The following is a 71250-nucleotide window of genomic DNA, read 5'->3' on the forward strand; positions in this document are numbered from 1 at the left end:
TGGGTTTTCTGATAAACCCCCGTAATTATGGTGCTTAGTGTATTGTTGACATCATCCAGGATTATCTCATTTAATAACTGAAATGTTCATCAAGGCAGAAAAGAGTTCTGGGATGGAAGAATACCAAGGACCTTCTAAATAACAGTACCGTATGGTTAGTATTTCAAAGTATTCAACTGAATTAAAAACAGCTGATCTGTACAGGAAAAGTAAACATTTAAATTAGATTAAATTGAAGAAGGATTCTTTTGCATCTTCTTTATTTACTTTACCATACTGGGTATTTCTCCATTGAGAAATATGTGACAAGGTCATAGCCTTGGATTTGGGGGGAGATTTTCCAATTTGATAACTGGTTCAGATATATCTAAATTTAGTGAAAAAAGATGTTTAGTCACATGACGGGAGCATAGTTTTCTCTCATAACTAAAACGAGGCATTCATGTTTTTAAACAAAATTCTCTCACGAAGAAAAAGAGTCCTCTGTAACTGGACAGTGGGTTAACTGAACACAAAGGCCACAGAAGGCAGCTGAAATTTTCAGTTTTAGTGCCTAAACTTTCTTTCTCTCTAATAGCAGTCTATACACACACTGTGGCCTGCAGGGTTTGTAGTGCAGACAAACCCTGTGCCCCAAACACAAACAGGGTCACACCACAATAGGGCTGCCAACTTTCTACTCACACAAAACCGAACACCCTTGCCCCACCCCTGCCCCTCCTCTGAGAGCCTGCCCATGCCCCACCCCTTCTCTGAGGCCCCACCCCCCGCTCACTCCATCCCCTCTTCCCTCTGTCGCTCGCTCTCCCCACCCTCACTCACTCGCTCATTTTCACCGGGCTGGCTCAGGGGGCTGGGGTGCAGGAGGGGGTGCAGGCTCTGGCTGGGGGTGCAGGCTCTGGGGTGGGGCCAGAAAGGAGGTGTTCAGAGTGCACGACGGGGCTCTGGGCTGGGGCTGAGGGGTTAGGAGTGCGGGAGGGGGCTCTGGGCTGGGGCAGGGATTTGAGGTGTGTGGGGGGGGGTGAGGGCTCCGGCTTGGGGTGCGGGCTCCGGCTTGGGGTGCGGGCTCCATAGGCGCCAACTCCACGGGTGCTCCAGGGCTGGAGCAGCCACAGAGAAAAATTAGAGGGTGCTTAGCACCCACTGGCAGTCAAGCTCCCCTCTCTTCCCCGCAGTGCATCTCACCTGCTGGTGGCCCCGCTAACCAACTTCTCCTCCTCCCTCCCAGTGCCTCCCACCGACCATGAACAGCTGTTTGGCAGCATATAGGAAGCTCCGGGAGGGAGAGGAGGAGGAGAAGCAGGAACAGGACATGCTTGGGGGAGGAGGCAGCGAGGAGGCAGGATGGGGGCGGATCAGGGGCAGGAAGAGGTAGGGTGGAGACTTGGGGGAAGGGATGGAGTGGGGGCAGGGCCTGGGGTGGAGGGGGTGGTTGAGCATCCCCCAGCTAGATGGGAAATTGGCACCTACGGCAGGCTCTGTTGTGGGCCCAGGGATGAGGGATTTGGGACGCAGGAGGGGTCTCCAGACTGGGGCTGAGGGGTTCGTAGTGCAGGATGGGGGTTTGGAGTGCAGGAGGGGGCTCTGGGCTGGGGCAGGAGGTTGGGGTGCTGGGGTGCTGGGGTGGCCTCCATCTGGAGGTGCAGGCTCTGGGGTGGGGCTAGGGATGAGGGGCTTGGGGTGTAGGAGGGTGCTCTGGGCTGGGACGGGGATCAGGGCTGGGGTGGGGGGGAGTGAGGGCTCCAACTTTGGGTGCAGCCTCTGAGCTGGGGCTGAAGATGAGGGGTTTGCGATGCAGGAGGGTGCTCTGGGCTGGGATCCAGCTTTGCCCGGTACTTTAGAGTATGCTTATTTATTAGGGTTATTCTTCTGGGTGGGAAGGGGTTTCTGTACTTCTCTCAATGTACTGCTTGTGTCACTTGTGTTCTCATACGGAGCTCTACTTCTCCTTGCTGCAAGTTCCCTCCCAATGGAGCTATCTTGCAGGACCTAGGTTCCCCAGGGCTGGGTTCTTCCAGCCCCAGAATCAGATGAACACACTGTGACAGGTTTGGTCACAGAGACCCCCCCCTTGGGACTGTCACCTGATGTGCTGAAATTACCTCCAAGTCCATTTTTCTTGCCAGCTTGGGACTCCAGAACCCTGCCTTGTTGAGTCAGACACACTAGCCTGCTGCAACACAGACCCAGATCTGATCCACACCCCCAAAGCTGCAGACTTTAACAAAAACTGCTCAGCAGGTCACCACTCTCTATTGCCCAGACACCCAGCTCCCGATGGGATCCAAACCCCAAATAAATCCATTTTACTCTGTATAAAGCTTATACAGGGTAAACTAATAAATTGTTTGCCCTCTATATCACTGATAGAGAGATACGCACAGCTGTTTGCTTCCCCAGGTATTAATCACTTACTCTGGGTTCAATAATAAACAAAAGTGATTTTATTAAGAATAAAAGGTAAGATTTAAGTCAGGGGTGGGCAAACTTTTTGGCCCGAGGGCCACATCTGGGTAGGGAAATTGCATGCAGGGCCATGAATGTAGGGCTGGGGCAAGGGGTTGGGGTACGGGAGGGAGTGCGGGGTGTGGGAGGGGGTGCATTATGCAGGAAGTGGCTCAGGGCAAGGGGTTGGGGCACTGGAGGGGTTTGGTGTGTACGAGGAGGCTCAGGGCAGGGGGTTGGGGTGTTGAAGGGGTGTGGGGTGCAGCAGGGGGCTCAGAGCAGGGGTTTGGGGTCCAGGAGAGGTGTGGGGTGTGGCAGGGGGCTCAGAGCAGGGTGTGTAGGGGCAGCCAGCGGGCTCTACATGCTACTCCTGCCCCAAGCGCCACCCCCACAGCTCCCACTGGCCGGGAACTGCAGCCAATGGGAGCTGGGGGTGGGGGGACCGCCTGCAGACAGGGCAGCACACAGAGCTATCTGGCCGTGCCTCCACATAAGAGCCAGGGGGAGGAGGGAACATGCCGGCTGCTTCTGGGAGCTGCTTGAGATAAGCGCCGCCTGGAGCGTGCACCCTGACTCCCTCCTGGGCCCCAATCCCCTGCCCCAGCCCCAGCTCTGATCCCCTTCCTGTGTTACCTAGCAGCTCTGTGTTCTTGGGGAACCAGGGCACAGTACCCAGCCTGTCTGACTCATGAAAGACCTTCTCTCCCCCCCAGCCTCTGCTTGAACCAAAACCGATCAGAAGAAAGACTTACAAAAAGCAATGAAAAGGCAGTGGGAGACACACCTAAACCCCTTGGGATAACGGTGACAGGATTAAAGAAACTCTGCTAGCCTCATTTGCATCGAAGATGGGACAAGGTGGCATCTCCATTAGCATACAGAATGGAGAAAAGAAATTCCAAGGCAAGTAATGTCAAATGTGAATATAATTGAAAGATTAAAGAAAAACATTTAGCGGGCTTAGTGCATTTGGCAGCAGCACTCTGTTTATAGCCCCAAACTGTTTTGCAGGCCTTGCCCAGGATCTGCAAAAGGTTGTTTAACAATAACAGTAGCAGCAAAACTGAAACAGCAACAAGCTAGAGCGTGCACAGAAAGAAAAGGGAGACCTGAGCATGTTTGATAGAGTTGCTCTTTTGAGCCTAACAGATTTTTTTAAGATTAGAAGACATTCTACTTTACAGGGTGTGTTCTCAGAAAATCGATTTAAAAGAAAGGTACATTGAACTTAATTATTTACAGTGCCTCTTCAACAGCAAAATTTCAATCTTAACCCTAGATTTCTTTCCTTTATAATTGCATCAGTTTTCTCTACCAGATTTCTGATGACCAAAACTCGATGGACTCTCCTACTAAATATTTTAGTTACTTTTTAATATCCAACTGGATTGTTCTATCATTTTAGAAACTGATAATCTATTAAATTGTACCTATGGGTGCTCCTGTTTACCGCACGTGACAGGCCCTATCCAGGATTACCCACAGGCTTCAAAATTTCTTACACACTGAAATGCATGCTAGTTGAAAATGAAGGCCAATAAATGAAACCAGAGCAAGAATCATAGAAATCAGTTACTGCCATTTCACACAAAAAAGCAATAGTTTTGAGTAACAAAATATACAGCACTACAGAGGATAGGACAGTAGTGCACTTCAGTACATTTTCCTTAAAACACTGCAGGTTATATAGAACAATGGAAAAATTACTGACTTAAGAGGACAATTATAGCTATTCCCTTCTGTTATAAAGACAAAGGTAGAAACGTATACTTAATGTAGCACAATTACTAGAAATCATCACAGCTTCAGAACATATTGTTTGCAGTTTTAAATTACAGAAAAAGATTGAGACTGACAGCGAAGAGGACAGACAATTAAAGGCAGTGAACTGGCCAACATGTTGCAACAGCCAGGGAAAGAATAAGGGCTAGTCTACATTAAAAGTGCTACAGAGGCGCAGCTGCGCCACCGTGACGCATTTGGTGAAGACGCTCTATGCTGACAGGAGACATTGGTATAATAAAAACCACCTCGGCGAGAGGCGGTTGCTATGTTGGCGGGAGTGCTTCAGCACATAGGTCGGTGTAACTTACATCACTCAGGGGGGTGGCTTATTCACACTCCTTAGTGACATAAATTATACAGACATAACTGGTAGCGTGTACAAGCCCTTAGATGCGTGACCAGTTTATGTTGGCAACTGGGATAGGAAATAAAGAAGGGAGTTGAAATGTTGCTGCAATTAAAAGCTGAACAATTGATACTATGGGCTCCAGTAAGATCTTGTATCTTAAAATGGTAAAGATATTTCTCTGTCTCCAAATGGAGGCCTAAAAATTTCCCCCCCAATTTTTCCTCTGAAAAAGTCCTTGGTTCTGTTCAATCTATACTGAGACCCCAGACATACCATTAGATTTTTTTTTTTTAAGTGTGGGAATTCTTGGTAAAATAAATAAATGGTTAAATAGTAAACCCAGAAGTAATCCTGAAAAAGTTATGCCATTTTTCACAGTGAAGGAGAACTCAAACAGCCCAATAGCTAAAGGAAGGTTAATGTGCCAGACCATAAGTTGGTGGCCAACTATGAAATCTTATTATGGAAAAAATCTGGAGAAGCAGCTCAGTTTACCAGATGAATAAAAATAACGAAGGATATGTTAACATGAAAACCAAATATTTGTTTTTGCTCAGTTCAAGCCTTTTCAGTTGAACAGTTGTAAATAAAAAGTTAGCAACTGTCCAGTCAATATATGAATGACCAGAATTAAACAAGATACTTCTGATTTGTACCCTTAAACATAGTAACACAAGCTCTAGAACATAATTCCATAATATTTTGCTATTCTAAATTTATTATTTGTATGTAATATTACCAAAAATGACCTTCATATAGCTCTTTATCAATAGAGTATAACTTAGCACTTAATTATTTACCTTCTTTAAAATCTGTAAGATCTTCAGCAGTTGCACATGCACTCACAAGTCAAGTTCACTGGCCAGAAAAAGCACTGTCTATTGAAATTAAAACATTTTATTTTACAATAATTAAACATTCAAATAAATTAAAGAGATGATCCTATGTGAATGTTGCACACAAGTTAAAGTACAGTTTTGCTTTAAAAAAAAAGGTTTCTCAGCAAATTCTAGATTAGCAAAAGGCTGGTAGGTTGGTTTTTGGTCTGCCAGCTCTGCAAGCATCCTGGAATTAAGAGTCAAATTGGGCTCTCTCCTGTTTGTGTGTATAGGCCCCCTGAGTTTGGATATCCTGACTCGTTTCTTAAATTTCCTTAAAGAAAAACTCTGATAGTTAGTTGGATATATGTTAGGGGAACATTGTATTATATGTACACAAAGAAGTTTTCAAACGTTTTAAAGATACCTGTCACTATTTTAGTATCTTCATTATTCACTATCATTGCTGTCCTCTCTGTATGTCTGCCATTTTAATAATGCAGCATTTTATCTACTCACAGAAGTTCCCTTCTCTTTGAAAGTACAGGAAACTAGAACATCTGAAAATGTTATAAAGCAAGTTCTAGGTCTAGGATTTAAAAAGAAAGTGATTTGTCAGTTGGCTAGTAAATTGTTTAACATTCTGGGCACCGATAATATCTGAGTTTGGTTCTGTCGACAAAATATGTAGAAACTCTTTGCAAGAGTCACAAAAGTTCTGCATTTATTTACATACTTGACAGGTGGTCTTCAAAATACCTTCCAAAATACCATAGAACAAGTAGTAGCTGTTTTTTTAAGAGTCACATATTATGTCAGACATTGCACTTGTCCAGACATATCATTTTAGGTTGATTTCATGTATTTAAAAACACATACAAACAGATGAAGCTCTAATCTCTTATAGGCCAGATTTTCCTAAGTGCTTAAAACCACTGACGTTAGCTAGTATAGTGCAGGCTCACTACCCCCCAAAAAACAAGCTTTGTGACCACCTTCATTTAAATTCTGCAGAAGGCTGGTATCTTTAATCACGTCTGAGGGAAGGCCTCAGGAAAGTCTTAGGCATTTATAGAGAATGACAGAAATTCAGTTGGAAGGTCACTTAAGGATGGGGGGGGGATTAAATCAAAATATGGACTAGCTTGCAGTTTAAATAGCAACACTGGCAACTGTCTTTTCTTTTCTGCTAAGACTGCAGCATCCTGACATGAAACACTTGATAAGTGAGGGACCACTTATAATCAGTTAAATTCTGACAGGATTTACTATAGCAGGTGTAAATTTTGAGGTGCTGATTGGGTGGCAGAGCTGCTAATTAAAGGGAAGTCTGTGAGCACAGAAGTATATTATTGAAGAGTCTGAAAAGTGTAGTGGGAAAGTTTGTGGGCAATTTAACCTGTAAATTAGATTTCTATGGGGAAATAACCTTCATAGAAGTGCTAGTTTACTCTAGATTCCCTATTGAACAAGCTACAGACATTATAGTAGAATCAGGGCTGGAAACTCCAGGCAATTAAAGAAATAATATTGGTTTGTTTAGGACCTCATACAAAGCTTATTGAAACCAAAGGAAAGACTCCTATTGACTTCAATAAGCTTTGAAGCATGTCCTTAGCAGGCCACCCTTTTCCCTCTGAATCAGTATTGACTCAAGTGCACAGCATTGCATTATGCGGCAATGTGCTATTCAAAGGGTATCTTGAGATCCTGCCCACTTGTAGACAGCAAATATTCCACATCAGGTCTCCCAAAAGTAAGAGTGTTAGACTTCGACCAGGATGTACGCCAACTGTGCAGTTATACTGTTAACCTAAAATTACCTCTGCAGTTCAATTTATTTTTAGTACAAATAATTTATACGATGAACTCTGCATATATTTTATGCCAAGAAAAGCGTCAAACACACTTTTCAGTATTTCACCAGCTCTACAATGGGTAAAATAAAATCTGAATGATATATTCAACCTTTCTTCCTTCCACTACTGAATAAATTATTATTGAATAATATTTTTCATTATTCAGTCAGGTCCACATTTATTTTGATGTTTACAAACTATAATGAAAGAGCTTCCATCTAGGGCTCTGGGTGCCCTTGACAATCTTTTCAACATACACCAAACACATGGACATGATTATACCACACATGAGAGCAGATATGTTAGACTGGGTTAATATAATGCAAGAGGACATGCATGGTGTGACCAAAATAAAGGTTAATAAAAGCAGGGTGTGCCCTCTTGACAAAAACATCTGCCTGTCACCTGCTGAAGCAGTAAAAAGATTTCCTTTCCATACTACAGGAGCAATGCAAGTGACAAGATAAGAGAAACATCTAAAAATATGTAAGTTAGGAGAAAAGTAACAATTTATTTTTGAAAGTGAGGAAAATAGGTCTGCCAAGCTGCTCAGCAATACAATGTGGGAGATTTAAAGGTATCCTAAATAAAGTTTGAAATGTCTCATTGAAAAGACAAAATCAATCCTCTATCCGCAGAAGAAAAAGTTTAGACACAGTATTTCACCAGGTAAGGAAAATAAAGCTGACATGAACTGTTGTGTTATCACACTTTTTAGCTAGTGATTTTTGCTTCTGTTTGGTGTAACAATGTTTCAAATTTATGACATATTCTGTGATACTTTATACAAAGGACATTGTATGCACAAATTAAATGAAAAAAACCCTCAAGTGTTCATGCAACACTCAAAGTTGTACAGTTAAAATTACAGTCAAGAAATGCAATAAAGAATGCACCCCCAGCACTATAGACTGTCATATTTTATGGGACATATTTAATAACAAGTCATAGATACATCACTGACTTTATGCAGAACATAACTTACTAACTGGAATCCTGTTTGTGCATTTCCAGCTAGACTTTCTGTGATTTTAACTTTGGACCCCATGCACTGTCTGAATGTATTATTTTAAAAAAATAAGGTTTTTTAAGAGAAAAAAATAACAATGGTACAGAAAGTGTCCCCTGAGAGATGAAACATTAGGAGTCAGGCTTGTCAGATGGTGCCTGCTCTTCATATTCAACCTGTCAGAGTACAACATGCAATAGCCATTTAGCTAAGAATTTCTCAAATGCAGCCACCGTGGCCACCAGGAGCTTTTCTTGCAGCCACGGCCTCCTGGACTGTTATGGGCAGGAGGAGAGCAAAGCAGCGGCTCCTTCCCCTCCCTAGTGCTCCTAGATGCACCGCCTTGGTGTTGGTTGCTGGGGCTGCCAGCAGAGGTCCCCCTCCTCTCTCCCAAGACACTTGGGACACAACGCTGGAGAAGCAGGCAGCCGGTGAGTTCCCCACCTTTCCAGGAGCGGTTTGGACTTCAGCCCTGAGGTTTCAGGGGGCAGGCTCTGGCTGTGGGGCTTCGGGCTCCAGCGCTGGGCTCCTGGCTGCGCAGCTTCAGGTTCTGTCCTCCAGCCACAGGGCTTCAGTCTGCAGCCCCCTACTGCCTCCCTCGGCCCTCCTCTCCCCCCAGTCCAGGGCTTAATTTGTCCCCAGGCTTGCCGGGGCTGAGTAAGTCTGCTGTGAAAAGTGATACTTGCATGTTTGTTAAGATCACTTTTCACAACAGGCTTATTAGCTAGCAATAAATATTACAATGATTTGGACGTGTATATGTGCATATTTATTTTTTTCCTAAAGACAGGTTTCAGAGTAGCAGCCGTGTTAGTCTGTATTCCGATGAAGTGAGCTGTAGCTCAAGAAAGCTTACGCTCAAATAAATTTTTTAGTCTCTAAGGTGCCACAAGTCCTCCTTTTCTTTTTTCCTAAAGCTAATTAAGTATTTTAGGGAAAAGTGTGAGAGTGGCCACCAGCAAGAGTTGGTGGCCGCCCTCTGAGGACACCAAAAATTCTATCCTGAGAACCCCTGAGGCTAGGTAGGAGGCACCAGCCAATGACTATTTAACTTCATTGAAGGGTGCATACTTGTGAAAGGCACAAATTAACAGCGCATACTCTCAGTTTGCGTGAAATTTTTTTTAAACTGCATGCCCAGTATGCTATTTCCAAACATTTGTTACTATTTTCAAGCCAATTCTTTTCCAACTTGATCGTGAACATGCTTCTCTCCAAGGACTATTTACAGACCAAGCTTCAAGGTCCAGTCATTTTAGAGTTCTCTGTGTGTTTATTAAAAAAAAAAAAAAGACGTGACAATGTTTTCCTCATACTTGCAAAGAAAAGAAAAGGATGAGAGGGAGTTTTCTCAAATATCTCACATGCACAAAACGTTCACCTTTGATTATACTTCAGGCATGGAAAGTTTCAGCCCAAAAGTGGAAACAGAGTTTTACTGAAACTGAACTATAGTTGTAATTATTGAGTGACTAGAACATACTTTAAAAGAAGGTGGAATAGCCTGTGTCCTGAAATTAAGTTAGATATGTAAAAATTAGCCTGAAATGAATACACTTCACAATCACATCAGACAACCTCCCTTTCTCTTCCTGTGTGCATGCACATGTGTAAGGGGGAACAATGGAAAGTAACGTCTCAGGCTTTGTGCCTATTTAATAAAATTGTTTTTTAAAAGTTACTGATGCAAGCGAAACTAATATGGCCAGTTGTAGACCGGAGTGCATGTATGAGGGTTGCACTGTTTAACTAAACCAAACTGGTTAAATCAATTTTAGTTAAACTGGCACAACTTCTGTGTTTCGCCTCCAACCCAGTCGCAACACCACTCACTCAGATTTGGCCTGGAGACAGGAGCCATCCTAATGGAAGAGTGACTGGCTTACATTAAAGTGGTGCTACAACCTCATTCACTAGGCATGGGGGTCACAATGCCACACACTCAAATTTGACCCGGCAACCCCTCCATGATGCCAGTAGGGGCCTGTTTAAAAAAAGGGGGGAGGGCAATGGCTCCCATCTCTGGTCTGTGCTCCCACCATGCATATAGAAGGGTCTACCTCTCACAATAACTTTCCCTCTGGAGGACGGGGCAAGAGTTCTCTCTCCATATATGTATGTGCAATGTGAAGTCTGCCTCCTTCTAACCCAAACTTTTGCTTATCTCCCACCTATGTGTTTGGGAGGAGGGGAGAGAATTTCTTCCCAAACATTCCTCTCTCTCCCAACTCTTGTTTTCCCTCCTCTTCTGACATACCTACCTGGGGAGGGAGTGTCTCTAGTCACTCGCTATTTAGTTTAATGCACAAAAGCTAAGATTTTTTCAAGCCAAAACAAACAGAGGCATCTGTGTAAGAACATCTAAAAAATTATCCAGTGACATCTCCAATAAAAGAATGTGACAGATACCTGAGCAACACCACAAAGACAGATTGGATTCCTCCCTGAGAAACAAGTTGCTGATTACATCTTCAACAGACAGAAGACCATAAACCTACAAGTAAAAAACTGAGAGTAGAGGGATATGTACCTGCTTTGTCGACTTTAAAATAGTACCCAGCCATGAGCTGTAAATGGTTACAAAATTGAAATGATTGGAAAAGATATGATAACCAAATCCATGTACCAATCTACAAAACGTAAATTAAAACAACAACAACCTGCAAACAGGCTTTCAGACAAGAAAGAAGGCTAAAAAAGGATGCAATCTTAATCCTACTTTTTGTCATTATAAATATCAATGACCTACGAAAGGCCTCTACTAAAGCATTTCTTAAACAAAGCCACAATAACTGAAAAAAATGCCTATCTATGTTATGTCCTAGGAAGATGGCACATAATGTCTATTGTATGACTTCTCACTCAGAAAGTCCCTGAAAAAAAGAGTTTACACTTGCTAGAAACAAAGCAAAAACAAAACAAAAAAAAATGGGCTCCATTGGTCACTCTGGAAAAGATTAAAAGCTCAAACCATGACCATAACTGAATTTTTTATTACAGCGATAAAGAAACTGAATATACCTTAAACTGTACATATCTAACCCTCACAATAAAGTTACAAGGCAGCATCCCATATAGGCTAAAGAAGCATTAAAATAATGTAATAGCACTACATAAATAACAGCAAAACTATTCAACAAAGTTATTCAAATCATTCTACATATGGGGCTGAACTTCAACTACACCAACTGAAACAAAACACAGATACAAACCCTGTATCTAAAGCTCTGCAAACAAGTCCTCTATGTACACTGAAACACCAACATAAATAGCTTCAGAGCAGAACTGAGTCATTTCCCTCTCTTAATCTATTTACAGGAACATGCATTGAGCTCTGGTGCCAACATATTGTCCATCCCTCCACCAAAAAGTACTAAAGCTCAAAAATCAAATCCAAATAAAAAGCTAATGCTATATAACATTACTACCAAGTCTCAACACTACCCTTCTGACAAACGAAGCATACAACCTCCTTTGAAACAGAACACAGACTAGGACACCAGCCCAAACTTTAAAACACTAATATGCGAGTTACTGAGAAGAACAAATACAAACTTTTTTTTTAAAAAAAAAACCCCACAACCTATAAATCCACACCCAGAATAATCACAGTAGTAAATTATCTCACCACAAACTGAGAGAAAAAATTCTGTGCACAGTGACAGGTTTCAGAGTAACAGCCGTGTTAGTCTGTATTCGCAAAAAGAAAAGGAGTACTTGTGGCACCTTAGAGACTAACCAATTTATTAGAGCATAAGCTTTCGTGAGCTACAGCTCACTTCCTCAGATGCATATCATGGAAACTGCAGCAGGCTTTATATATACACAGAGAATATGAAACAATACCTACTCCCACCCCACTGTCCTGCTGGTAATAGCTTATCTAAAGTGATCATCAGGTGGGCCATTTCCAGCACAAATCCAGGTTTTCTCACCCTGCACCCCCCCACACAAATTCACTCTCCTGCTGGTGATAGCCCATCCAAAGTGATAACTCTTTACACAATGTGCATGACAATCAAGTTGGGCTATTTCCTGCACAAATCCAGGTTTTCTCACATCCCCCCCACCCCCATACACACACAAACTCACTCTCCTACTGGTAATAGCTCATCCAAACTGACCACTCTTCAAGTTTAAATCCAAGTTAAACCAGAACATCTGGGGGGGGGGGGTAGGAAAAAACAAGAGGAAACAGGCTACCTTGCATAATGACTTAGCCACTCCCAGTCTCTATTTAAGCCTAAATTAATAGTATCCAATTTGCAAATGAATTCCAATTCAGCAGTTTCTCGCTGGAGTCTGGATTTGAAGTTTTTTTGTTTTAAGATAGCGACCTTCATGTCTGTGATTGCGTGACCAGAGAGATTGAAGTGTTCTCCGACTGGTTTATGAATGTTATAATTCTTGACATCTGATTTGTGTCCATTTATTCTTTTACGTAGAGACTGTCCAGTCTGACCAATGTACATGGCAGAGGGGCATTGCTGGCACATGATGGCATAGATCACATTGGTGGATGTGCAGGTGAACGAGCCTCTGATAGTGTGGCTGATGTTATTAGGCCCTGTGATGGTGTCCTCTGAATAGATATGTGGGCACAATTGGCAACGGGCTCTGGGACAGCTCTCCAAACCCCTCCAAACACCAATGCCAGAGGCCAGATTGAGACTGAGCAGCATTTCCTCTTGCAGTCTCCAAAATCTGAAGTGTGAGAGAGAGAGATTGCCTTAAAATATCTGCTAGGATGCACACTTTCAGTTAAACCGAGATGAAGGAAAACTGCAGAAGCCTGGGAGACGGAGGACTGGCAGAAGCAGCCTGTCACCGGCCACTAAATCCGTACTGGGAAGGAACGACAAAGAATACAAGGTATTAAACCAAGAGGGAAGCTGTCCCTGTCCCGGGGGCTGTCCCACGCAGGTGTTCAGTGGGTCGGGGGTTAAACCCACGGTCCCCGGGGCAAATGCTGATGTATTCCCCCCTGGCCCCCGCAGAGACCAGAGCTTCCCAGCCTCTGTCCATCCGTCCTACTGACCCGACCTGAGCTGACCGGGTGGGGGGGAGGGAGGCTGCATCCCCGGGGCGGGGGGGGGGGGAGGGGAGTCTCCTCGTGTCGGGACCGGCCCGGCAGCAGGATCTGTCCCCCGTGGGGGGGTGTCGGTCCCTGTCTCGGCCGCTCCCCGGGAGGGGCGGGGGGGCTCTCCCGGAGGAGGAGGACCAGGGAACCTCCACTCCCTTCCCTGCCGCGGCAGGGGGAGGGGGGGGCCGCCGCTGCCCGTGGAGGGGCGGGGTTTGCGACGTCACGCCCTCGGAGCTGCACGTGACCGTGCCCCGCGCAATCCCCCGGCTTAACTGCGCCTGACCTTGACCGCTCGCGCCAGGGGCTGCCGCTTGTCACGTGCCGGCGGCGGGCGGAACTGACGCGCCGGAAGCTGGGCAGGCGCATGGGCCGGCCAGGGCCGGGGACGCGAGTGGGACGTTGCAGCGGGCGCCGGGGCCTCGCGCTGCAGCGGCCGGTACGTAAGGGGCCGCTTGGGTCCCGCGAGCCTGCAGGGCCCGGGCCCACGTGCGCCGGGTGCTGGTGCGCGGCCCGGCGGCCTGTCTCGGCTCAGGGCGGCGTTTGTCTTTGGTTGCAGACACCATGGGCGCCCGCGGCGACGCGGAGTGCGGGGCGGGCCGCGCCCGCTGAAGGGGAGAAGCCGGGACCCGCTGTGCAGGCGTGAGCAGGTGAGGTGGAGCTGCTGCCGGGCCTACCCGCCTTGCACAGCCCCCTGTGGTGGGGAGCCCGCGGGGAGATCAGCTGCTAGGTTGGGACCTGCTCCAAATACCGACCGTGTCTAGCGCGCCTCATCCGGTAAAGCTGCCCCGGCCGGAACGCGTGGGAACTCTGCCTTGGGTCGCAGCCTGGTGCGAGGATAAACTCCTTTCGGCTCCTTAGCACGCCTAGCTCCAGGAGACTAGTGCTGTATAGAGTGGCGCTGAAATATGACTACTTACTTCTGTGTAATTTCAAATGCCGACTGCATATTTCCTGTCAATCGCCATGTCCTATTCAAGGCCTTGCTTTTACTGTTCAAATTGTGTCAGCTGAACTGTGTCAGTGTTTTAATCCTGGTGCTACTACAGTTCCCATCATCAATGTGTAAAGGCTCCGTTATGTTCCCATCAGTGTACAGCATTCTGTGTCTCTCCTAGAATCCTTCCCTGGTCTCTGGACAAGTCTATACTGGGCTAGAAGTCAAGTCAGGGAATTTGTTCAACATAATCCCATCTGAATCCGTTTCTAAGGACTGGTCTGCACTTAGAATCTAGGCCAACCGAGCTATGTTGCTCAAGGGTGTGAAAAATTCACATCCCCTGAGAGAGTTAAGCTGACCTCAGCCACAGTATAGACGCCACTGTGTTAATAAAAGAATTTTTCCATCAATCTAACTACTGTCTCTCAAGGGGGTGGATTTACAGCAGCAACAGAATAACCCCTTCTGTTGCTGTACAAGTATCTGTGCTATAGTGGTGGTGCTGTAGTGCTTGCAGTGCGGACACAGCCTAACACCCTCTCACTGGCTGTTGCAGATGGGGTAGAGTCTAGAATACCTTGACCGTGACAGTTTTGCCATAAAACGTATTAGATACCTCACTAGCTAGAATTATGTCCAGATGCTCTTTCTTAACCTCATGGATTGGGGTAATAAAATATGGGAATGCCTGCACTAAACCTTTTTCCAAAATCACCCACCTTTGGTCGCTCCAGCTGCAGTTGAGTACACTAGTATAAACTGGGCTGTTTTTACCACTGTGAACTAATCCTACTTGGACCAGGTCTAGATGACATGGCAATAAAATGCTTAATCCCTGCTTGTCCTAGCAGTCCCATAATTTCCCATGCTTACAAGCAATTTAGCAGTGTAGGTGGAGCTTCTGGGCACACTTAAAGCTTGTCTACGCTACCAAATTTTGTTGACAAAACTTATGTCATCACCCAAAAGTCGACAAAACAAAAATCACCAAAGGGTGTTCACGCTTGCTCCCTCTGTTGACCGTTCATGTCCACATTGGGGACACCATCATCAACAGGGTGAGCAATGCACTGTGGGTATGTATCCCACAGAGGAGTGTTGTGTGAAGGAAGAGCTGACCGCTGCGTATCTTGGGATTCTCTCCGAGTTCTGCCACAGCCCCCTCAGCTGCCGAGAGCAGCATCATGACGAGCTCTATGAGCTCTCCGTGCTGAGGAAGGGCAAAGCAGCACAGCAGTCTGTCCTCCTCCCCTTTCAGCAGCCGTCTGCCTGCTGCTGTGTTCCTAGCGCAGGGCAGAACAGGAGCGTGCCGATGATTTGCTCTTTGTATGTTCCCCAAATGGAGCAGCACACAGATAGTTCCTGGAGCTTTGAAAGGGGAGGGCAGCAGAGATCAAAACACTGAGCAGAGTGATCAGGGCAGGTATTGTGGAAGCCAGTTCTGTCCACAAAACAATCAGCAGTGTCTACACTGGCTTTTTGTTGACAAGGGAGGAGAAAATACAAAAGTCTCTCGTAGGGGTGGAAGTTTTTTGTTGCCAAAACTGGGCGTTTTTTGCGACAGAAGTGTGTACACTCTTGCTGTTTTATCGCCAAAAGAGAGTTTTTGGTGACAAAACTTGCTAGTGTAGACAAGCCCTTAGACTATTGCATGGTGTTGTGAACCAGTTTATACTGCAGTTCATTACAGTTCCCCCAACCCCCAAATCTGTGTGAATCTACAATATATCTTGCAGGATCAAGGTCTGAGTTTGTCTTTTCCGAGAAGGAATCTTGATTCTGGGAGGCTGTTTGAACTGTAGTGTAGACAGGATAGGACAGGTCCTGTGTTATACCTTATGCAATAACAGTGTCATTCATTTTGTGCTTAAAGTAGATTGTGGTTATGTTCCTGAAGTTGCCATGTTTTAAAATATATTGTGATTAGAATAAACAATGTTAGTTGATGTCTGACTTCTTGTGTTCCAAGCAAAAGGAAAAAAAATTGAATTATCCGGTTTCCTTTTGGAAAAAAAATGAATATATAACTACTAATACGGTCAGCGTAAGTGTTGCAGTTTTTCCATTGGGGCTTTAATTGTAGTTTCTGTACCCTCTCCTTTCACCAATACCTTCTGATAGAGATTACTTTTAAAAATAAAGTGGGGGTGGGGGCAGGAAGAATAACAAGATCATTTGCAGGAAATTTATTCTTGGTATTCTTTTAACCTTGAGACGGCAGAGAGGAGAATGTCACAGATATTCGATGAACTGGTCATTGGGATCTTTGATGGAGATTCTTAACCGAGGAATTGTACTTTGCCTGCAAGGGACTCTTAATTTGTAGATCTGGGGCTGAAACATTCCAACTAAGGACTTGTCAACACTACAAAATTAAGTCAACTTGAGTCGACATACAGCCACTGCGGTAATTAAAGTGATGGTTTATGTCCACACTTGTTCCTTCTGTTGGTGGTGCAGGTCCTCACCAGGAGTGCTTCCTCTGATTGAAGTGGGGCATTGTGGGACACACAGCTGGAGCCAGGCAGCCCTGGGGCTGACAACCTCAGCTGTAGGCATGGGGCTCACAGCTGTGAGCTGCCCCCATGCAGACAGCTGAAACTGAGCCAGCCCTAGGCTCAGTTTCACAGCAGGGAGCCTACCAGCAGTGAAATTGACATTTTTGTCAGTTTCACGGCTGCTGTTGTTACACACTTGGGCTCTGGCTCCCTTCACCATAGGGCTGACATCCCGAGCTGTTAGATCCATGTGGGGTTGACAGCTGGAGCGTGCTCCTCCGTCTCCGGGACTGACAGCCAGAACCAAAATGTGAAATAATAGCAGCCATGAAACTGAGAAGAATGTCCCTTTCACAGCTGGTAGGCTCCCTGCTGTGAAATTGAGCTCCAGCCAGGAGCCCTGCTGCTGCCTCCCAGTGAGGGATTGGGTCAGGGGAGGTAGAGAAGAAAGAGCCCAGATGGTGGCCATGATTGGGCTCTCCTCCTGCCCAGTCTGTCAGTGGGAGGAGGCAGTGGGGCTTCAGGTTATCATTGCTGGGGGGAGAACTCCCCCTGCTGGGGTTGACACCAGGAGCCCTGCTGCCACCTCCCAGTCAAGAGATTGCCTGGGGGGGGGCGGAAATCCCAAGACTGACACCTCCTGGTGAGGGATTGGTGCGGAGGAGAGCTTGGGTGGTGATAGGGCTCAGGCTGTTCTCCTCCCCCTGCTCCCATCAGTCAGCTGTGGGGGAGGGAGGGCTCCAGCTGTCAGCCCCTTGGGACTGACCGCCAACGGCTGATGTAAGTAATGCATTGTCTACACAGACATTGCATCACCCTAACAACATCAACTTAAGCACTACGCCTCTCATGGAGGTGGAGTTATTATGGCGTAATGGGTTACTTCTGTGGAAGCAGCATTGTAGTGTAGACACTGACCTTATTAGGTTGACATAAGCTGCCTTAGGTCAGCCTAACTCTGTAGTATAGACTAAGCTTCAGTATCCTACATTGTTTTAGAAGCAAGAGGAGTTTATTCTGCAAAGAAACTGAGGTAATAGTTTTAAAATGCAAACAGCATATTTGTAAAAAAAATTTTCAGCTTACAATGGTTGTTACTATTTGCAGATATATTTGATATATATTGAGACATAAACTATGACTTAATAATTTGTTTTTTAAAAAAAGTCTTTAAAGTGTGTTAGTCTTCTTGTGGTGTGTGTGTGGGTTTTTTTTTTTTTTAATGCAGGGTCTGCTTATATCAGTGTAGAAAAAGCTAGGTTTAGCTCAAGTACCATGTTTGGCAAGTGGTGTGTGCCAGTGCTGACCAGGAAAGAAAAGAGAACAGGGGATTAAAAATGAGGCCTCATGAGTCTGAAAATACATCATGTAGGTGCCCTCTAGTTCTGTTTTTGTGATATTGAGGTGATTGTGAGACTGGGACAACACAGTTTACAACATTGAAGTATAACCGTTTCTAAGTAGTGTTTTCCACTGTGTGTCATGTCAGCAGCTGCCAATTTTTATCCAGTACACCAGCCTCTCACATGGAATTGCCAATGTCTTATGAGGAGGCCACTCCAACATCACTGCACAGATTTAAATGCGTGGGCAGCTCAGCTGATGTTACTGTTTTATTTGGTTTTGCATGCTTTGAAGGGGGGGGAAGAATTGCAGATCCCACTCTGTTAGTTCTGCCTGCCCCATCCTAAAAAGATATTTATAGTTAAAATATATTGTGATCACTCTTAAATGTATAATAAATAGCATGGGCACACACATTTTAGTGCATCATTGCTGTAGATGGGTTGTTGTGATTTGCCTGAGTGATGTACATTACAAAATAGCATTTCAGTATTTTGGGGGTTTTTTAAAAAGGGGGTGGTGGTACTGGATGAGGAGGTACACAAGAAGCTTTTGAACCTGAAGTTTCTTTTTGAGAAAAGTGGAACACTGATTAGATAAGGACTTCCACTGAGGTAGACGTCAACATTTTTTAAGCTAAGAGGTAAATATTGATGAAAACAAAATAGGTAATATTATGTATTTTTTTTAATTATTAATCAGAAATATCTAGATGTCTGCAAGTCTGGTCAAGAATTTCTTAAGAATTACAGGGTTTAGAGGTTTTTTTTAAGATGAAGTTCTAGAAAGATAATGCTATCAGTCGGGGAGCGTGACTAAATTATAGATCTCTGAGCCAGTCAGGAAGCTTTTATTGGTATACATGCTCTGGTTAACATTTTTCCAGGCTTTAATATTGATCTTGGGAGGTAAACAGTTGAAAATTACTGACATGTGACTTTTTTTCCCTGTATGTAACAATGATAAATCCATGAAAGCATGTACCTTGGTAATATTATGCCACTGGATGGAGAGTTGGAGAGCTGGGCTTGCTATGTAGTCCAGCAGAGCTGCCCTCTTCTTAATTCATTAAGATATTACCTTGAGTGAGTCCAGCAATGTGTTATTTCTTATACTTTTCTGATCATAGTTCATTTTTGAGCCCAACGTTCTCCACAACATGTATATGCTTCAATTTCATATAACCGATGCTTGTGTTCTTCAGAACTGCTGTTATGGAGTTGAAATAGAGAATAAATGCTTTTATGGCCTGTAGTTGTACTTTCTAAGTGATAGTCCTAACAGCTCTCACCTCACAAGCTAAATGATTTTTGGTCTGGATTGGTATTTGGATGAAACTCCAAAGAACCCTTAGGTGCTGCAGGAAGTGGAGTTGGTGATTTAGTAGATAGCACCTTTTCCTCTGACTCAGAAATAATGAGTGCCCCAGCGTGGTAGCTGTGGGGGGCACTGTGCTGTTGGAATGTCATGTTTCAGATGTGACATTGAAGAATAAAAATAGCTCTGGAATGAGAGAGGGTGTTAACCTCCTTGACCTGGACAAAATCCAATGTAGGTAGTTATTTCACCTACCTGAACTTTTAGGGAAAGTTTAAAGGGACATGATATTTTGTTTACATTTGGTCTAGTCCTGCACCTACTGAACTCAGGGAATTTTCAGTTAACTTTTGTGGGTACAGTACTGGGCCCTTGTTGTCTAAATTGCTGTGGTCTGCTACCTTTCATCATAGACATGGCTGAATTTCACTGTTGGATTGAAGTGATTTCTGCATAAATATGTCAGCGTAAGAGCTAAATTATGCTTTCTGATGTGTGTGTATATGGCTTATACTGAACTCTGCCCACAGAAAGTTCTTATGTGGGAGATTGCCTACATGTATCAAAAAGGCAAAATTTGGCCCTACGCTTGTGAAGTTATTTGAGATGAAAGGTGCTGTATCAATAGTAAAATCTTACTCCCTGTTGTAAGATGTGAGATAGTATTATTATTGTAGCAGTGTTGTTGAATTACTATGTCAGAAAAATCCAGATTTTGGCAACATTCAGAGTTGCTTTCTGCAGTTAGGAGGCAAACAGTCACATTTGGAGGAACAACTTCTTATAGTTTATTATGAACCCAAATTAAATTTAGCATTTGGAAAGCCCATAGCAGATCTTTGATGCTCCTCGCTTGGTGAGCAACAACAATGTGAATTCTTTACATCTGCTAATTCTGATGTCAGTCTGCACATTTAGCATAGTCCTTTCCCACTTAGGACCTGATCCTGCAAATTGCTCTCCCCAGGCAGACCCTTATCTTTGGGCAGAGCACTGCACTTTTGAAGTAAGTAGGGCACTGCATGGGTCCCAGGGTTAGCCACATGGAGAAATGTGCAAGACAGGGCCTAAAATTATTCATCTATTTTGCAGTTAATATGAATATCACATTTAGGTGCTGTTTTATTTTCCAGTTTCAGTTATAAACCCATAACTGTTCATCTTAAAAAGGAAAAGCACCATGATTTCTCAAAGAAAATATAAAATATGCTTTAATCTTAATTCAGATTTTAAATCAAAATTAATACAATTTTCATTTAACTGTTTGTATTCGCTTCTTATTTTTCAGAGTTCTTTGAAAAATCCTTAGTGGTCTTGACAATGTTACAAGTGACATAAATTAGCCTGTGGCACAGAATGATGGATTCCCAGAAGACTGGAAATGGTTTGCAAGTGATTGGACAAGGGACTGGTATAGGGATATCTGCACTCCACATGGTGGGGTATTTGGGAAAAGTCAGTTGAAACTTATTTTTCATGTGTGCAAAGTTCATTTTTTCTCTATTTTTGAGAGATTTTAAATTGGTCTTAATTTTACAAAAATAACTTTTTATAAATTATTTTTCCACGGAAATCTTATAGCAATGGCGAAAGATTGTTCTGTTTTAAATACATTTCTCTTTGAATTTGTTTACTGGCATTCTTTTCAAAAGCATTTGATCTAGTCCTTTGAAAATCTGTGATTTGTCTTTGAGAGTTCAGAGTTTATATTCACTGGCCATGAATAACTTTGTTCAGTGCAAATAAAATGAATACCATTTCAATACATAAGGTATTTGGTGTAAAAAGCTTATGAAAAATCTTATTTAAAATGATAGCTGGGGACAAATTAATTTAGAACTCTCCATTTCCTATGTATATTTTATTTGCTATGATCAAATCCTAAAGTGTCAAGTTTAACTTTTGAATTACATAGCTCCTGCATTATGAAAAAATACAATTGTTTTTCAGTGCTGTCATTTATACCTTACTGTTTAGGAACAGCGTATCATTGTATGCACTTTATTTTTTAGAACTGTAATTCTGCTGTAGTAACGTCAGATGACTGCTGCCCAGCCTGCAAAGAGAAGGGCCAGATACAAGCTTTACGGACTTACCGCATTAGTTTTCAAGAGTCTATTTTCCTTTGTGAAAATTCACAGGTATTATATCCTTTTTCTATGTTGTTGGACTGCATATAGACCTTTATCTTTTAGCAACCCCATCCTCTAAATCTGAGCATTTGATAGCTTTCAATGGTGCCCACAGCCCAACACAACTCAGAATCAGGCCCCTATGAGTTCATATGCTAGACAGTTATCCACATGTGATTAGACAGAGCTAGCATGTCTTTATGTACTAACTGTCTAGGCACAATTCTTGAAACTACAGGAATTACATGAAAAGAACAAAGGGTAGTTTGTGAGACAAGGCATCCTATTTAGTACTAAATACATATGTATGAAACAAATTACAAAAGCTATTGTTTTGTGTTCCACATTTCCAGTATTCCAACACAAAGGAGGGAAGATGGGAGGCTTATATCTGCAGGGGGTGAATTGCAAATAATTTGGTAACAAGTGTAGATATCCACACTTCCAAGTATTTTTGTTTCTTTTTAAGTTTAGTTGAATTTCCTTTTTTTTTTAATAGTTGGGTATGGTTGGAGTTGTTGGTGTGGGGGTTGTTCTTGTTTCTTTACAAGCTACAGTGGGTCTTGTGAGGATTGTTACCCATAAGTTAATTGAATGTACCCTCAAATATAATTTCTCGTTAAAGTTGTAAATTCAGGCTTTCTTTTTAAATAGTTGTAAGATGGGACTGGAAGAGCAAAGAGCTCGAGTCATTTTCCAGCTTCTGAAGGTCTGTAGGAATAGAGTTCTTCTCCTTACAATATAGGAGATGGGATCCTTTCCTGGAAATATTATGAGGTCTGTGGGGAAGAAGGTGAAATGAAGAGAACTAGGAATATAGAGAGAGTATTATATTGGTTATTGACATTAATCAAGGTAACTTCTGTTAGTACGCAATCACTTTATAAGAGAACTATCAGAATGCACTTCCAGTCCTCATGCATATGTTGATTTCTATGATAACATGTCAATGTACAAATGTTTTGTGTTCATTTGAACTGCATTGTTTGTATTAATTTCTACATTTTTTCACCCAAAAATGCTTTATAAATATCACTGTAATCTTCTTTCCTCCCTTCAGTGCATCTACCCTCTGGGCTATAAACCCTTAAACAGCATAATAATTCCTGCTGATTCAGAAAATCATCAAACTCAGTGTACTCAGAGAAAAAGGAAGATTTTTGAAATCAGTCCTACAGCTTCCCCCATTGAATCATGTTCAAAACAAGCTAGGACTAACAACAATTTGATAGATGCTGAGCACACTTTAAATACTGATCTTGTTCTCAAGTATAATGGATATAATTTATGTATGACCCAGCCATGCCTACCTGATTTATCACAGGATGATCAGCAGAAACCTAATAGGACGGCTGAGTCTCTGGAGCATAATGTGGATGTGGCAACTGTTATCACTGTTTGTGGTGCACAAGAAAGTCCTGACTCTAATTCCAAAACACAACTTTTGCCAGATTCTGAACTTTGTTCAATAAAATCTGAAATCTTGCATGGAGACAGCAAACCTTCATTGTTCATGGGGCATTTGTGTCTTCAGTGGAGGAACGTCTATGCTCTGTGTTGGTTAGATTGTATTCTGTCAGCATTGGTACACTTAAAAACTTTAAGGATTGCTGTGACCAAAGCGTGCACTGAAGAATCTGTAATCCAGAGGCTGTTTACAAAATATAACCAAGCGACTGCACTCTTGAATGCCTGCCAAACAAATAAGCTAAAAGGTGAGTAATTTTGTCTGTCTTTTCATTTCAAAATCCTTTGAATGTAAAGGAATATTGATACAAGTCTACAGAGGAATTTGTGTGTATGCAGAAGTTTTCATTCCCTTCTATTTCAAGGTTGCCAAGGGGTAGCTGCAATTTGTTGTTATGGAACTCAAGATAAAGATGTAATTTTCCCAGCAGGTCCTCGGTAACTAGCGAAACTATGCAAAGGCATCTCTGCACATTATGTAAGGGTGAATATGCACCCTCTCTAAAAGCAGATATTTGAGGGCAGGTCTGCATTTCAAAGCTAGGTCATCTTAGGGTATGTCTTCACTACCAACATTAAAGCGCTGCCACAGTCTCCTAGCTCTGTGGGGGGAAAAAAACCACCCCACGAGGGGAGTAGCTACCAGCGCTGGTGCACTGTCTACACTGCCACTAAAAATTGCAACCCTCAGGGGTGTGTGTTTCACACCCTTGAGCGAGAAAGTTTCAGTGCTGTAAAGTGGCAGTGTAGACAAGGCCTTAGCTACATCGCTCAGGGCTGTGAATAATTTCATGGCCTGTGTGATTTAGTTAAGTTGATCTGTCTCCTCACTCACTCAGTCAATGCAGCTAGGTCGATGGAGGAATTCTTCAATAAACCTAGCTGTGATGCTGTATGGAATCTGGGGGACACTTTAGGATATTATGAATACAAATGTAAAATTGCCATGAGTTATGCCAGATATGCCATGTAAGATATCTGCAAAAATGTTATAATTTGCCAGATACGATGATCTTGTTAAAGTTTGTATCACCTTTGTATTGTGAGCTATAGATATATGTATATATTTTAAACTTGTGCTGTGCTTCTGGGTGACACCCCCAGACAGTTTGGCATCAGCACTGCCTATCCTGCCTGATTGTCCATTAAGGACCATCAGCTACACAATTGACCCATTTGAGAGAAGGCAAGGGAAAGACCTCCATGACTTAGCAAGGCATGCATGGGCATGCCTATGGACAGAAAAGGCTTCCAAGCCATGTGCTGGGCAACTTGTGTTTGAAACGAAGCTCAAGCCCCATGGCAGAAGACTATAAAAGGCAGCTGCATCTTCTCCAATCTAATGTCTTCAATCCTACTTCTTACCTATGGAGAAACTTTGCTACAAATTGAAGCACTGAACAAAGGACTGAATGACCAATCCAAGCTGTGGATGTAGTCCAGAGGGACTTTCAAGCTAGCAAACTCACCAATACTGCTAGGAACATGATATATGGACTTTGAAGTCTTTGTATGTATGAGACTGCTTTAGCATTTAACATCTTTCTTTTTATTTCTTTTTTCTTTATAATCGTTTTACTTTTAGACACTAAAGGATTGGCTGGCAACATGGTATTTTGGGTAAGATCCAAACCTATACTGACCTAGCAATGTGGCTGACCCTTTGGGGTCAGAAGAACATTTTTGTATATGTGAGCAGAGTTTAAAATAACTTCTCAGTATACTGGACCAAGGTGCTGATTTGGGAGCCAGAGAACTGGAATGCAAGAAGTGTGCTGTATGATTTCTTTTCCTGCTTCTTGGTAACCGGTGTGGCTGATCAGAAGCGCAGTTTGTGACTAGTGGGGGAGTTTAACTTCAGTGTTACCCATTAGTCTTGAGTGTCCACTCTCCCTTTTGCAGCCTGCGCTGACCTTTGGCATTTCCAATGCGGGCTGCCCCCAGGCACCATCAGGTCACATTGGCATGGTCTGGCCAGGATCCACAGAACCAAATCATTTGGGTTTTGGATCACAACCCCACACTATTCCAAATTTGAAATTTAAAACTCAGTGTTAAAGGTTAAAGTTAATCACAATGAGTGATCCACAATCAAAACTGTGAACCCTGAGAGCCAGCATCTTCAGCATGAGAGAGAAATGGTGGAACTTTGGGCACAAGAGAAGCAAGCCTTGGCCCCGCTGGAAGAAGCTGAGGAGAGAGCCAGGCAAGCTGAAGAGAGAATCTCACGGGAGGTGAATGGAGCTGCTGCAAGCGGAGACTGAATTTGCCAGACTTAAACTCCAAATTGAAGTGAAAAAGAACAGCAGAAACTGTGTCATTCTGAAAGTCCAGTTTCTAATGATGTTGGTATATTTAATAATGTGGTAACTGTTTAATCAGGGTAATGTCCTATCCCAGTTTAGGAAAAGTATGAAGGTAAATCCACTGATCATCTGTAACTAACGGAGATTTGTGAGGGGGCTGGTATATGATGCTAAGCGGTTGTATTAACTAGGTATGCTATAACAAGGAAGAGTGTATCTAGCCTTGAGATTGAAAAATAGCGGTTTGTCCAGTCAGAAAAGCAGTTTACATGGTGAAGAAATTTCTGAATATGTCTATCTCAGAAGAGAGTTTTGGGATTAGATGAAGAGCTGAAAGAAGCTCAGGAAAACATATCTTTAGAGCAGATTAATGTTGATGATCAGTTTGAAGTCCTGACTGAGGAAGGTAAGGGTAGATTTTTGGTGGTTGATGGATTGCTGGCAACTGAACCAAGTGGAAGTGTTTAGCTCAAAGTAGCTGAGTATGCTGAGCCACTGCTTGTGGAAAACAGCAGCTTATCTGTTAAGGGAGAAACTGTTTCCAATTTTCTGTCCATTGGGAGAGGCAACCAGCCTGTTAAGGAAGCCGCCCCACTCTCCCAGTAGTTATCTGGAAACAGCCATGGGTGCTGAGATAAGGGAGAGGAAGGCAAAGTTTAGATGAGCATAGGGCAGCCTTTTAAGCTGCTGGCTTTGTCTAATCAGCAGTTTGGGAAGGCAAGGTTAGTGGAACATGAGTATCCCTATACCTTACCTGTTATCAGTGTGGAGAATAGTGATATTGCAAATAGTGTACCTAATGAAGGCGAATGTACCTCCAGTCCTTCATTTCAGGAGCAGACAGAAGGAGCCTCTCAGCCTATGATGGAGGATATTTCAGTTGTCCCAGAGGTGGTTCTGGACTTAACTGAAACCCGAAAAGGAAGTGTGTCTAAGCTTGTGTGTGGTAACCTGCATATTTCTAGTGAGGAAAGCTGCAGAGGGAAAGAGTGCCTCCAACCCTTTAACTATGAAGTTTAGCAACTTGCCTGAAAGGGGGTTATGTGACAATCCTGTAATGTGCCCGAGTTGATTCTGCGTGTAAGCAAAACTCAGAAGGAGTTTGTTGTGGCTCCACAGAGCAATGCTTTTGTAAAGCAGAAAAAAGATGGATTATTGCTTAGAAAGATTCCTGAAGAGAAAAATCTTTGCAAGCAGTTTTCTGTAACTGATGGATGTGGAAGTGATTTGACTGAGTTAACCCATGGTGAATCACTGTATATGGAAAGCAACAGTTTGGGAGACTTGTTTCAGTTCCTTACTGCCAGAGTTTTTCTGAGGTGTATATAAATCCACTGACCTTGCTTTAGAAAGATCCAGTGTGGATAGCCTAGAGAAGGTTTCAGATGGGAAAAATTGTTAGAGAAATTTAACAGCCCTGTGGCCAAGTGGCTGGGCTTGGCCAGCATGTTCTCCATGCTGATTCTTTGAGTTAAGCAGTCTGTAACTCAGGGTCTGAGGAAAGATTGGGTTACTGGTTTTTCAGAGCAGAACAGCCTTCTAACTGAACCCATAAGGATGCAGGGGACCGCAGGCAAACTCTCACCCTTAGACACTTTGGACTGTTTTAACGAGATACCAAACAAATCCCCTCTCTAAGCTGGTGGTGGATCCGCAAGCATGCAGGAGAGTCTGTGTACATGTTCATAGCACAGAGGGGCTGCAGTTGGTGAACACACCTAGCCAGCAAAGGATTTCTGTAAGCAGGGAGGTTCAGTTTTCAACCCTCTAGGAGAAAGGCAGGACCCAGTCCTGCTGAGGGGAAGAATGAGCGTCCAGCCTTGAAATTGGTGGTAGATGAGAATTTAAAAGTGTCTGGGTTGATACAATCTACCTGGCTAACCAGGGAGGGGGAAGATTTGCCCCGTAGCTGTTAAAACAGAGAACACACGTGGCCAGCCAAGGGATTCAGTGGAAAAAAGAGGCATGGTGTGACCAAGATACTTATAAACATTCACTTGTAACAAATTTGGTGTTAATGTATTTGATTTTGATGTCAATCCTGGTAAAAAGGTACAATGTGCATGTGAAAAGCCTGTAAACATATTGGAAATGATACCTGAAAATACTGTACGCTAAAAAGCCTTAATTGTAAAATGGTATGACTGATGATACATGTAAGCATTCTTGAAACTTGGCACAGCAGAGACCTTAACAAATCTCCCCCTCCCTCCCGATGCTTCCTGCCTGCCGCGATCAGTTATTTCTTGGCATGTGGGAGGCTCGGGGGAGAGGACATGGAGCACTCGAGGGAGAAGGCAGAATCGGGTGGGAAGTGGTGGGGTGGGGCCTGGGCCCTAGGGCAGGTCAAACCCTGGCACATTGGAAAGTTGGCACCTGTGGTCACTGTAGTAAGTGTCTACAGTGGCAAAGCTGCTGCTGTAGCACTTGTAGTGTAGACATACCCTTGAAGCAGGTCTACGCTACGGGGCTAAGCCGACCTAAGTTATGCAACTCCAGCTACCTTAAGTTGACTGTTGCGGTGTCTACACCATGCTGGGTCAACGGGAGAAACCCTCCTGTCAACTTACCTTATGCTTCTCATTCTGGTGGAGTACTGGAGTTGACGGGAGAGTGGCAGTTGATTTAGTGGGTCTTCACTAGACCCGCTAAATCAACCCCTGGTGGATTGATCACCATGTGTTGATCCCCTAGTAAGTGAAGACAAGCCCTTAGTGTTAAGATTTCACTTGTGGATTTCTTCATCATAGTAAGAGCAGAAAGCGAACTGTGCAAAGCTGGGTTACAAAGATTGATGTAAATCTGAGTCTTGTTTTTTCCTGGTTAGCATATTGAGCTCAGGTACTAGCTCTTCGCCTCTGAAAAGTTGGATTCTAACATGGCTTATGTCGCAGTATAAATGAACAGTTGGCCCATCATGCCAATACTAGAAATATGGCCTTAAGCATTTTGTGAATTCTTGATTCAGTTTAAGAAGTTGTAAATTAGCAGGGACTTTCTTTCCTACCCCTGGTGAGCAACTAATGGAAAAAGTCATGAGCTAGTGGGGGAATGATCAAAGGCAGTCTGCACCAAAGAAAGAGAGGTTCCTGCAGGGAACTAATGCAGATTTGTAACCGGCCAAAATCTGCTTTTTGATAGGTGGTCCTGAGAAAGATTGTAATTTCGGATTATTTCTAATCGGGCCAGAAATAACTTAAAGAGCCTGTCAACCCTTTCACAGACCCTGTGTTTAAAATGGACAACAGTTTTTGATACTTCGTCAAAAAGACGACCCAGGAAAATGTAGTTTTGAGAGAAATTGCTTAAAAGAATGAAACAAAATTAATGATTTTATATTAACACCTGTTTAACTGAGATAAAAATCATACACTAATTGCACTGAAATCATCAGGATTACGTTGATTGCTTATTTGTTTCTGGGTGGACATCTTAAGTGTTGGTGGTGTTAACCTATAAAGTCTGATAACATGGGGCCTGCCTACTTGAGATACTACTGCATTTGCAGGGAAGTATTAGAGTAGGAGCCCCCTTGGTTTAAAAGGGAAGGAATGTCCAGCCAACATCTTTTCCTCTCCCCCCTTGCCCCCTGGAAGGGTTCCTGGGCTCTGAATTTAGTGTCTGCCCCCTGCTCCCATGTCTGTAATAATTTGAACCTGTTGGTTTCCGGGGAACACTGCAAAACCCATCAGTTTACTTTGAGCTTCCCTTTTCCACCAAAGCCTATCTATTACTTTTTATTGATAGTGTTTTTAAAAATCTGTCAGAAGTGCCTGGAGCATGGGGGAGGATTTTAGCTATATTTCAGTTTAGCTATATATTTATCTATATAAAGATTTTAATGAAGAAATAGTTTCCAAGACTGTTTGTTTGAAGTCCTTACTTTAATTATGGAGGCTCTGGTCTTGACTCCAAAGTTAAGTTCTGTTTTGCACTTAAAGCAACATTTGTTCTATATGACAAATATAGCATGCCCTTCTCGTATTTTACAGCACTTGGAGTACAGAATTAATTTTGAGACCCTACAAGAAAATCTGTTTTGAGTTTAGAAAAATAAATTTGAAAACCATTACTTAATCTGAGGCCATGAGCATTAAAATGTCTTCATTGTTTTATGGTATTGCATGGCATCGCTACAGCGCAGAGCTAAGCTTGTTTGGGTACTCTAACTGTATGTTTTTCACTTTAATGTCTGGATTTTTAAGTGTGGCCTTAACTCTGAATTTTCCAGGATTATAATGCTTGGTTTGGGAATATTTACAACATCCCTATAATATTTTTTTTACCCTTAAATTACAGATACATACTCTCAACCTTCACTTAGGCCATGTCTATGCTAGTGAGCTTCCAGCGGCACAAATGTACTGATGCAGCTGCACCACTGTGTGTTCACTCATGGAGCCACTGTATGCTCTCATCAACATAATTAAGACACCTGCACCAAGCAGTGATAGCTATGTTGGCAGGAGAGCATCTCCTGTCGACGTAGCGCTGTCCACACCGCCGCTTTTGCTGGTGTAACTTATGTTGCTCAGAGGGGTGTGTTTTGCACACCCTGAGCAATGTAAATTATACCAACAAAAGTACTAGTGTAGACATAGCCTTAATCTAACAATGTTTTTTGCTTGACTATTTAGATTACACGTGAATTAAACATATTTACACAGGCTTTAGACAAGATTCATTTAAAATATTCCATTGAGTAGATCATAGTAGAAATTTGATTCCTTTAAGTAGTTAGATAGCTTTTACATCTTCTAATGTAATCTTTTACAAATCACCTAAGTAAAAGAACTTTAACTATTTAGTGTCATCCAAATGTTGTGGGTAAACAAATGTTAATAGAAAATGCATTGGTTTGCAGTGAATTGATTTGTGTATGTGGTATATAATATGAATTAGATTTGATTTTTTTTTTCTGGCTGAATCTTTTTTCTTTAGATGTTCTTCCAAAAGCTGAGTTGCATCTAAATGAAATCAGAAATGTGATATTTGCTCAACTTCAACCTCAGCTTAAATGTGAAATGGGTAAGTAATTTTCCAGTTCTGTGAATGCAGAGATTGCTGTTGTCAGTACTTAAAATGCATTCCATAAGAAAATGAATACAAACAACTTGTCTCCTGGGGGGGGACATCAGGGGAGCAAGAAGCATGGGAGGCGGGGGCCAGGCCACTTTTGGCTGTTTGGGGAGGCTTATGCTCAAATAAATTGGTTAGTCTCTAAGGTGCCACAAGTACTCCTTTTCTTTTTGCTGATGTAGTTAATTGTTAGTATCTTTCATGCTCCATCACTCAGTGAGCAGCTGTTTGATATCTTGTCTCTGTTCCCTTCTTTCCTATAGTGCCTGTACCTACAGGCCCACAAGAATCTTTCTAAGTGCATGCAGAGATGAAAAACACTTGTGGTTGTGCAAAGGGCAGCAGAAATTTAATTTGCAAAAAGCAAAACCTGTTTCTTGTATGAACAGAACACTTATGCAACTTTGGGGAGTGGGGAAGATCTTTGTGTAAACACTTAAGTTCCTACAATTGTAATTTTTAGGCGGTGGGAAAAATTGAGAATGGTATATAACATACATACATGTATATATGTAGAAGAACAGTATAGCTTCAAGGTCTTAAGAATCCTTTTATATTTGGGGCGGGGGAGGGAAGGGGCTGTCATTCTGCTATGTACTCTGCTTAAGTGGGATGTCCTCCAGGGACTTGCTGTAGGGTTAATAATACTTAATGACAATGACTGCCGCTAATTGGGAATGGTAATTCCATTAGTGCTTGAGAGGAAGTGCAGCAGACTATCAAAAAAGCATTGAAAATGACTATACATAGTACTGTCAAATGCACGAAGTAACCACACTGAGAAGCAGAGAAATCTTTTTCCTCTAATATTTTAGTCGGTCATTTTAGAGCTTTTGACTGGAAAAAAAACCACCACTGAAAAGAAATGGGGTGGGGAAGAAGTGTAGCGAGGATGACTAATACAGGTGACGTGATACAAAACGGGCACAAACTTAAACAAGCAGATTAAAATATAACAGATACTTGATTAACCTAGGGTCCCTGGGAGATCTGGTGGTAGAGCATGGAACTCTTTATAAGACATGGAAACATAGTAAAAGTAATTTACACACACACCCCCCAAAAAAAAAAAAAAAAGCTGCAGTGGTTTTATGAAAGCGTATGTTTTATGAGATCCAAAGCTACAGCAGAACAGCATGTGCATAGAGCAGAGGTGGGCAAACTACAGCCTGCGGGTCCCTCCTGCCCGGCCCCTGAGCTCCTGGCCTGGGAGGCTAGACCCGGGCCCATTCCCTGCTGTTCCCCACCCCTCTCCCCTGCAGCCTCAGCTCACTGCGCCGTGGCGCAATCCTCTGGGCAGCGGGGCTGTGAGCTCCTGGGGCAGCACAGCTGCAGAGCCCGGCCTGACCCGGCTGCCAGCCACCAGTGCTCCAGGCAGCACAGTAAGGAAGCAGGGGGGGTTGGATAGAGGGCATGGGAATTCAGGGGGAGGGGCGGGGGTGTGGATAGGGGTTGGGGTGGTCAGAGCAGGGAACGGGGGGTTGAATGGGGGCAGGGGTCCCGGGGGGCAGTCAGGAAGGAGGGGGGGTTGGATGGGTTGGCGGGGGATAGTCAGTGGCAGGGGGTTGGATGGGACAGGAGTCCCTGGGGGTGGACATCAGGGGGGCAAGAAGCATGGGAGGCGGGGGCCAGGTCACTCTTGGCTGTTCGGGGAGGCACAGCCTCCCCTAACTGGCCCTTCATACAATTTCCAAAACTTGATGCAGCCTTCAGGCCAAAAAGTTTGCCCGCCCCGGCACAGAGGCTGCTAGATCCTCTTTCCTGACTCCCCAGTTATAGGTAGGACTAGATGACCTCCTGAGGTCCCTTCCAACCCTGATATTCTATGATCGAACTCTGGATGGATGCTCTGCAGCAGAAAGCTGGCAGAGCAGCAAAGTTCTCCCCATTCTATAGGCTTTGTGTGGCTTGACATCCTCCTATCCTCTGTGGAAAGTGCTCGCAGCAACTTGGCTTAAATTAGCAAATTGTTAACAATTGCACGTGTTCATTTATTTTTCATAATATTAGAAATAAAATTCAGAGTTAAGGCTGCATGTCGCATGTGAAGAGCATAATTGACTTGTGCAGATGCTAATTTTTTTCCATTCAGCTGATCTCCATTTTCTTCAGACCTTAGTTTAAGGGGGTGTATTATTCTTTTGGTAACCATAGCTGTACCCATGAAGTTATTCCAGTCATATCTCATTTACAGTGGGGATCAGATTATAGCCTTGCAAATTGACATAGCATTCTAAGGTATAATCCTGTCTTCCCTCTCTCTTTTTTTTTTTCCTTTGAAGGTAAGAAGGAAAGTCCAGTATTTGCATTCCCTCTGCTTTTACAAAAGGATCCCCAAGTCGAGACACTTTTCCTGCATTCTTTTTCATGGATGTTTGAATGTTTACATTGTGGCTACAGCCACCAAGACAGGTTAGGTTTTTACCTAAGCCACATTTATTTACATGTATTATTGTACTTTCAGTCTTCACTTAATAAATATTTTTCTTCAAACCAACCTTGTGCACAAAGTGTATACATTTGGTAGGAAAGGAAGAATTGTGATAGTGAAGTTATCTGGTCACCATTTTCAAAGGTCAGCATTTGCAAACGGTTTCCAGGTGGTGTATGGTATAATAGCTACTGACACAATTGTATCCTATGTAAAAAAGAGAAATAACTGGTGATTCTGTTCTCAAATGCTGACTTTTTGGTGTTGACTGCTGTAAATCTCTCACATTGCTGCTGTTCTAATGAATAGCATGCCAGACATGACCAATAAATAGGTATATCTTTCACGGTTAAATAGAATTAATTCATCTAAATTGCATAAAGTCAGAAATGTAAATCTGATCCTTAGTCATATAATTGAACATTTGAAAGTGTCCTCTACTCCTTTTGGTGTTTTAAAATGTTAGACAGATGTGATGAGGTTCCTCAAGGTCATCTAAATGGCAGTTGTATTTAGTGTAACACATCAAAGTGTCCTGAATGGTTATGCACTCTGTAAAAACATATTCAGGAATTTCTTTAAAGCCATGTTTCATTAGGGTATAAATTGACATTCAAAGTGGCGAAAAAATGAGTCGCAGAAAATACATTGTTCCATTTTATTATAGTCTGTATAAAGGATTACTGATTGATATTGATGGGCAGATTGAGGCAAATTGAGTTTATATTTATCCCACTGGCAGTGCCAGGGATATCAGTGGAATTGTGCCAGGTGTAAGTCGACACTGCATGTAGCCTGTTAATTTGTGACCTCTCTTTCTGGTAAATGCTAGTATTTTTTTCAGTAGCTCAGGTAGACAACTGATCGAATTTTATTTTTCTTCTGTCCAGGTGTAGGAAGACACTAACAACATTTACAAATATAATCCCTGACTGGCACCCACTTAATGCTATTCATATTGCTCCATGTAATAATTGTAATGATAAATCTCAAAGAAGAAAAATGATTTTGGAAAAGTAAGTTTGAATCACTTGAGATCTTGAATATAAAATCTTAATGTTTAAATCTACACATGATGAACTTAATGTCAGTGTTCTGTCACCTTTATGACATGTTGAGAGACACTGAAGAGCAAGTTTCCACTAAATGTTCAGTTACCAAGGTTTGAAATCATTCTGAAAATTCTCACAGATGTTGTTAGAAATCTTTAATATATGTGGAATATTTTTGTTCAGTTTAACACACTAAGCAGACCTTTCATTTGAGCCAAGTTGTAAAGCCCAACACTGAATATCAGTCTTTCCAGAGCATCTGGTATTGAGGGATGATAAAACTACCACTTTATAACGTTCAATGTTTTCGTCTGACTTGTGGTTGTCAGCCTTCCAGGTTTGGCAGAACTCTTATTATTTTGTCTTTGTCCCAAAACATTTTCTTTATAGGTTTTTTTTCCCCCTCCAAAGCAAATTAAGCTGTAAGATGACACCTCTATTTCACTAAAAGCTTATTATGTATTAAAATTGGAGTGCCCTGTTCCTATGAGCTCCCAGCCCAAATTATATATTTGTGTATAATTTGTAAAGCAATCTTAAATTAATAAACAGCAGTAGAACAGTAATGCACTGAGCGAACTACCATTCTCAAAATGCATTGCTTGTGATTTCATTAATAGCTTGAGCCACTGTTTTATTCCAATAAAATGTTTTGTATCTTTATCAGAGTACCATCAATATTTATGATACATTTCGTAGAAGGTTTGCCACATAACGAGCTGAAGAACTATTCGTTTCAATTTGAAGGAGATTTCTACCAAATAACAGCTGTTATTCAGTATCAACAAGATCCAAAACACTTCAAAACCTGGGTTTTGAATCCTGATGGTAACTATTACAACTTTATTATCATCATAGATAAAGCTGCCTCTGTTACTAATTTTGGGGTTATCATAATCACTTTACTATCTTAATAGATAATTTAAAGGTTTTCTTTTGTGTATAATCTAAATTAGGTATTAAATATTTGCAAATATGTTTACATTCTTTGGGGGTTTTTTAACTCTGATTTGACTGACTCAGTAATGTGCTGCTATACTTACTGTTAACTTCATTGGAAAAAGTCAATTGGATGTGATCATTTTCTCATCAAACTTTGGTAAAATTACAAGAAACATAATCTGGGCACACTGTTAGTTCTTTCAGGTGTTCAGATTACATGGATATTACATAGTAGTGTAGTAGAGTCAGCCGCCTCCTGAATGCCCCCTTGTGACGAGCTTGCTGTGCAGGTGCCCGGACTTAATTTCTCTTATTGTTTCCTCAAACTCAAAACACAACCCAAACACTTCCCTTCTGGGGGTAAAATGTATTTAGTCCTCTGGGTGCACACTGGTCCTCCAGGCCCATCCCAGTTGAGTGTCTGTCTCTCTCTCTCCCCCCTCCTAGGTAGGGAGTCCACAGCTCTCCTTCCCAGAGGCAGATCCTCAGTCAGCAGCCACTCCCAGGCTTTACCTGGCTAGAGTTCAGCTTCCTGGCTGTGACTGCTCAACTTCCCTAGTGTTAGGATCTTCAATGCCAAAGCCTTTTTCACTTGCTATAGTTTGATACAGCTTCCTGAGCGTCCCCTTCTGCTTTTTATAGGGCAGTCACATGATCTCTCCCAGGTGTGGCTCTTTCAGTAACGAAGGTTGGCTGACCCTAGCCCTCCAGCCCTTAAGGGGCAAGCTACCCTGTTACAGATACCAGATGTGTCTCTTTGTGGGAAAAGCAAGTTCCCATGGGACTCGCAATGCTGTCAATGCTCAGTTTCTTCCTCCTGAATTTTGCATTTCTTTTAAGAGTAACTAGTAAGTTGCTGTTTTGATTTGTTGAACTATAGAGTACAACCCAGAAGGAACTCCCAAAATTCAAAGAGAAAAAATAGTTGATTATTTTGGTCCTCCTGGAAACCTGCTTCTACAGAGGGAGGAGAGAGAAGAGATCATTTTAATCAAAACCTCCTTGTCAGCTGAAAAGTTGTCCATTTAAATTGAACTCTTTTTTTTCTTCATGCGACTCTGGCAGAGGATGAGAAACATCCCACTAACCGCCAATAAATTCAGGGTATGTCTGCACAACAAAAGCTGGCCACAGGCTCGCCTACCTAATGAGATCCAAGCTAGTATAGGGTTCCGTGACCATGAAGGCAGCTCAGTGTGCGCTTCAGTGCAGGCTGCACAAGCCTGGCATAGCCCCTGAGTACACACTCTGCTCGCTAGCCCACTCTGAAGCTCATGGTGTACTGTCTCCAGTGCTGCCTGTATCCACGCTAGCTGGATTCAAACTAGCTAGCCTGTGCACAGCTTTTGCTGTTCACACTATGCAATGCGTGCACGCTTAAGGTATCTCGCTTTAGAATCCTTACTAAAAACATTACATAAATTTTTGTAACTGTTGGGATGCTTGGGAGGGAATTATCTATATGATCAGTTTCTCCCCTAAGCCCCTTCCCCACATCTTTATGAAAAATAATTCCCCAAATTCTCTTCTAATGAGAGAGGTCTATATGTCTGGTCTGTCCATATATTCTCAAACAGTATGTCAGTATCACTATCTTGGCCATGAGCATCAGTGTGGCTAAGGAAAAAGAGTTACTTTCCATCTTGGTGATGTTACTAGGAATTCTGTTGCTTCAAGTGGCCTAGTTAAAGTGGAAGACCCCCAACTTTTCTTTGGGGAAAGTGAGGGAACAAATAAATCCACTTCATTCACCAGGGTGTATGTAGCATTGTCAGGGAAAGAGTTAAAAATGGGTGGTTTTGGGTCTCAAAAGAATAATGATCTGAGTTTCAATGGCCATTGTGTATCTTTGAGCCTCTAAACTATTCATTTTTTATTTTTCAGAAACTTGGCTTGAATGCGATGACATAAAAGGTCCATATTGTGAAAGACGTGAAAAATTTGAAGTTCCTCTTTCAGAGATTCACATTGTCATTTGGGAAAGGAAAGCATCCCAAGTGCCAGATAAAATGAGCTATCAGGTCCAAAGTGTAAAATCTGAAAATCTTCCTCTTAATGATGCACAGTCAAGTTCTTCTCAAGTGTTGCATCGTGATGGTGATAATGCCGTAGACGAAATAACTACAGTATTTCACAAAAAGGAGATTGTGAGCATTCCTGTTAACGAACAACAAAAAGTGGCCAGAGATGATGATGAAAATAGCTTGCTTTCTGGCTTAGAAAATTTGGCAGCTGATGATGTTATAACACTGACACTTGTAGAAATTCAAGTTGATTCTGAAGGTAAACCACTGGACAATGGACAGACTGTGGGAAATCACCTAATTGCTGAAGCAAGCTTGCTGAAAGAGCAGGAGTCAGCTTGTTCCGATCACACTCCATGTACAGAAGACGTTTGTAGTCCAACTACGTCTACCAACATGTGCACGCCACCTGAAAATGCCTGTATTTCCTTACATCTTGAACAGTTGAACCTAGCAAATATTGCCTCTGCTGTTCCCACCAGAAACCATTGTAGTGACTCGTCCGCGCCATCACAATCTCAAGAGGCAGAGGCCAAGGCTAACCCAGTCAACACTGAGAATATCGTGTTAAATCCAGAACTCTTGCAGAATAAGAAATTAGCATTAATGGAGAATGTTATGCAGAAATCATCTAACACCAGAAACACAAGCAAAATTGTAGCAGACTCTCAGGCTGCAGCTTTGTCTGCTACAAATAATTCCACCCAGTCTTTGCATAAAGATCAAAAGAGAGGATTTGTAGGAAGTTGGGTAAAGGGGTTCTTAAGCAAGCATAATACCTTTATGCCTTCAAGTGCCTCAATTCATCATCATAATAAGAAAAGTTACAAAAATCCTTCTTTACTAAGAGCTGCTGACTTGCACCTCCCTACTAAGGGGGCAGCTAATTTTGGTGGCTTTCAAGCCAAAGGTACAAGCAAAACAACTGAGGAGGCGCCTAAATCAGCTGTTTGTCAAGGTGCAAATATTCCTCCTTTGTTAACAAACATCACTGGTCCTTCTGTACATGCTCGTCTCCCTGCAGTAAACCCTGTAGTTGATGGTCCACCTTTGAATAAGTCTGGAATTTCATTGGGCACCTGGAGTGAAGTAATTCAACCCAACACCCCCATCTTTAGTTCCAAACCTCGCCATGGTGAAAATGGAAATCACAAATCTGATGTGAAGGATAAAGAATCGGATGCCAAAACTCACAAGCTTCGTTTAAAACTGCTTAAAAAACTGAAGGCTAAAAAGAACAAGTTGGCTTCACTTGATAGGCTGGCAAAGACTCAGATGTGTAATGGAAGCTCTCCAAATAGAGATGTAGAAGATCTGTTACAATTTGGATCTCATCATGAAAGTGAATCAGTACAGAACTTATTGAATGAACTACAGTATCAGATTGATGTTGCAGACAGTGAATCTGTATATAGTACAAACTCCAACATGTCACTATGCAGCAGCCAGAGTAATGCAGCGTTTTTAGCAGACTTACTATCTCCTCCTTCGATTGTTGCTTCTTCAGAGCTTCCAAAAGATGAAGATGAGTGTAGATATTTGGAAATGGTGGATAGCAATACTGCAGTACCAGTGCATAGTGTGAGAACCAACCCCACATGCATCACTGTGACAAGCGAAGACCATAATTATTACAGTCCTGTAAAAGAAAGCAAGTATGAAGGTCATACAGACTCACTAATGAACAAATCCTGCTTGAAAAGACTTTCCTTTGAAAGTCCCACAAAGGAAGATTTCCTTGAAGACCTGTTCTCCTCCACAGTGTTGAACTCAATAGCAGGAGACATAGATTTACCTCATTTTGATGAAACTCTATTTGAAACTTGTTGAATTGTTGTAATATTTGTTTTTAACATTTGAGAATTTTGTATATCAGCTTTCATGCAAAGTACTATTAAATTATTTTCAAACTAGTTTATTTGCACACTGGCTGTACTTGAACATTTTAATCTGAAGTATTTGCCTCTTACGTTTCTTTGTGGCTGTTGAATAAGATTTTTAGTCTTTAACTTTCTCAGTTATTTAATTGGAAGAGTTAAGGATCTTTTACAGAATCTTTTAATGAACGTTAATCTTAATTTTTTTCCCCTGCTTCAATGTGCATTTGTGTTAATTTAGAAAGGTGAAATTAACACGCATTCAGTTTTCTGGACCACAGGAGTAATACCTATAAATTACTGCATTTATAACTATAATTTCAAACTATCCGGATTCCTGATGTCTGTTTTACATTATTTTGCCTACTATTTAACATTTCAAGGGTGTTCTGCAGAGTTCCTTTACCATTGTCACAGCTGCTGTTTTACAAGATCTACCTGTGTAAATGCTACTCAAATTCAGCTTGAAAGAGGGATTTGAAAGCAGAGACTTCCCCTTATAAGGTGATAGCGCCTCTTAGGGCTTACCTTCTGGGTAAAAGAGCATAACAGTGCACACCTTACTTAGGGTTTGGCCATGCATTTGCAGCACCAAATAACATTTAACATATGGCATCAAATTTTAATGGTTGTATATAACACTTAAAATATCCTTGTAAGTTAATATTAAAAAAAAAAAAAAAATTCACTTCTGCAAATCTACTTACCAGATAATTATGCTGTCTAAGGAATTATCTTTTAAATGAGGAATCATTTCTCTCATCACTGACTTTTCGCAGCTGGATCTCGTGAGTGAGTTTGTTGCCACTGATGGGAGTCGTACATTCTCTCTCACTGAACTGAGGCTATTCCATTCCCTAATTTGGTCAGATGTATGTTTTTCAGACATGAAAAATAAAAAATATTTAATACTGCTTTTTTAGTAGTGTGATGAAGTGAGGCTGTTAATGTTTCCTCTGAATATTGTAGGGGTGCCTCAGTTTCCCCTATGCATTTCTTAAGTCTCTCTTAGTGGTGGGATAAGGGGGTGTAATTGTTGCAGAGCAAAGGGCCAGTGTACATAAATGGCTGACACACTGTCTCCTGGCAACTGATGGCCTGGGCCCTTCCCCCCTGCAAGGTAATAGCTAAAGGGTTGGAGAACAAAAGAATCAGGTGACCTCCTGGCCTGGGAAAGGGACAAAGTCAAGAGGAGGAGGGGCTGGAGGATGTCAGGTTGGGGCTGGCTGGGGATGTGGAGTGAAGTGCAGACGTGGTTGTCTGGCTCACTGCCCCCCAAAATGGACCTAGCTGAGGGGTCTTGTTCTCTGTACCTACAAGCTCTGTTTTAGATCATGTTTCTGTCCTGATAAACCTTCTGTTTTACTGGCTGGCTGAGTCATGTCTGACTGCGAAGTTGGGGTGCAGGACCCTTTGGCTTCCCCAGGACCCCGCCTGGGCAGACTTGCTGCTATGGGAAGCGCACGGAGGGGCAGAGGATGCTGAAGGCTCCAAGGTCAAATCCAGGAAGGTGGAGGCTGTGTGAGCTTTTTGCCCTGAAGACAGTCTGCTCACAGAGAGGAGACTTCACCAAAGTCCTGACTGGCTTCGTAGGGAGCAGTTCCAGAGCATCGCCTGGGGACTCCGTGACAAGTAGTACCCTAAATACTACATTCATTGTATTCCTGAACCCAGATTCATAGCATTTAAGGCAAGAAGGGACCATTTGGTATACAGGAGCTCAGACTAGCGTATCTCAGGCCCTTAAATTTTACCAAGTTACCCCTGTATTGAGCCCAGTAACTTGTTTGACTAAAGAATAACTGGTTTGGCTAAAGTATGTTTTCCAGAAAGGCATCCAGTTTCTATCAAGAGAGATAACGTATCCCTACTTCCCATGGCATGTTGTTCCAATGTTCATCGCCCTCACTGTTATATTGTGTCTAATGTGAATTTGCTGACTTCAGCTTTCAGCCATTGGTTCTTGTTTTGCCTTTCTCCACTAGATTAAGGAGCCCTTTAGTATCTGTTATTTTCCCCCCATCAGGGTACTTATAAAGCAAAAAGATTGAGAGGTGATTTGAATGCCAAGCTAAACATTGAGCTCTTTTAAGTCTCCTTAGTGTAAAGCATTTTCTCCAGCCCTCAAATCTTTTTTTGTGGCTCTTTAATGCACCCCCCAAGTGTTCAGTGTACTTGTTGAAATGCTGACACCAGAACTGTTTGCATTCTTACAGTATCATCTGTAAATATCTTGCCAGTGCTGTATACAGAGGTAGAATCACCTCATACTCCTACACCTCACTACTCCTATTTATACATCCTAGCATTGTGTTAGCACTTTTTGCATTACAGTGGCAGCTTACATTGAGTTCCTTGACTGCTATGACCCCTAAATCCTTTTCATGTTTCTCAGTGAGCAGGTACGGCCTGCTTTCCTTGTTCCTAAATGTATAACTTTTCATTTGGCTGCACTAAAACACAAAAAGGTTTTGTTTCAATGGTTTCAGACTATTCTGTTTCACTGCCTTTTCTATTAGATCTAGAGATATTACTCATTCTACTCTAAAAAAGGAAGATGAATGAACACAGTACACTAAAATTACAAAAATTAATGGTCTGCACAGGTTTTATAGTGGTAGAGCTTTTCTTCTTAAAAAAAAAAAAATCCCATCCCTCACCAAAATAATTACATTGTGGACAGTTATTAGTATAAGGCAACTTTATAACAGTATGTGACATATTAGGGTACAATCCAGACCAGTGAGTAGCTGAGTCACCCCTGCCATGTAACCTGGGGTGCCCTTTACACTGCCTTGCTGCTGTAGCCTCTAAACGGGACTGCTCACAAACAGCCTCCAGCATGTAAGTCACTTGTGTGTGTGCTACAGCAAGCCCCACCTTTGCTCTTACCAACCTTAAAGACTACCACAGCTTATACCAATCCACTCCCAGATTTCCCCCCATAAACGTATGTCCTGCATTGCTAATACAACACCCTGTTTACTAACCACTCCAGCAGTGGTTAGTACCATTTTTCTCAACAGTGCAAGTCACAGACAGATGGACACTGCACATGAATAAGGCCATTATTCATGTCAGGGAACAATATGCACATGATTTGTTACTCCAAATGGAGTTACCCAGACACTTCAACTTGAACACACGGGATTAGAATCATAGAATATCAGGGTTGGAAGGGACCTCAGGAGATCATCTTGTCCAACCCCCTGCTCAAAGCAGGACCAATCCTCAATTTTTACCCCAGATCCCTAAATGGCCACCTCAAGGATTAAACTCACAACCCTTGGTTTAGCAGGCCAACACTCAAACCACTGAGCTATCCCTCCCTTGTTAGATATTGCTGTTAAACTTGTTTTATTGTTTTGAGAGATTTTAAGTGAATAGAAGCAATGCAGCATAAAAATTAGAACTGGTCATAAGAAAAATAAAGATGAAAATACTTACTGGTGCCTAACTTAACACTATTAGATTCAAAGTAAAGTTTTCTCACCACATGCTTTCAGCCGTCTTACTGACCAAACTCTTCAGGCCAGGACCCATTCCCCCCAGAGTCCAACAGCTGCTTCCTTTGTCTCTTCAGGTGCAGAGACTGAGAAGGGCAGGGGTAGAGAGAGGAGTACCTTGGGGTGTTTGTCCCTCCTTTTTATAGTTTTATAGCCCCCTCTTGAAAACACATTTCCAGCTGAGATCCAGGAGACAAAGAGTCTATGTGGAAAAATATTCCCTGCTGGATTGTTGTTTTTTTTTCCTCACCTGTTAGAACTTCCTTTGTTTTCTCTCCCTGCTTAATAATTCTGCTTACATACAAATTAAGGCAAGCACACATTGCTTCCATGGTTTAGGACAGACCGGACTTCTGCCTGGGCTGGGCTGCGAGGCTTGGAATGTGTGTTAACATCATATGAGGGAATCTTAAATTCCACATATAATATTGCCACATGCATTTTACCAGTACAGTACTGACCAGCAAACTGAGTGTTCAAATGATAACTTACAAGGCATACCTTGTACAAAATTTACTACAATAGTGTGTAAGGTGTGAACATGGGTGTATTTTGTCACAAGTATAACTTCTTTCCTTTCCCTTCCTTTTTAGAATAGGCTATGCTGCTCTAAGCAGTATTACAGTTGTATAACTGCATCTATAATAGGGGGTTGTACCACTTTAACCGAGTACAGTTAAAGCAGTAAAACTGTGTGTGTAGTCAAGCCCTTAAAGCAGAAGCGAAAGAAATGAGGATTATTTGATTTCATTATTGTTGTTCTTATGAATTTAGTCACTTTTAATGAGAAAAACTTGACTTTTTTCTGCAATTATCCCTTGGTACTCCATTTCTATCTATCCACCCAGCTTCTCATGGCCTCTCCCCCAAGTAAAAGGCCATAATGATATTTCTCTTTCCGTGCTCTTAAAAGGCTGATGGGGTTAGTTTTGGACATATAAGAATGACCATGAGGGTACTGTTGTGCAAAAGCCTGGGTGACGGTGAGTTGTGCTGTGACATTAATGGTCATTCATATTTCGGCTGCCAGAGTTGCATACGCTGAATCTGTCTCCTGTTATTTCAAGCCTCCCTGTAGTTACAGTGGAATGTAACTCTCATTACAAGACATGGCTACAAAAAGAGAGATGGTCTTGGATAGCTTGGGCCAGTTCTATGCAGCCTTTGAAAAATCAGTCCAGCAACCTTGAACAGACTCTGTGTCAGACTGGTTCTGTAACAAATATGGCTATGTACATCAAAGTAGCACTCCATGCAGGGGCTGTTTCTTTTAACCAAAAGTCAGTTCTTGCCAAGGACATGAGCTTCTCCTTGGTTTTACGTATCTTTACTAGTGTGTTGAGATAAGGAAAAAACAAGCACCAATGACTTTAAATGTAAAGTTTCAGAGTAACAGCCGTGTTAGTCTGTATTCGCAAAAAGAAAAGGAGTACTTGTGGCACCTTAGAGACTAACCAATTTATTTGAGCATGAGCTTTCGTGAGCTACAGCTCACTTCATCGGATGCAATGTAAATAAATAAATGTAAAGTAGCATGAAAATACCTGGTGCAGTGTTCACCTGTCTGAGATTTGCACTGTTGAGAAAAATGGTACTAACCACCCCTGGAGGGGTTAGTAAAGAGGGTGTGGTGTTAGTAAATAAGGTGTAGTTTCTCTAAAAGACAACGCAGAGGTGTAAGTGTCTATGTGCAAGGGTGTAAACAATACAGCTGGAAAGGAATCATGAAGGGTATAAAAAAATAATTAAAAGTAGCAGGATTAAATTAAACACAGAAACATATAAAACTAAATTATAGTCAAGGGGCAAAGTCAAGTTCATAGAGCCCTTTTAACCTCATCTTCCCAAAAGTGTTGGCCAACATTATAGTAGACAATTTTTCCTAAACCGAAGCATGGGTAAGCTGCCTTAGCAAACCTGTTCTATGTATTTATTTTACCCCCTTCAGCCAGACTTTCCACTAGAGGATGAGAACTTATTCTCTTCCCTACCTTCCCCCCGAACCCCATCCCCTTAGTGGCTAGTCGTTGCTGCATTCCTTTTTGTTTCAGATTAGTTTTAAAATACAGACAAAACAAAGAGTTCTAGTTTTCTGCAGTTGAGGGCCATTTGATTATTAGCACAGGCACCATGTTCTTCCAAAGCAGCTTCAAGTGTATTAGGTGGGTGTAAAACCATCCCTGTGAAGCTGAGATGAGTAGCCACCTTTTGTACAGAAGCACTTAATGCTCTATGTGGAACAATGAATAATGTTCATGGTTGGGGAATTTGGAGCAAATGTGGTTCTCCCAATATGACACCCTTCAGGACCAACACTTTCTGTCTGGGATGTGTCAGGCCCAGATCCACAAAGGGACCGCGGCCGTGCTAGGGTGAGCATTGCATTGCTTAAAAGTTAGGCTCCTAGAAACTCACAGGAGCAACAGTGCAGTCCCCACAGCCTGAAGGGGGGGAGAGAGGTGCTTTAGAATGCAATGCACAAAAGCCAAGGTGGGGAGCCACGTAACCTACCCACGGGAGATGGTGCTGAGAGTGAGAGGGGGTGTACTTTAAGACCTCCCTCTCTCATGGAGTTAAGTGCCTAAGCCAGGGGTGGGCAATAATTTTTGCAGAGGGGTCACTCCATGAATTTTGGTAAGTCGTCATGGGCTGCACATTTCTACTCTATTAATGGGGGTTGGGTGCAGGCGGGAGCTCCAGGCTGGTGCAAAGTGTTGGGGTGCAGGAGAGGGTGAGGGGTGTGGGCTCTGGGAGGGAGTTTGGGTGCAGGAGGGGGCTCCGGGCTGAGGCAGAGGATTAGGGTGCAGGGTCTGGGAGGGAGTTTGGTGCAGGAGGGGGCTCCGGGCTGAGGCAGAGGATTAGGGTGCAGGGTCTAGGAGGGAGTTTGGTGCAGGAGGGGGTTCTGACCTGGGGCAGGGGGTTTGGGTGGAGGAGGAGGTGCGAGGTGCAGGCTCTGGCTGGGAGGCACTGACCACAGGCAGCTCACGGGCAGCAGCACAGCAGGGCTCAGGCAGGCTGCCTGCATGACATGGCCCCATGCCACTCCTGCAAGTGGCTGCGGATGGTTGCTGCTGGCACGGAAACCGGCCAGTGGGAGCTGTGAGGATGCTGCTGGGGGTGGGGGCAGCACAAGGAGCCACCTCCCCCGCCAGAGACGTGCCAGCAGCAGCTGGCTGCTTCCGGGAGCGGCATGTGGCCACAGCAGGCATGCAGCCTGCCTGAGTGGCGGCCCTGAGATCACGAGGGGCAGCCAAAAAGCCTGCCGGCCTGGACAGAAATGATTGATAGATGGGCCGAATCTGGCCCACGGGCTATATTTTGCCCACTCCTGGCCTAAGCCCAGACTACTTGTGATCCACAGCTGGCAATCCCTCTCAAAGGGGTGGTTTAGGCACCCATAAGTTGTTTCTTGTGAGAACGAGGAAAGCACCTGCCTCATTCCACACTAAACCACTAATAGCACTTCCAGCCTTATGTTTTTAGCCCAATGGTTAGAGCACTCACCTGGGATGTGAGAGATGCAGGTTCAATTTCACCCTCTGCCCGGGGGGAAAAGGAGTTGAACAGCTGTCTCCCCACTCTCAAGAGAGCGCTCTAACCACTGGGATATTGTGATGTGGGATTATCTCAATCTCTTCTGGGGAAGCTGATCAACTGGCTATAAATAATTAAATAAGGGAGCAGGGGGACTGGATCTGGGATCCCCCACTTCCCAGGTATGTACCCCAACCCACAGACTATAAAGTCATTTTCTCTCTGGCCCTATTCTCTTAGCCACTGTTCCTAATGTAAATCAGTTTGCCAGAAGGGCACAGCAGGTTACCTTCCAAGCAGATTATTACATATCCAGTTCCATAAATTTTACAGTGCTTAATTTTTGCCAGGGCTGAGCCCTGGTACCTCTGGGCTTGCTGCATCCGTTATGAATGTAAAAAAATTGCTTGAGACCCAGCACCTCTTTCAGTACAAATTAAGCACTGCAAAAGCATACAAGGGGTTTTAAAGTCAACTAAGACTCAGTCCCTGCTCCGAAGAGTTTACAAGTTATGTTTGAACATGAGATACAACACGCTAAGAGAGGACATGTTTAAGAAGATCACAAGGTTGCTTAAGTCTGCACTGTGTGTAACAAGCTCATTCCATGGTTTTCATACACATTTAACTTTTTCAAACTATCCAGTGTGGGGTACGGAGACTGGTCAATACATGTGCATATAGCAGGTTCCAAGGGGTGGTCATGAGGAGGAGGGGTGATAGGGAGGGAACATAAAAGAGCAGGAGTTTACTCACTGGCTTTGATGGAGGCAGGTGACCCCCAGTTTACCCCCTTGCCTTGATGGCTTGAGACAGGCTGGATGTTATTCCAGGTGCACTGGGTTATACCCAGAAGGCTAGTGCTAGCAGTGCAAGTGGGGCTGCTTTGAATAACTGCCCCAGTGTAATTCCCTTCCTGCTCTAGTGAGCGGCCCAGGATAAGTTTACTAATCCCACTTCTCCTTAGGGAATGGCTTAATGGTTGTGAAAATTCTGAGGCAATAGGCCTTGCACAGTGCCCCAGGGTAGGGTGAGGAGAGGGATAGAATCCTGCCCCCATCTTAGCAGTGTAAGAAGAATGGGAGAGGGGAGCAAAACATAAATTTAACACTATATAGGAACATACAACATGTTGCCATCTCTTGCAGTTTTATTGTGAGAGTGGGTGTTTTTCTTAAAGCACTGGTTTGTGGAATCATGGGGTTTGGGGAGACTATCATAGAATCATAGAATATCAGGGTTGGAAGGGACCCCAGAAGGTCATCTAGTCCAACCCCCTGCTCGAAGCAGGACCAATTCCCAGTTAAATCATCCCAGCCAGGGCTTTGTCAAGCCTGACCTTAAAAACCTCTAAGGAAGGAGATTCTACCACCTCCCTAGGTAACGCATTCCAGTGTTTCACCACCCTCTTAGTGAAAAAGTTTTTCCTAATATCCAATCTAAACCTCCCCCACTGCATCTTGAGACCATTACTCCTCGTTCTGTCATCTGCTACCATTGAGAACAGTCTAGATCCATCCTCTTTGGAACCCCCTTTCAGGTAGTTGAAAGCAGCTATCAAATCCCGCCTCATTCTTCTCTTCTGCAGGCTAAACAATCCCAGCTCCCTCAGCCTCTCCTCATAACTCATGTGTTCCAGTCCCCTAATCATTTTTGTTGCCCTTCGCTGGACTCTCTCCAATTTATCCACATCCTTCTTGAAGTGTGGGGCCCAAAACTGGACACAGTACTCCAGATGAGGCCTCACCAATGTCGAATAGAGGGGAACGATCACGTCCCTCGATCTGCTCGCTATGCCCCTACTTATACATCCCAAAATGCCATTGGCCTTCTTGGCAACAAGGGCACACTGCTGACTCATATCCAGCTTCTCGTCCACTGTCACCCCTAGGTCCTTTTCCGCAGAACTGCTGCCTAGCCATTCGGTCCCTAGTCTGTAGCTATGCATTGGGTTCTTCCGTCCTCAGTGCAGGACCCTGCACTTATCCTTATTGAACCTCATCAGATTTCTTTTGGCCCAATCCTCCAATTTGTCTAGGTCCTTCTGTATCCTATCCCTCCCCTCCAGTGTATCTACCACTCCTCCCAGTTTAGTATCATCCGCAAATTTGCTGAGAGTGCAATCCACACCATCCTCCAGATCATTTATGAAGATATTGAACAAAACCGGCCCCAGGACCGACCCTTGGGGTACTCCACTTGATACCGGCTGCCAACTAGACATGGAGCCATTGATCACTACCCGTTGAGCCCGTTTTCAGTTTTCATCTTTTGAGAAAGTGCCTTTCCAGTGCTCATGCTTTCAGAGAAAGCTGGAAAACGTGACCCAAATATAACCTAAAGGCTCAAATGTCAGAAGACTAAAAGAACCCGACATTGAAAATATCTACTTAAGCCAATCTCATGATGTTGGGGGACCCACCTGACTCATAACTGTAGAATCTGTGTGGTTGTCAATACTGTATGTATCAATTCTTCCTACTACTCTAGTTTTCTTCTCCCCTAGCCACTACAGCATCCTTTTGTGTGTGTTTTTGTATTAAATTCAACTTATTTTTTATTATCTCCAAATTTTCAATTTTTCAATTCTTTTTTCAGGTAGCCAGTGCTGTGGGTTTGGGGGAGGGGAAGGAGAGAACAATTGGGGTTCTCAGTACGCAAAATAAATGGAAGTAAACTGTGGATTTTGGCGCCCTGGAAATAGCTAACGTTTTTGGTTCTCTGTCTCTTCCTCCTGCAGCGATGACTGTAAATTTAAGAAAAAGTTTTCGTTTTTCATATCCCACCCCAGTACACTGTAATACAGTAGCAACAATCTTTCCCTTTGTCCTCAGTTCCAGTATCCTTCACTACACCCAGCCAGAATTAAGTTAATTAGCTAGGAATCTGGTGAAATAATCACCATAAAATGGTCAGTGCTGACATTAGGCTTTGAAGTAAAAACACAATTGCTGCTAGGGAGACAATTTCTCTCTCTGAAGGCTCTTGTCCCAAAATGTCTGCTGAGTCAGGCGGACATCACTACTTAAGTTTACACTAATTTCTTCTTGTGAGTGTTATCTTCCTAATGATAAGAGCAGAGATTTAATTTTTTTAAGTGAAAGTTCACAGCCTGGAGGTAGGCAAATTCAAAATATGCAAGAGCAATTATCTGGTTAGGTAATTCCATTATATTGAGCTCCTGGGATGTAGCTGAGCAGCATTGCTTCCACTGCAGAGATTAATCAACTGGAGAAAATTATGCCAAGCACCGCGGTCGGACTGTAAAGCTGCTATTTGCTTTGTCTTTTTAAAAAAGGATACCCATACTAGTACCATTTCAGCCTTAGCTGGTTTTAAAACAACTTTTAACAAAGTAATTAATAACATTTTTTGCCCTATTTTAACCATGGTCATAGGGGGGGAAAGTTACATCTTTTGGATTCCAGCAAACCTAGTTGTGCAATTGATACACGCTGCTGCATTTCAACATTTTGCTTCAGCAAAATCAGTGATTGCCCAAGTAACAACAAAGAAACCCAATGCCTGTAAACGCTGAGCGGCCTGTGCCACTGTTATGGGCTGATCTACAATACTGGGTCACGGGCAATGGGCAAACTTGATGCACGACCCGGTCAGCTTTGTGCTAAAGTCTCTTTGCTGCTTGATGCCATTTGGAAAAACCCCACAATTCATACTAAATAACTCGACTTCATTCTTTTTAAAATCGGGTTCACACGGCCTGGTTTTTGTGCGACAGCTTATGGAATGACAAATCTGGAACAAAGGATTGCGGGCTATGGGCCACCTTCAGGTTATTTTAGAGTGGTACATAACCTTTAGCCCCTATAAAAGGCTTCATGAACATTTTCCCCACCCCTAACAAAAATGTTAATTTATCAGAGCAGCTGACAGGGTACTCTGACAGGAACTGGGGGCTATAACTTAGACAGAGCTTCCCTATTATTTAACTCATCATTGACAGAATTCAAAGCAGAATTTCAGGGTGTGGTCTGTTCTCAGACTAAAAATGCAGGGCGGGAATTAGGAAAATGGACACTAGCCTGTTTCCGCCCGGTTTCGAACCGGGGACCTTTCGCGTGTTAGGCGAACGTGATAACCACTACACTACGGAAACCCGACTTGTTTTTATCAGACGGGTGCTCTCTATTATAGGTTACACGCAGGCCTGAGTGTCTATTATTCGCCGTCCGGCGTGTGGGTTCCTCCCGCGCCGGATGCAGAAGCTCCGTGGTGTCCCGCGGCTTCTTTTCCTTTGCCACACAGTTTCCCGGGGTGCCCAGGAATAGCTTCTCCAGCTTCACACCTAACGCAATGGCTGCATCTATGCCCTTCCGGCTCCCCGAGCGCCCCCCCCGCGGCGCCCCCCGCAGGCGGCGCGCGGCCCAGCGAGCGGGCTCGGGAGCTTTGGCTGTGAAGCGAACTCTGCCCCGCGGCTGCGCAGGGGGCGCGCGAGGGAAAAGCGGGCGCGAGGCGAGGGCCGGGGCGCGAGGCAGGCAGGCAGGCAGGCAGGCAGGCGGGCGGGCGGGGGGGCTCCGCGGCTCAGGTTTGCACCGGCTGCCTGCCCCAGCGGCGCACTGATCGCGCGGCCCCCGCGGCCCGGTGCGTGCGGGCAGCGCGGGAGAGAGGCCGCCGGCAGCGGGGCAATGTCTGGCCTGCGCTCTGCGCGCCCCCGGGCCAGGCTGCAATCCCAGCCTCTGCCGTAAAAAGCGTCCCGGCGGGAGCAGGAGCGCCCGGCCCGTGCAACCTGCTGCGCAGGGTCCGACCCCCGATTCCCTCCTCTCAGCAGCTCCCCCCCCGCGGGAGTAAAACATGCGTCGTCCCTGGGTGGGCTCGAACCACCAACCTTTCGGTTAACAGCCGAACGCGCTAACCGATTGCGCCACAGAGACTTGTGTGGGGAAGCGCTTTGCGCCAGGGGTAATAAGAGGCGCCCTGGCTGCCAGAGCTGGGCGAGCCCTGAGCGATGCTGGGAGCTGGCGCCGGCTGAGCGCGGGGCAGCGCTGGAAGTGCTCCTGCGGAGGAGCGGGGAGCCCCAGGGAAGGGAGAAGCAGGGGGCGCCAGGGCAAGAGAGGGGGGCCCATGGGGGGAGAACGGGGCCCGGCAAGACAATGGGGCGCAGGGCCGGGAGCGCGCCATGGTCTGGGGGAGCGGAGCAGCCGGAGGGGGGTGACTCCAAGCGACACTCCGCTGCTGGTGGGGACAGCCCCGGGCACTGCGGGGAAACTCCCCTGCCCCGAGAGGTGCTCGCACAGTGGGGGCCCCGCTGCAGCGTCTTTACCGGCAGGGGGGCAAATACCGAGCCGTGCGGGCTACGGGTGTCTCAGCCGGCCGCCCCCTGGCGATTAGCGGCTTCAGTGCAGCTTTCCGGCAGCGCCAGGCACTTGCAGGGAAAGTCAGGAAATTCCCTCCTCTGTCCATTGTGTCACACCGCCCCAGGGCCCTGGGCGATCCGCATTGTTGTTTGCTCACTCCATGGCAATTACACTCTTCGTCTGGGTCTTTGAAACCCTGCTGAGGCTTTGTGTCTCACACACACCCAGTCAGGAAGTTAAGAAATAAATTACTACTTCCTTAGGCAAGGAATTTGTCCTTTATAGATATGAAGCACTTAACACGCCTTCTCTCCAATCTGATTTATCCATACTGCAGTGTGGATACACATTTCAAAATCATGGAGACATGCTGAATAAGGAGAGACAGGCTGTATGGAAATTGAGGACTGTCCAATCCTACAGGAAGTGTTTAGCAAACGGTGGCAATGCAGAAATATTGCTTTGCAGTTATGTAGTATTTTTCATCCAGAGGTGCCAGCATGCTTTAAAAAAATGTTTATGAATCAGTATCCTTATTTCACAGATGGGTAAACTGAGGCAGAGAGTAAATCAGTGACATAATCCCAAACAGAGACCAACTGTCATGTCCTGTCTCCTAATCCTGTGCTCTAATTCCTCATGTTGACAGTCTTCATTCTGAGTTTTTTCTTTCAGCCTGCAAACACAAGGTCCAAAGATGGCCATGAGATTTGTGTATTCAGTACAGATCTGCATTGCTGTTTGGAAGAGAAAATTGATGTCCTTGTTTTTTTCTTTTGTGCATGCCGGAAGCATAGTAACAATACACTGTCCATGTCCCTGTCCTTTCCCTCACATCTGAGGCACACAGCATTACAGCAACTGTGATTTGCGATGAGCGAATGGATGGCTTTAGAGATAGCAGAATGCTTTACAACTCTTTAGAAATGTAAAAATTGAGATGTTTCTAAAAGTACATACATAGTGGTCCAGAAAATAGTGAGGTGGGTGTTCATTCAGATGAAATGATTAGTGAGTGAGTCACAATACTCCAGAAGGACAGAGAGGGAGGACAGGCCGCAGATAATTGAATTCTGGCACAGCTGTGGTTACAAGTGTGGCTCTGAAGGGGCAAACAGTACACAAGGTTTTAGCATTACATGTGGCTACACTGGAACTCAGCTTATGCAGAAGCTTTCTTATAAAAAAGAAAAGCACCTTTCTAGGCCCCTAGGGCTGCAGGGTGACTCTACCAAGCATGGAGAACATGTACACTAATGTCATGTGTCTGCTGGAGTCCAGACCACCCGAAGCAGTGATTCAGAGGGGTAAACCACCCTTACCCTCTTGATCTCAGTCTTGAGGCAACTCTAAAGGACAGTGAGGACACTTCATTATTACCAGTATCATTTCTGATCATTTTGGGGAATGGAACAGGCACAGGGGTGGGAATTGGAAGTTGCTGCAGGGAAGCAAATATAAAGGGAAGGACTGAAGAGATTCACGAAGATAGAAAAAGGGAGAGAAAGGAAGATGGGGAAGGAAGAAAAACAAAAGGCAGAAGTCGCAGAGGCCTATGTTTACACAGAGTATTAAGCATGACAATAAGAGACTGAATAAATAATAAATAAAAGAGTAGTCGCTACATAATGGCTGTATTCACCCATTAATCCCTGTGCAAACCTCCCAGTGACATGACTGAGAAATCTGGTAAGGATTGAGACGAGTATGAAGTCCTGAATTTATATCCCAGCCCACAGAGCATTCTTGCAGCAGTGCTTTAACGTTGCCAGTGTAGACTAGCCCTTATCAATGGTCTTCAACCCTCTCCTCTGAATGAGTTAGGGCTAGTCTACACTATGGCAGTGCTTTAACGTGGCTTGTATGGTCTCCCAGCGCTCTAAAAAACCCACCTCCAAGAGGGGCGTAGCTCCCAGTGTTGGGAGCACGGCTCCCAGCACTGGTGCACGGTCTACACTGGCACGTTACAGCACTGAAACTTGCTGCGCTCACGGGGGGTGTTTTTTCACACCCCTGAATGAGCGCTGCAAAGTGCCAGTGTAGACCAAGCCCCATGATGTAAAATGCATCACAAAAACCCTGGAAAGAAAGGGAACAACTGAAAGGAGGGACATTCCTTAAAGTCTTTTTAGAATGATTAATTTAAATACTTGATGCTTGTTTCATTAGTTAGGCCAAGAAAACATTCTGTGAACAATCTGCTTGGTAAAAGTAAATGCAGGGGAAGTCTTTATAGCACTATGATTAGTGGAAAGAGACACAATCAACTTGAAATCTAGTCCATAAAAAAACAATTAGTTTAAAGTAATTTCAGTTACCTGACTATGAGCAACCCTACCAATTGTTGTGGTTTTGAAACCACATTTTTCTAATTTTTTAACCTGTTTTTCTCTCCCTGTTGCGGTTTAAAAAGCCACACAAACAGCAGGAGAAACGAAGACCTCAATCTTGCAAATATTTTACAGTTTGGGGCATTGGAACAAATCCAGCAAGTAAATAGTTGAAGTCAATAGGACTACTCTGGCGATGAGTAAAGCTACATATTGCTTAAGTATTTTCTGGCGCAGGGCCTAAAAAATATATAGAGAAAACAATGAAACTGACTATACACAAAGCTCTGTCAAATACTCAACTGAAATAAAGAGAGGGACTATTTTTTCTCTAATGTCCTTCCTTTAGTTGTAGGAATCTTAGGTGTCACTTGTAACAATGGTACGTTAGCCTAAAAAAATTACATGGCTCTCTGATTGGATTTTATTTTTTGACAGTGTCTCAGGCTTGGTCTGCACTGGGAGGGGAAGCGATCGATCTAAGTTACGCAACTTCAGCTATGTGAATAACATAGCTGAAGTCAACGTACCTAGATCTACTTACTGTGGTGTCTTCACTGCGGTAAATCAATGGCTGACGCTCTCCTGTCGACTCCGCCTGTGTCTCTCACCCAGGTGCAGTACCCAAGTCGACAGGAGAGCGCTCAGCAGTCAATTTATCACGTCTAGACTAGATGCGATAAATCGACCCCCACTTGATCGATCACTGCCCGTCGATCCCGCAGGTAATGTAGACAAGCCCTCAGAAAACACCAGCCACATATTCCCTTGTTGCTGCTTTGTGGATGGTTTCAATTACATCCAGGGCTTAGGAACCCCACTGCGAAAAGCTGCTATGGGGATGGGCTGAACCAATGCATCTTGGCTGGCCTACATATGATCCCTCCCTGCCCAGTGCCACTCATGTTTAGCAGGAGAGGGGAAGTGGAAAAGCTTTGTCAAAAAACTGCCCCTTAGAGAATTCTTTGCTGCTGGGGCCCCTGGATTAATTTAGCCCTGTAGTTTCACATCTTCTCCTACATCTCTTTTTGTACCCAGATATTAATTCTTTCCTTCTTTTTCCTGGGGTGACCCTCCCATGGCTGGCTGCATGACAGGAGCATGGAATGTGGCCCCAGATCTACTCAGTAAGAAGGTACCATTTTTACATAGTATACATTCTGACTATAACCAGATTCCAAGCATCTATTTTTGGCATTGCTACATTTTAACCACAGCTTTGGGTACTTTTTGGAAGGGATGTAGGGCCATCCCTCACAGCTATTCCCCAATATAACAGATCGATCTCATGTTAGACCCAGATTTCCTGCTATGCCACACAAGACCTCGTTTTCAATACTGTGCAACATATTGACACAGAGACTCCTGAGCCTGGATATTGCAGCCACTAAAGACTTTATGTGTAAAGAAATAGCCCCACCTATTATTTCATGTTACACTACAACTGTTTTTCTCATGTTCCTCATTCTGGGTGTGCGTCATACATTGTAAAGGCCTAAGTTATTATTGATGATTTGGGTAGTATCAAGCTAGGCTATAAGGGGAGAGTGCGTTTATGTACTTGGCCCTTCCATGTTGATTTATGTTTTCAAAGCACTATGCAAACATAAAAAAATTAGTCAGGGGTCCATTGCATTATATCTGCGATATAACATGATGCCTGCAAACCATTTGAAATTATAATAAATTCAACTGAGCATATTTTAATGTCATACACAAGCATCTTATCTGAGTCCTTGAAGCTAATTATCAAGTAGTAGCACATGAAAGCTGAGAGGGGATGAATACCTCCAGTAGGTATTTTAGGTCTGTGTGTCCATATTCTGTGTTACTATTAGATATGAAAGTACTTACATTAAAGAATTATTTTGAATTGCTCTTGAAGATGTCCAAAGAGGGGGATTAATGTGTTGGAAATCCTACAGCACAACAAAAGCTCTCCAGCATTATACATTTCCATGGGCTCCACTCCCTACACTGCCAAATTTATCTCCCTCAAACAGGAAAAAGTGGATTTCAAATAGCAGCTGAGGCATCCACAGGAGTTGGGTTCTAGCTATAATGAACAAAGCATCAAACTACCTTAGAGTGATTCTGGAACAGCAGGAGCAAAGGCTATTGATTGGCATGAGTAGCACAGATGCAGTCAGAGGCAGATTAGGGGTTTGTGGGGCCCTGGGCCAGAGTAAGCGGGGGCCCCTCCCCACCCCTTCCGCTTGCAGTCCCCCTCTAGACCCCCATCCCCATGGCGCTCCTGCCTGCGAGCTGGGTTGGGGCATGGGGGCTTGCCCTGCCCCGCTTGCCCAGCGCTCCTGCCGGGGAACAGGGTCGGGGGCTTTAAGGAAGGTCCTTGGGCTGTGCAGGGGCCGGTACCGGTTGCCACTTCTTACCGGTATGCTGTACCGGCCTGTACCGACCCACTTTCACCTCTGATTACACCACTTTTAGGCGAGCATAACTCCATTGAGGTAATGGTGTGGAGAATTAGAACCGTTCTCTGGCCCTGTTGCTCCTCACCATCTTGTGAGTATCAGTGTAAGCAGAACCTCCACCAACAGAGGGTGCTGTATCATTACCTTAGTGTTAAACTGGCTTCTATGTTAGTATGTCCTTGTACCAGATCTGGGCCGCAGGGTGGTGGTAGGAGGTTTCAGTCCTGCCTGTGTGTGCTGGAGTTGTTGTTTGCAGCATCCCAATAAATCTTTAGGTTCTCTATGTCAGTATTACAGTCTTTCACACCATCTTGTTTTCTTCTGCTGTGTGAGTGTCTTTGGAAATTGTCAATTTATTGTTAAGCTCCTTTGGAAATAATGCATAATTAGGGCGAAACTCTGCTCTCAAATCTCCCTGGCTGATCCTGACTTAAATGTTTTGTTTGCTGTCTCTTGGTGCAGGCGAGCCCCCATCCACACAGGGAATGAATCTCAGCCATTCTCCCTGTATGCATAGGAATCCCTTCAGGCAGTTCCAGAATAGAAACTGTGTTTTGTTTCATATTCTCTGTGTATATATAAAGTCTGCTGCAGTTTCCACGGTATGCATCCGATGAAGTGAGCTGTAGCTCACGACAGCTCATGCTCAAATAAATTGGTTAGTCTCTAAGGTGCCACAAGTACTCCTTTTCTTTTTGCGAATACAGACTAACACGGCTGTTACTCTGAAACTTCTCTAGGTCTGTTGTCTTTCATCTTGTGTTTGAGTGTCAGTATTTTTAGTATTTTCTTTGGACCTAACCCTGCTGTCGTCAAATAGAGTTGGAGGATATTTGCCATTGACTTAAATGGAAACAGAATCCAAGGCCTGGTGTGTGGAAAGGGTGCTGCAAGATCTTCCACATCCATGGAGCAGCATGTGCTTCTGAGTCTGAAAGAATGGATGTGGGGTTCTCTCTAGAACCACTCAGCTCTGCTCCTGGAATGGCTAACTAGAGAGCAACGCTAGGTGCTGCAACCTCTCTCAAGACTTGCTAGCAAATCTAGATCCACTTGATTCTGGTTGCATAGCCCCCCATTTTGTTTTTCTTCGTTATAGAAGTCACTTCTGAAAGCACAACACACCCATTTCTGAATCAAACCCAGCGAGTGTCATTGCTGAGAATCCATTTGCAGCAGAGCCTTCATTAGGTACCGGGCTTCTCTAGAGAAGCAGCAATTCCTAGCCCAGCAAGGCTCAATGCCTGGTTCTAAAATGGAAAATCATACAGCTGCAAGGGGGAAAGAATGAGTATTCCCATGGCTCCTCGCCGGTTTGGCTTCCTCGGTGAGTATTTCTGGCATTAACGGCACAGTCTCTTTCTGTCACACCAATGAGTGTCAGCCACAGAATGTATGTAGCCCTGCTTCCTGTCCTAGTGCTGAACAGGCAGTTTGGAAAGCCCCATTTCCTTTGTGTGTACGTGACTAATGATTTCAAGTGAAACCTCAATAAGAGGAAGTGAGTGGTCTAGTTTCCAAGTTGGCAGAAAAAGGAAGAGCAACTGTATCACAGCGGCTGCTCCTTGTTAAGGGCCCAATCCTGAAAGGTGCTGACAGCTTTCTCCTGTCACACTGAGCTTTCAGGGAGAGCTGGGGTGTTCACTAGTTTGCAGGAAGTGCTGAGCACCTTGAAAGATCAGACCCTTAAAGTAAACCAAGGGAATAAGAGGAGGAAGGAAGGAAACAGGGAAAGAGTGAAAGGGTAAAAAAAGAAATTAGTGAGAGGAAACCCAGGGGTAGGAGAAAGTGATGGGGAAAGGGTGTGAAATGAGCAAACAGGGAGCAGTGAGAGAAAGGAGAAAATACACAAAGAGATCTGGACATATAGATATTGGCTCCGTCCTTGGCCATGCATAAAACCTAGTTCAGCCCCTTTGGTAAATTAGAGCAGCCTCGAGCCCAAATCCCTGACATCTTAACAGGCCAACTCCCCTTTCATGGGAACATCCTGCCAAAAATTAAGCCCTGTGCAACTCTTTGAAAGCAGCAGGGGGTGTGAGTTTCTGGTGCATGAGGTTTACAGTCCCTAAATCAGTCTGATTCTACTTTCATTTACACCCATGTAAATCAGGAGTAACTGCACTGAAATCAGTGGAGCTACACTGTCAAACTGGCAGAAGTGAGAGGAGAGTCAGGCCCTCTGGCTGTAGGAAGGGCTGCCTCAAGGTCATACTAGGGTCACACCCTCCTCCAGACTGTGAAAGCTGTACCTGCCTCAAGCCCTGCTCTCAGGTCCTGAAGATAAAGCTGCTACAGGTGAGCAGATTGGCAGGTTGTAACTTGGGATATGTCTATACTTTGAGCTGGCAGTGTAACGTCCAGCTCAAGTAGACACACCCATGCTATCTCTGATCAAGCTAGCATGCTAAAAATAGAAGTGCAGTCAGGGCTGTGGGAGGGGCTCGCTGCCCCCGCACTTAGCTAGAATCTCGGACAGGATCGTACCCGGGTGGCTAGCCCCTGCTGCAGGTTGTGATGCTGGAGCTGCACTTCTCTTGTTAGTGTGCTAGCTCAATTCAAGGGATGTTTATTCCTGCTGGAAATTACACCTCCAGCTCAACGTGTGGAATTCCTCTGGTTAGTGAAATCCCCAGTGAAGTGAAATCATAGGGAGCACAGAAAGGGGGCTGGGGATGGTGAAAGAGCACTGCCAATGCTGAGCTCTGTGATCTGAAGTAAAGACAGGCTGAGCTGCAGTCTGTTACAAAGACAGCATTTGACTTGATTCTGGTGAATGGGACCCCTCCCTTTGCCAGACACTGTCCATGCCTCTGAGAATCATCCATAATATTTGTAAAGAAGCTCATGCCCTTCAGTGCAAATATTAGGGACTAAGAATCTGCTTGATGCCCATCGCACAAACCAAACACTTCTTGAATTTCAGAAAGGGTTTGTTAAGTCCCCTTCTCAGCACCACATTTACCATAGTCCAAAGTCTTCGCAGGGAGCAGCTAACTGGCCCACTCCCTCATCTCCTGGAAAATGCACTAGGCTTCTCCATTTTGGGCCTCCATGGTGTGGGAACCCTCACCTGAAGGAGCTTCTTGGTTGAGGAGGCAGCTGCTTCTATCTCCTCCCATCATGCCCTCACACGTGTAGGTGGTCAGATGGTTCACTCCACATCCCCATCCCAATATTCTATACTGTTCTATGTAGCTTTTTATGCCAAGTTCATCACTGTAGTATCTGAGCGCCTTCCAGTAGGGCATTAAGAAACATGACTACACACCTGCCACATGTTGGTTGTTCTCTCAGCCTCTTGTTTGGTAGGGTTTTAGGATTTTTTTTTTAATATGCATGTTGCTATGTGCAAGTTCAAAGGAATGTGCCCAGTACTTAGAGCAAAAGGTGGTGAGGTTTGTGATGGTCTTAGTTCCCGGAGGAGTTTATTCCCTAGTCTCAGACCAGCCACTGAGAAAGTTGGAGCCTCTGTCTCCAACACATGAGCTTTACCCTTATTATTGAGAGTTCTCTTGTGCCAGAGGAGGGACGTTGTTGAACACAGTCTTAATCTCAGAGCTTCAGTCCATCTTTTAGATACCTTGGGCCCTGGCCATGGAGCACCTTGAAGATAAGAACCACGACCTGAAACTTGATTTGAAATTCTATGGGAAGCCAGTGGCAGAATGTGGAGCAGTGAGACACAGTAACCCTCTCCCAGGTCCCATAGCTGTGACTCCATTAAGTCTTTCCTGCACTCTGGGGCTTCTCTTGTCTTTGCATCCCAAGGTACATCCTTCTCACATCAGATGATCTTAACAAAGGCCACATATGGTAAAAACATAGGTGAGTTTCTTGTTATGCTGTTCTGTTCACTGAATAACTAAATGCACTCTAATGCATGTTTGCTGTATGCCATGGAATGTGTTCTGTAGCTATTGTAACTCTATTTGCTTCCTCCCCTGATAAGGATCTGTAGCTACTTCCTAGGGTGTTTGTTTAACAATTCTGAGGAATCTCTATATACACTTCTTGCCTCCTGTTCATTGCACTGGTTTCCTCTTAGGCAATATATTGGTTACAAAACTATCCTTTTGACTTAATCTCATACCCATTTTAAGCAATGGGCTTGTTTGTTCACTCTAAGATAAAAGGATGCTTAACAAACTTGTTCCATCCCTAAATACCATCTGCAGTCTGGGAGTCTATAGGCTACAAACGATAACCACTGAGGCCTAATGTAGCTGATAATATTTCCTGGGAAAAATAAAGAATTTTAGCCTGAAAAAAACCCCTCTCAAATTGCTATTGTTATTTCACCTGATTTTTTTAAAACCCAAATTTACCAAGAGATAAAACCCGAAAAAAACCAGATGGCCAGTTAGATATGAAATACTTTTATGCACCAGCTGCTTACATTAGCACACGTATCTAGACTTAGCTCCCTGTCTGCATTGAAGGCCATCCGAAAATGTCACCGTCCCATGGTAAATTTGTTCTGGGCCACAACTTTATGCACAGACCAACATCAAGGCTGATTCTAGAGTCCCATTATTAGGGGGGAAGTGGGTATTTTGGGGGCCCTGGATGTTGCTATTTAAAAAACAAACAACCTTCCAGAAGTCCAGGGGCTAGTTAAACCCTTAAAAAATCTTGGATTTTTAGGCATTTTAAAAAGTAAAATTTGGCTATTGTCTATTTTCCTGTGATTTATCATTTATAATAAGGATAAAGACTCTCCAATCTGCTGCTGTTTAATTTTCCTTGTCAGGCTTGCCAAAAAAAAAAAAATCCCAAATGAAAATAGATTTCAATGAAATATTGACAGTGTTGTAACACTGCTTTCTATTATGGCTGTCACAGTAAACGGCAAGGGAGGTACAGTTTATACATTGCACCTAATCTTATTAATTATTTCTGCTGATAACCCCAAATGCAAATGCACGGTTTAAAACAAGTTAACAAAATGATGCTAAATTGTAGTGTTCTTATGTGAAGATCCTCCAAGTGGAATCTGCTTATATAGCAAACAAAACACCCGTATTTTAATTTCAGCCAGTACTATACAACATTTGAAGCAGTAAAACGTATACTAAGAACTATTCAGCAATTAGGAAGACACATTCACAAAATAAGTCACTCACTAAAATAACATACGGTACTTCAAAATCAACGGTGGATTGACAGGGCACAAAGCTCCATACAGTTTTCTCTTTTCCGTTGGCATCATCACAAATTGACATGATGGTTCTAATAAGTACAAGGAAAGGAAGAAGAAAAGGAGTACTTGTGGCACCTTAGAGACTAACCAATTTATTAGAGCATAAGCTTTCGTGAGCTACAGCTCACTTCCTCAGATGCATATCATGGAAACTGCAGCAGGCTTTATATATACACAGAGAATATGAAACAATACCTCCTCCCACCCCACTGTCCTGCTGGTAATAGCTTATCTAAAGTGATCATCAGGTGGGCCATTTCCAGCACAAATCCAGGTTTTCTCACCCTCCACCCCCCACACAAATTCACTCTCCTGCTGGTGATAGCCCATCCAAAGTGACAACTCTTTACACAATGCGCATGACAATCAAGTTGGGCTATTTCCTGCACAAATCCAGGTTTTCTCACATCCCCCCCACCCCCATACACACACAAACTCACTCTCCTGCTGGTAATAGCTCATCCAAACTGACCACTCTTCAAGTTTAAATCCAAGTTAAACCAGAACATCTGGGGGGGGGGGGGTAGGAAAAAACAAGAGGAAACAGGCTACCTTGCATAATGACTTAGCCACTCCCAGTCTCTATTTAAGCCTAAATTAATAGTATCCAATTTGCAAATGAATTCCAATTCAGCAGTTTCTCGCTGGAGTCTGGATTTGAAGTTTTTTTGTTTTAAGATAGCGACCTTCATGTCTGTGATTGCGTGACCAGAGAGATTGAAGTGTTCTCCGACTGGTTTATGAATGTTATAATTCTTGACATCTGATTTGTGTCCATTTATTCTTTTACGTAGAGACTGTCCAGTTTGACCAATGTACATGGCAGAGGGGCATTGCTGGCACATGATGGCATATAAAGGAAGCTGCATTTAAAGCTAAATCCCTCCCAATACAATACGATAACTTCACCTCCAAGCCTATGAATCAGAACCAGTTCACCTGTCCTGAAGAATAAGATGATCTGATGGATACTTCAGGTGATAAGGGATGTAACTTGAAATCTAAAAGTCAAATTTACTTTGACATCTTTTCAACGTATTTGGCCCCTTTTTATGATTCCCTGGTAGAGTAGATGTGATCAATCCATGTTATTTCCATAACGTTTACCTCTTTTCTTACTCCAAAGGTTGATTAGCCTGGGTCTGTTCCCTGGCTGTAGTGCACATACACTTCAGACTGCTATATTACCTTCTGTGAGTGCTTAGAGAGTGTCACTCTACTTCCCTCTCCCTGATCTGCCAGTGTTTGCAACTGAACCAGTTCCTGCTCTTCCCTGAAGCAACTTTATATTGGGGGGGGAGGGGGACTTAAGGGGAAGGCAAGGGGAACACCTTCCCACCTCCATACTTCTCCTTGGTCCCCAACTCTCCACACAGAAGGCGAATACTTCCCATTCTGCACCATCAGTGAAATGGGGAGTGGGAGAGAATCCATTCAGGAGGGGACAAAACTAAAGTTTTAAAGCAGGTAGAGATAAAACTCCACACCTGCTAATAACTATCTTGGTCTCTAATCCCAATCGTAGCACCACAGTGGTTTTTGAACTCTTCCCGACCAGTAGAATTTAAAGGCGTCTCTGGTCCATTTTACTAGGACAAAGGTCTGTCAACATGGTGGGCCAGGAGCATGAGTGGTAGGAGCAAGAATCTAGCATGGAGAACCACAGCATAGTATCATGGCCTCCCCATGATCTTAGTCCCTGCTGTTATTTTGTATCAGAAATTCCATTCTGACTCTGCTGGGGCCCCTGCCTCCCCCCACCATCACTAGCCCGACTCTCCCAGAGCATGTACCTCCCCCCAACCCCCAACTCCTTACCTTTCTGTCACCTTAAGAGCATCCCAGTGCCAGAGGGAAAGGGGGTAACTGGTATCAGGTAATGCAATTCAGCTGTCCTGACCAGCTCACGGTACCCCAATTCACTGCTGTCATAATCTGTATCTAATCTGTGCCATGTAATGTATCATTGGAAAACTAATAATTCACCAATCATTAACATTCTTGTGTGATGTATGTACAGAGTGTGTACTAAGAGTTATGGATATATGCTGGAATTAAGACTAAAATGTGTTTAAGCAAGGCCTGTCGGGGGAGTTGATGTATTTATCCCAGTTAAGTTAATAAGCTGTGATGTGCTTTTGTCTCTTTAAAGTAGCAAACAAACCTTATTATTTCTTTGAGTGATCCAAAAGAGAGCTGGACACTTCAGGGCACACGGTTCTGGGAAAATTCAGGAGTGGGAGCGTGTTGGAATAGTAACCAAGCCTGTGGCGCTGTTGTGACATTGGCAGGCTACTGGAGCCAGAGTTGCTGATCTCAGGGTGTACAGCACACAGACACTCAGGGTGTGCCCGGCATGCCTGTCTGCTGGTGTCCGGTCTGTGAGCTACAGCAGCAGAGCATTTCAGGCTCCCAGAGTTACAGGGCAGGCAGTGACAACCCCTCACTGCTCTGCACTGCGCCCCAGAATGTGACACTTCACCTTCCTGCTGGTGAGATCTTGGCCTTCAGTTGATGGATCCATCTTGCTTCCCAGGCCCAGCTGTCCCCGGCACCACGAGGAGCCACCGCCTTGGTTCCAGCCGCCAGCAGCACGCTGCACACAGAACAGGAGCCAGCTGGCACGGTGCTCATGGCACGGAGCACAGTACAGCGGAGCCCGGCTGGCATGCTGCCCACTGAACAAGGAGCAGTGGAGAGAGACATGGTCGATATGCTGCATGCACAGCACAACACAGAGCAGGACACAAGTGCCAGCCAGGCTGCAGCGTGCTCCCTGCCCAGCCGTGTTCAGGAGTTGGGACCTGGTTTTAAAATGTTTCAAAACTTTCTTCAAAAAAGTCTTTCCACCATATCAAAAAATATACTCACAACACTGATACTGCCCCCACCAACACACACACACCCCTGTAACAAACAGATAAATCAAAGAAGGGAATCAAACTCCACACCCACATCCTTTGTAATGCACTTTCCACAGTGTTCACTGGCCAGAAAAAATGGTCACAGACAAAAAAACTCAGATGAAATGAGGGTAACAAACCCCAGAGGCTTTCCCTGCCGAAAGTAGGGGAAGAGGATACACCCTCATCTATAACCCCTTTTAACTCAGCTTCCTCTTTCTTATATACCCTTCTCCACTGAGCCATGTGACAGGCAGCAACATAGTAACCCTTCACAGGCTGCTGTGCATTTACCATGGCATGTACATATTCCCCACCCACTGGAAGATGGCCTTGACAGACTTCAATCAGCAAGCCTCCCTCATCCTGGGAAACGTAGTCTGTACTCCTGTGGGTTGTGCCTGTTGTGTGGTGCACTGAGAAAGCATAGGGCTGCAGAGCCACATACCACCACGTCAGCTGGGGTTGGTCTCCATCATTTACAGCCAGAGGCCCATGGTTGGTGATCAAGGTAAATGGTGCTCCGGGAAGTACCTCAAGGCCTTGACCACCTATGTTACTGTGTAACCTATACCAACTCAGTGTGGCACCCTGTCCCCTTCTGAGCCATGTAAAGAGGTCACTGAATCTACAGAGCTCTTGGCTAACACAGAGAAAAGGAGTACTTTTCTCAGCCAACAGAGGCCTGTGGCTTTAGATCCAGAGATCCCAGGTTCAGTGCCTGCTGGCGATGATCCACTCGGACATGGTGTTACAGGATCTAGCACTCCTTCTGTCTGCGGGAAAGAGTTTCCCGCTCAGGTATAATGCAGGATGCTCCCCATCAACCAGGTCCTGGGAGAGTGGCCCATCTGTTGGCAGGATCCATTCCTTCTGCACAGCACCAGTTCACTGCAGAGAATGGGTCTGATTTCCAAAGGTACCCACACAAGCCAGGGATCAGTGGACATTCTGGGGTGCTTTACTGTGCAGGACAGTTAATGGGGCTGTTGTCGTGGAAAACTGGGATGCAAATATCAGTCATCCTCATGCTGCGCCTCTATAAAGAAGTGCAAAAGCACTGTTCACAGAAGTGGTGTGACTGCCTCAGGGCGGGTAGTGTACAACTCTTCCCTCTCTACCACAGCTCTGGCTGCAAGAACCACAGCAGAGCTGATCATTTGCATACCTGACCATTCTGGGGCTCTCTGTGGTGTTTTGTACAAGGGATGCTATTGAAGTGCCAGTTCATACTTTGCATTTGAGTAACTAGTCTGGATAAAAACACCTAGCTAGACTTTGGATCCTATAATTCTACTGTCAGAGTAGAGCAAAAGTATTTGAGGGCATGTCTACACTACAAACCGAAGTCGACCTATATTAGGTTGACTTACAGACACAGCAGTATTTACTGCGGTGGTGCATGTCCACACTGCCCTCCCTGGGTTGGTGGTGTGTGTCCTCATAAGCGGCAGTGTGAGAAGCTGAGAGCCCGGTCTCTCAGCGCCACCAGCAGCTCCTGCCAGGAGCCTGGCTGCCCTTGGGCTTCTCGCCCTCCCTCCCCCCCCCCCCGCCACTTTCCCGCCAGGAGCTTGGGGAAGCTGTGGGCTGGATCCGGCCGTCAGGGCTCTGGATCTGGCCTGCGGGACTGCCACCCCCCTGGCAACGCGGGTCCTGCACCGCTGCTGGAAGTGGCACCACGTCTCTGCGGCTCCTGGGGGAGGGGGGTCAGAGGGCTCTGTGCACTGCCCTCACCTCCAGGCACCAGCCCCCACAGCTCCCATTGGCTGGGAACGGGGAACCACGGCTCATGGGAGCTTCGGGGGAGGTACCTGCAGGGAAGGGCAGCGCACGGAGCCCTCTGCTCCCCCTCCCCCAGAGGCCGCAGGGGTATGGTGCCAGCTGCTTCCGGGAGTGATGCGGTGCGGGGCCAGGGCCGGCAGGGAACCTGTCCTAGCCCCGCCTCGCGCCGCTGCCACCCTGGAGCCGCTCCAGGTAAGTGGCGCTGGGCCGGAGCCCGCACTCCGAACCCCTCCTGCACCCACACCCCAACCCCCTGCCGCACCCCTCCTGCACCCCAACCCCATGCTCTGAGTCCCCTGCTGCACCCTGAACCCCCCTGCACTCCAACCCCCTGCCCTGAGCCCCCTGCCGCACCCCTCCTGCACCCCAACCCCATGCTCTGAGTCCCCTGCTGCACCCTGAACCCCCCTGCACTCCAACCCCCTGCCCTGAGCCCCCTGCCACACCCCTCCTGCACCCCAAACCCCTGCCCTAAGCCTCCTGTTGCACTCCACACCCCCTCCTGCAACCCAACCCCCCCGAGCCACCTTGTACACCCTGCACTCCTCCTGTGCTCCACCCCCTTCCTGCACACCGCACCCCCTCCCACACCCCGCACCGCACACCCCAACCTCCTGTTCCAGCCCTACATTTATGGCCCTGCTTGCAGTTTCCCCACCCAGATGTGGCCCTCAGGCCAAAAAGTTTGCCCACCCCTGCTTTATACAGTGACACAGAATATCTGACTCTATTGCATAATTGCTTAAGTGTCCATTGTTCAGATTGTTTCTTCTGACACTTTAGTTGCCAAGAATCTCTCTCTTTCTGAGAGGTTTCAGAGTAACAGCCGTGTTAGTCTGTATTCGCAAAAAGAAAAGGAGGACTTGTGGCACCTTAGAGACTAACCAATTTATTTGAGCATGAGCTTTCGTGAGCTACAGCTCACTTCATCGGATGCATACCGTGGAAACTGCAGCAGACTTTATATACACACAGAGAATATGAAACAATACCTCCTCCCACCCCACTGTCCTGCTGGTAATAGCTTATCTAAAGTGATCTTCAGGTTGGGCCATTTCCAGCACAAATCCAGGTTTTCTCACCCTCCACCCCCCCACCCCCACAAATTGTGTAAAGAGTTGTCACTTTGGATGGGCTATCACCAGCAGGAGAGTGAATTTGTGTGGGGGGGTGGAGGGTGAGAAAACCTGGATTTGTGCTGGAAATGGCCCAACCTGATGATCACTTTAGATAAGCTATTACCAGCAGGACAGTGGGGTGGGAGGAGGTATTGTTTCATATTCTCTGTGTGTATATAAAGTCTGCTGCAGTTTCCACGGTATGCATCCGATGAAGTGAGCTGTAGCTCACGAAAGCTCATGCTCAAATAAATTGGTTAGTCTCTAAGGTGCCACAAGTACTCCTTTTCTCTTTCTGAGAACAACTGTAGTTCATTTCTCACACCTGTGCTTGCCACACCTTTCTCCTTTCTGGTTGGGCATGTGGATGGAAAAAATCCAACTTGCTCTTGGTTTATGACTCTGAGGTCTATATGTTATTCCCATGAAAGTCCCTGCAGTAGTGAGAGATTCATAACACAACTGCTGGATTTGTATTCAAGGCTGGTGAGGTGGGTATATGGGAAAATGAAGTAATGACTGGGTCTGACTGTTCAATAATACACTTTTTCTCCTAATATCTCTTATAGTACTGGGACACCAGAAGACACTGACATGGCAACCGCGGCTGCTTTCTTGCAGCCTTAGAGCTCCATTTGCTTTCGACTGGATTTCCTAGAATTGTCACAGCTAATCAAACAGATGACCTTAGGTAACCTGGCTACCCTGCTTTTCGAAGGAGGAGATGTCTCTCTACAGTATTTATCCTCATGGATCAGTGGACAAATTGCCTTAGGTTGCTATGGGCAATATCTGTAGATAAATTTAATCCACACATGGAGGAAGAGGCAGCCAAAGAGCTAGTGAAATATGATCGGCAGCCATGCTGCCCTGATATACTTCTAAATAAGAGGGGCTGTGGTGTCGAGCTGTGAAGCCATCAGAAAGATTTCATGATGCAAGATAAGATAGACCGTCACTTCCTCTTCTTGTGCTTTCTGGGGCTGTGCTGCTGAAGAGGCTACAGAGTCCACTCTGACAAGCCTGCTGCCAAAATGGACCATGAAGTGCTGGGGAGCATTGTCCTCCTAGCAATAGTCAGCCTTATCAGTGTTCTCCAAAATGGTAAGAAAAGAGAACCATTTATTTTAGGGGAAAGAGGAAGCTGAGAAAAAGGGTAAAGAATTCCTAGTATCTATTATGCATTGAATATGAAATGTAAATTGACCTATTTTTAATACATTTTTTTCTCCTATTGTATATGGCTCTGTGGGTATATATGTGTGTGTGTCTATATGAGCAAGCTTGGTTTCTGAGCTTCCCTTTTTAGCAGACTGTTTTTTGTGCTAGTGGTTGGCTATATTAGCAGTGACATGATACCGATCTTTGGTTTACTATAGTAAGTTTATTAAATATATATCAGTATTAGCAGCCACTATCTGCACCTCTGTAAATATGTTCAAGAGCAGAGACCTGGTTTTGGATGTGGAAGAGGTTGTGCAATTGAGCGACTGACATGAAACATGGATCAGATCCTCAGCGGGCGTAAATGAGTATGATCAATCGTACTGAACTGAATTATACCAGCAAAAGTTCTAGCCTGGTTACTTTTTCAGGTTAACTAGTTACCCTACTTTCCTGAAACTCATTCTTCAGTCTTTCAGTTTGCTAGTTTTAACCCTTTCATGGCTGAGAATGTTCTAAATGTCCTTCATCAGAGGAATCTGATATTTCAGAGCTTATCTTATTCTATCTCTTTAGCTCAGTTTTTTTTTAAGGTTCCTTAGGCAAACTAAATGTTTTTCTTCTGCAAACTTTTTACTTGGCACTCATGTCTTATACCTATTCGATCCCCTAAAACTTGACCCAGGATACACACAGATGCGTGACTTTTTACAAAAACGATTTCATTTATGTTGCCCCACGTTCAAGGAGAATTGTGAGGTGGCAACCTGAGACATGGATACCTGGACTCCTCATTATGGGCCTGATCCAAAGCCCTCTGACGTCAGTAGGAAGACAACCCTGGTGCTAAATAGACTTTGGATCAGGCACCGCGTGCAGCTTTAGGAACTGGATTCATGTCGGGGTAGCTCATTCTTGGGCTGCAGGGGTGGGTGCAGCAAAAGCAGGGGTGGAACAGTCGGAGTGAAAATGCAGCTGAGCAGCCCTACAGGGAGCTCTTATCTCTCACAAAAGCAAAGTGTTTGTGGGTTAGACCCAAATACTGCCTTCAGAGGAAGGCACTAAGCATTTGCAGGAACAGGCTCTCAGATGATGATCTTGGAGCAGGGACGGGGCCTTGCTCTGTTTTGTACAGCACTGGCAAGTAAATTACCATCATTAAGTGTGGATGTGCATTCACATTTCATGGCCAAATTTGGCACATCCATTAATAGATGTGCCCAGCTGTGTTTCCAGTTATTTTACCAGAGGAGTTTGGGGAGCCATAGTCTAATGACCTATATATTTCCAATACAATTCCTTTAGTTAATCCATCCAGGAAACTTGTCTGTTCTTGTTCCACTCCATGCACATTTTATATAGCATTGAAATCTGACCATCAGATTATTGAGCCAAATCCTTGGGTCTGGCAAGAACTATGCTTGGCACAGGATCTAGGGTACGACAAGTTGCGGGGCGGGAAGGGGAAATGTGGTTTGAAAGCCATCTTTCCCCTCCCCTGCTCCTGGGGGCAGCAGGGTTTAATTTGGCTCCTGGTGCAAATTAGAACTGTGTGAAGGGTGCTATGGTCACACCTTGGCACACCCCGGCACAGCCATATGACAAGTGGTGAGGGGGTGTGCAGTAGATCTCTACCGGTGAGTCTTCCCCTGTATCCTCTTTGCTTCACAAAGTGTCACAAAGGAGACGGAGCAGGAACCAAGGTGTGTAACCCGTGTGTGTGTAAAAATAAATGCATAATCATAAAAGTGATAAAGTGAGCTAAATTTGCATTTCATACCCAGAACCACCACTACCCCATAGTTACCTACGAGGTCACACAAAGGAAAATGGGATTCCTTGGAACGTGTTCAGATATTATTATCACACACTCAGGGCACGCAGCACACTGTACTTGACCCCTGTGTGTAACTCCCAATGGTTCCATCTCTGTGTTCTGTTGCAGCTCTCTGCCACCAGTCAAGGGCTGTGTAAGGGCAGACTTGCACACCTTCCTCCTCCCCCAAAGTCTTTTATCTATGGGGTTTTTTGAACCTGGACTGATAGCCCTATAATGAAAGTGATGATAAATGTAGTAAAAATAGCTAATAGGAATATGAGATAAAAAAAACAAGCAACACCCATGGGAGAAGTTATGTTAATGTTCCAGTCCAGCAAAGTTCTTAGGCATGTTTGCGTGGTTCCATTTGGATGATAAATCAGTTTCACACAGAAATATACATAGAAAAGTCCTGTTTCCCTGAACAGCAGTAGAAACATACATTACACAAGCTGTTCCAGAAATCCCAAGCCAGCTTCTCCAGCCAGCACTGTGCCCAAGCAGAGGCAGTCTCTCTGCCTCTGCTTCTTAACAAGGCCATATGGCAACTGTGTCTATCTATCTTAGAGTTTTCTATTGCCACTCATCACCACAGCACCTGAACACCTTCCATGTAAAATAGATAGCAATAATGAAGTCCCAAGTGGACTTCAATGGAGTCTCTCTGGCATTTCTGCCTTTACGGGGGCAGAATTTTAATTGGGGTAGGCTGGGCTGGGACTTTTTGGGAAGGAGAGGAAGGGGGTTCAATGGGTTGTTAAAGGTGTTTGTATTGTGAATGTCACTTGTGGTGGACAGGCTGTCTCAAAGAGAGAGGTTTTGCAGTATTTCCTAAAGATGATCAGACTCTGGATTCATCTGATCTCCTTTGTAAGTGTTTCATAGATGAATCCCCTCAACAGAGAGAGCTTTGTCCCCAGCTCTCCCATGCTTCATCCTGGGCTTTGAGATCTGCCGTGTCCCAGAAGGATGTATCAGTCACAGAGGTTCAAGACTGAAATTAATTCTTTGATGTGTCTGGGGCTTGATCCATTAATTGCTTGGAAAATTGGGACCACAGCCTTAAACTGGCATTGGAAGCTAACTGGGCACCAGTGGTCAAATGTGGGCACAGGCCTGAAGTTCTCACAGTGGCCTGTGCCATGTAGGGGGGCAGCCACATTCGGCACCAGCTGGAGCCTATAAATTGTCTTCATATTCAACTTCATGTACAGTGAGTTACAGAAATCCAGCCTGGAGACAACAAATGCACAGATCATTGTGGCCTGATTCATGAGGAAGGGGTGAAGTTTCCCAGCAAGCTGGAGATGAAAGAAAGTATTCTTGGCAACTGATGCTACCTGGTCGTCCACGCTTAGCGAGGAGTTGGCCAGGACCCAGAGGCTTCACA

At 44.3% G+C, this 71250-nt stretch overlaps 2 protein-coding genes, 1 long non-coding RNA gene and 2 other non-coding genes across 7 annotated transcripts in view; 2 read left to right on the forward strand and 3 right to left on the reverse strand.

Annotated features, from left to right (window-relative positions):
* Positions 1-11992: 11992 nt before the first annotated feature.
* On the reverse strand, positions 11993-13518 carry LOC140910390 (uncharacterized). Its single transcript, XR_012158562.1, has 2 exons — positions 13304-13518; positions 11993-12969 (listed from the first exon to the last, which is right to left on the reverse strand). It is a non-coding gene; the product is annotated as an uncharacterized lncRNA (long non-coding RNA).
* A 389-nt stretch (positions 13519-13907) lies between these two features.
* USPL1 (ubiquitin specific peptidase like 1) lies at positions 13908-38790 on the forward strand. Of its 3 annotated transcripts, none has more exons than XM_073341129.1 (9): positions 13908-13995; positions 20733-20899; positions 21457-21585; positions 22637-23291; positions 30291-30377; positions 32711-32840; positions 33750-33875; positions 34579-34739; positions 36738-38790. In XM_073341129.1, exons 2-9 carry the CDS (start codon positions 20801-20803, stop codon positions 38705-38707), a joined length of 3357 nt encoding a protein of 1118 aa, XP_073197230.1. In that variant the 5' UTR covers positions 13908-13995; positions 20733-20800; the 3' UTR covers positions 38708-38790. The 3 variants fall into 3 exon arrangements, with proteins under 3 accessions (XP_073197230.1, XP_073197239.1, XP_073197222.1); XM_073341138.1 differs by lacking the exon at positions 13908-13995 and adding an exon at positions 14004-14122; XM_073341121.1 differs by lacking the exon at positions 13908-13995 and having other exon boundaries at positions 14004-20899.
* An 11048-nt stretch (positions 38791-49838) lies between these two features.
* TRNAV-AAC (transfer RNA valine (anticodon AAC)) lies at positions 49839-49911 on the reverse strand. Its single transcript has one exon. It is a non-coding gene; the product is annotated as a tRNA-Val (tRNA).
* A 701-nt stretch (positions 49912-50612) lies between these two features.
* TRNAN-GUU (transfer RNA asparagine (anticodon GUU)) lies at positions 50613-50686 on the reverse strand. The gene has a single exon. It is a non-coding gene; the product is annotated as a tRNA-Asn (tRNA).
* Positions 50687-67691: 17005 nt separating this feature from the next.
* ALOX5AP (arachidonate 5-lipoxygenase activating protein) overlaps positions 67692-71250 on the forward strand; it is a 10558-nt gene continuing 6999 nt past the window's right edge. Inside the window, exon 1 of the mRNA XM_073321837.1 lies at positions 67692-67981. Coding sequence (XP_073177938.1) covers positions 67912-67981 — 70 coding nt within the window. The 5' untranslated portion in view covers positions 67692-67911. The remainder of the gene's footprint in view (positions 67982-71250) is intronic.

This window comes from Lepidochelys kempii, chromosome 1, assembly GCF_965140265.1.
Source record: "Lepidochelys kempii isolate rLepKem1 chromosome 1, rLepKem1.hap2, whole genome shotgun sequence".
Classification (NCBI taxonomy): Eukaryota; Metazoa; Chordata; order Testudines; family Cheloniidae; genus Lepidochelys; species Lepidochelys kempii.

Excerpts from the sequence above, each read along its gene's own strand:
- USPL1 (XM_073341129.1), top strand. The coding sequence starts at position 20,801 with ATGATGGATTCCCAGAAGACTGGAAATGGTTTGCAAGTGATTGGACAA. Across the intron at positions 32,841-33,749 it reads GGCTACAGCCACCAAGACAG|GTGTAGGAAGACACTAACAA; the intron begins GTTAGGTTTTTA and ends TCTTCTGTCCAG. Across the intron at positions 34,740-36,737 it reads CTGGGTTTTGAATCCTGATG|AAACTTGGCTTGAATGCGAT; the intron begins GTAACTATTACA and ends TTTATTTTTCAG.